This window comes from Dendrobium catenatum, unplaced genomic scaffold (genome assembly GCF_001605985.2).
Source record: "Dendrobium catenatum unplaced genomic scaffold, ASM160598v2 fragScaff_scaffold_908, whole genome shotgun sequence".
NCBI lineage: Eukaryota > Viridiplantae > Streptophyta > Magnoliopsida > Asparagales > Orchidaceae > Dendrobium > Dendrobium catenatum.
In genome coordinates, this window is record NW_021319370.1 from 1,379,487 (window position 1) to 1,451,575 (window position 72,089).

At 35.8% G+C, this 72,089-nt stretch overlaps 3 protein-coding genes across 9 annotated transcripts; 2 read left to right on the forward strand and 1 right to left on the reverse strand.

The window, feature by feature from the left end:
* Positions 1-8,035: 8,035 nt before the first annotated feature.
* Positions 8,036-15,083, forward strand: LOC110099768 (FT-interacting protein 3-like). 5 transcript variants are annotated; one of them, XM_020827031.2, is made up of 3 exons: positions 8,082-8,178; positions 8,468-8,518; positions 11,723-15,083. In XM_020827031.2, exon 3 carries the CDS (start codon positions 11,778-11,780, stop codon positions 14,721-14,723), a length of 2,946 nt encoding a protein of 981 aa, XP_020682690.1. In that variant the 5' UTR covers positions 8,082-8,178; positions 8,468-8,518; positions 11,723-11,777; the 3' UTR covers positions 14,724-15,083. The 5 variants fall into 5 exon arrangements, with proteins under 5 accessions (XP_020682684.1, XP_020682690.1, XP_020682710.1 ...); XM_020827051.2 differs by having other exon boundaries at positions 8,104-8,178; positions 8,468-8,506; XM_020827025.2 differs by lacking the exon at positions 8,468-8,518 and having other exon boundaries at positions 8,036-8,178.
* A 6,446-nt stretch (positions 15,084-21,529) lies between these two features.
* Positions 21,530-37,188, reverse strand: LOC110099787. Of its 3 annotated transcripts, XM_020827093.2 has the most exons (4): positions 37,030-37,188; positions 33,607-33,796; positions 31,829-33,516; positions 21,531-22,195 (listed from the first exon to the last, which is right to left on the reverse strand). In XM_020827093.2, the coding sequence occupies exons 2-4, from the start codon at positions 33,782-33,784 to the stop codon at positions 21,866-21,868; spliced, it is 2,196 nt and encodes a 731-aa protein (XP_020682752.1). In that variant the 5' UTR covers positions 33,785-33,796; positions 37,030-37,188; the 3' UTR covers positions 21,531-21,865. The 3 variants fall into 3 exon arrangements, with proteins under 3 accessions (XP_028553126.1, XP_020682752.1, XP_020682732.1); XM_028697293.1 differs by lacking the exon at positions 37,030-37,188 and adding an exon at positions 36,584-36,760 and having other exon boundaries at positions 21,530-22,195; positions 31,829-33,796; XM_020827073.2 differs by having other exon boundaries at positions 31,829-33,796.
* A 10,032-nt stretch (positions 37,189-47,220) lies between these two features.
* LOC110099601 lies at positions 47,221-48,729 on the forward strand. The gene is made up of 3 exons (XM_020826800.1): positions 47,221-47,293; positions 47,575-47,904; positions 48,500-48,729. The coding sequence occupies exons 1-3, from the start codon at positions 47,221-47,223 to the stop codon at positions 48,727-48,729; spliced, it is 633 nt and encodes a 210-aa protein (XP_020682459.1).
* Positions 48,730-72,089: the final 23,360 nt, after the last annotated feature.

Sequence of the window (72,089 nt, forward strand, 5' to 3'; positions counted from 1 at the left end):
GTTTATCACTCTCACTATAATTAAAATCCTCAATAAAATTAATATTGCCCCTATCAAAAAATGATTTATTTGTGTAATCATAAAACTTAAAACATTTTGACCTTTTAGATCAGTATACAACAATATTGCAATTAATAGTTCTTTAGTTTAATTTTCTTTTATAAGCTTATATGACATAGCCTCCCCTGATATGAAAATGCCTAATACTATGCTTCTTTCCAGTCCACAACTCATATGTGATTTTTAGCTACTATTTTGTTTGAAACTCTATTAAGAATATAAAATGCAGTCTATAAGACTTTTTTTCAAAGTGATTTTAGCAAAGAAGAATGACTGATCATATTTATAGCAATATCCTTTAAAGTTTTATATATTTCGTCTCTTAGCTATACCATTTTAACTTGGAGTCCATAACATAGTGTATTGAGGTTCGATGTCATATTTGATAGCTTTAATCTTCTTACAAAAGAGTCTAGAAGTTATTTACCTGATTTAGCATATCTACTATAGTATTCACTACTATGATCAGATTTGATAGCTTTAATCTTCTTATCAAATTGATTTTTAATTTAAAGACGTAGCTTTAATACCACTTATTAGGATTCAATGAAGACGACAAATAATTTGATACCTCTGAGTTACATGCTAAATCATCGAGAAAAAGTATAAAAAGTGTACTTGAATTCCTTGGAATGAAGAATCATGATTTTCAGTCATCTACGTTTAAAGAGGCGTTCTCCAAGAGTTCTCCAAGAGAACGAGAGACCCCTTCTTTCACTCAAGATGAGAAATAAGAGAAAATGAGAACTTAACCGTTTAAACTGGGGACTACGATCCTTTAAACTGTAAATATATTTATTTTATTTCAGTCCATTATTAAAATAAAATAAATACTTGACATCTATATAATATTTAGTTCCATATAAATTAATTGAGATACCACATAAATCAAATAATAATTTAATTTTTAATTAGATCATTAATTTAATAGGTTCAATTTTAAATAATAATTATTATATACACCTACCTAGTACTTCATGTGCTCTATTACCAATACGGAGACTACAGCTTACGTGATGGATTCATTTATCAACGTGGCTGAATTATTTTTTCAGCCCATCCTGATCAGAAAGTTATCTTACTGAGAGAATTTCGGTCCACTCAAACTGGAGGACACGGCGCTTTTCCCCCCACGCTATCACGCAATGCCACCCAATTTTATTGGGAAAATTATTAGGTTCGGACGTAGGACAATGTTCGGAGCTAATGAAAACTCATTACACCATCTCCTACTCGGTACTGAGCAGTACCAAGCAGTACTTGCTCAGTACTGAGCTTGGTACTGCTCGGTACTCAGTACTTCACAGTATCGAGCTCAGTACTGCTCGTTATTGTGAAGTTCCGAATGTAAGCTATGTCCAGTGTCCAAACCTAAGATGAAAGAGGACATCAAAACTTTAAGCCAGAACTTGGCCAATTTGCTTAACTTGCCAAATTTGACTCCAGAAGTCCGGTGGGATAGTTATATAGCCATTAAAAGCTCAAATTGCTATTTGGGAAGATACGTTCATTGATTTCATTTGTTACCACCTTTAGCGAACTGATACGGCAAAACTTGTCTTTTTGTTGTCATTGATTATCAAAATATGCTCTTTTTTCTTCACTCTCGGCTGGATTCACGACTGCCGAAGTAGCTGAGGTTTTTGTGCTAAGATTGCCTGTCTTCATGGATTTTTCAAAATGTGAGTGAGCGATGGTGACCTAATTTTGCTCGACTTAAATGCATTCATAGTGTGGCTTATAATATGGATTTGCGGTTTATCATAAATAGGACAATCAAAATCGGGTCACGGGTGGGGCTCGGATTCAACTCGGAACTAACTAGTCATTATTCAACCCGACCCGCTTCGACATGAGCGGAGCCAGGATTTTGTTCATGTGGGACACAAAATATTGAAGTAAAAAAAACCTCAACCAAGATTTGTGAACATCAAACCTTGCTAGATTAAATTTACAAAATCTATCTCCAAATTGAGTACGCGGGAATTCATGATCACGTGGTTGACACGGTCCTTTCAACAAATAATGTCTCTTGACTCTGTCTCCCTCGTTAGGATGATAATACAAATTTTTTTTCCCCAATCATAAATCGGCGGGGATATCCGCAAAATTAATTTCTATATGGCTATGTTTGATTTGTGTACTGTTTTCTTCACATATTATTTTATGATAATCTCCTTCAATTTTTTTTTTGAAGTATTTATATGATAAATTAAATGAAAAAAAAAATTATCAAGAAGACCATCAGAAAGAGGAAAAAATTAATCAATGCCTTAAGAAGCCAACAGAGCCATCTCAGCGAGTTAAGGAAGAGGGAAAACAACAAAAATCAAAAGAAAAAGCAGAGAAAGAGATGCATCAAGAGGAATGGTCACAAGAAAAAAGAATCATATAGAAGAGCTGTCATATGATAAACCTAAGACGAAAAATTGTTAGAGCGTAGAGCGTAGAGCCAAGAGAAGTTCATTAACAGGATGAAAAACCTCAATTAGAGATAACTGATCAAGTAATGGAAATCAAACATCTAACTAAATCACAAGAAAAAGAAGAATGGATACAAAAATAGGAGCAGGAACACAAAAAGCTGGCAACATTGTAAGATTGAGGCGTTCAGAGCAAGAGAGCAACTGAAGCCTAAAGAATTGTCACTGGATCTTCATAAACAAAAAACAGAGGGAAATCCAAAATGAAAATGGGAACGCTACCAGATCCAACGCGGCGTCGTTCGGGCTCGGATGATGGTGAATGGGCGGTCGACAGTGGGGTTCGGACTCCTCGTCCAAGCAGGTGAGTTTCGCACGCCTTGGAGCGTCGTTGTGTTTGCGGAATAGGGAAAGATTAAGGAAGGAATATAGTATATTATGATGAAAAAGTTAAAAAAAAAAAGAGAACTTAATTAGTATGTACTTAGTATCATAATTACTATTAATTATTGCTTATTCCCAAAATCAGTGGGGGCCGGTGCCCCCATGGCCCCCACACTGCATCCGCCACTGTGCTTCGGGTTCGAGTCAAACCGACCCGTAAATCCTGTTAGTATGTTTCTGGTTCTTCCATTTGTGCATTTATTCAGCCAAACCCTATAAATCTAGCGACGACAACATGCTTATTCAACAAAATCCCGTAAATCTGGCGACAAACTGGTAATGCGACTCAAAAGTTCGAACACGCTCTTATTCAGCCACACCAAATCCCCTAAAGTTGCCGAAGACCGAACCAGAAGAGGCAGCCAAGCGCCGAAGCGACGTGACTCACCGCTCATGTGTTCTCACGAGAGACGATGGATTACGAATGCAACTGCGACACGACTCATACCAACGGTAGACTACGAATGTGACTCACACAAGACGACAGACTGCGAATACAAAACCTGACGGAGGACTACAACACTACTCAAGCAACTCACGCCGGTCAAAACTAAGTTGGTTTCGGGGTTCCAAGTTAACCCGAATATGACACGTTTCACAAACGGGTTGACCTAACCTGAAATTTTCTGGTCAGAGTCAGGTCAGATTTTCAGATTGTGTCAAATATTGACAACCCTAATTACCACAAACATCTATTCGGTCTCTCACGCATCCCCATTAAAACCTTATCATGATAATATCTTATTTCATCCTGCAATGTTACCAGCAGACATGTTCATAGGACATCTGATCGTCAAACCACTCACCATTTTACAACAACATACTTACTTCATACAAAAAAGGGATGCCATAACTGCAGCTCTTAATTCAGTGGGAAGGATTTCAACAGGAGGATGCTTCATGAATTTCATACTCAAACTTGTATGATTTCTTACCTGGATTATGACCATGAGGAAAAGGTGTTTTTAAAAGATGAGTAAGAAACTAATTTTTTAAACTGCCTATGCCGGTCCTAAGCCCGGATGAAAAAAGTTGAGGGAAATTTTTACTAAGTTAATTTAGGCCCCCCCTTGATAAATTTCCTGGCTCCGCCACTGTGTGTGTGTATATATATATATATAATTAGCTGACCAACGAGTTAGATTAGGTTGGCACTTATCAAGTTGTTTCACGACTCTTCTCGACTTAGTTATATTTATACACTTATATAGCAAGGTATTTATTATCAATTTTGTATTATTTGTTAGAAGTTATAGCCAAAATTAAGTGACAATATTTGAATTATGATAAGTCAATTTGGATGGAGCATTTTAGTCTATACAAATAATACAAAATTGGTCATTAATCTAATCATTATCTAACTCAAAAAATTCTTTAGTTTATTAATAGATAACCCATTATTAGTCGAGTCTATAATGGCAATCTCAAAATTCTTAATTTTCAATCGAATTGACGTCTAAGGATTTGTTTGAGATGACTATAATTTTTCATTAGGATGATTGTAAAATTATTATGGAGAAAATAATTTTTTCAAAAACGACTGTAAAAAAATATATTTATAGCACAAAAGTTTCTTGAAATCAACAAAAAAATCATAGCCAAATAGAATTATGATTGTGTTATTAAAGCAAAGCATTACGAAAGTTGTCCCAAATAGATCCAAAAGCTTTCTTTTATTAGTTAGCATGCTTTATTATTAATACTATGATTAACCAGACGGGTTTATATATGAAATTTATTTGACTGGAATTCGCTTTTTTTCTTTTTTTTTTTCTTTGTGATTTTTTTTTTGTGCATAAAATCATTATATTTTGGAATGTTTGTGTACTAAGAAATTATAGTTTATTTTTCCATAGTGCAAAAAAAATATATATTTTATTTTATATATTTTATTTTAGTTTACTTGTCATCGTAATTTCAGGGTATTTGGAGAGTGTTGTCCAAGAAATCCTTCTCATGCAAAAAAAAAAAAAAAAAGGCCACATTTCATTAAAGAAAAATTTAAATATAATAAATCTAATTTTGGATGTTGAATTTAAACATTTTTTAAGTTCCATTATTATTTCGCAGTATTTTCACATATGACACTTAATTTTTTTTTTAAATCCATTTAAATATTGAACATCTAAATTTTAATATTTACATAATTTAACATATTGTTAACTCTATTAACTCTATTAGCCTTGCTCTATCGAGTTATGTCGTGAATCTTTTCCCTACATCAGTCTTATTGATGTGTTAATTTGCAAGCTCAGTAACAACTTTTTTTTGGCTGATCTCATCAATGTGTTGCTCTAGCAAGCTCCGTAGGGACTTCGTTATGTTTTGCGAAGGAGGATTTTGGAAATTAAAGAGGAAGAGTTGCAACATGTTGGGATTGGTAGTATGTTAATTTGGAGATGGGGCTGACATCATGCAAATGTGACAATGAGAGAGATGTCTGTGGAGGTGGTGACAAGACAGACAACATTAAGAGATGATGATGCAAATATAAGGACAATATCAATGACATATGGAATCACGAATATTGCGTCCAGGAGTATTCGCGGCGGTAGAGAAATATAAAGTTTAAAGCCTTAGCGTTGTACGAAAATCCGGCACGCAATCAGATAAGAGAGAGGGTGTGTAGTATTTATGAGACACCAAAATTTTTACGTGGAAAACCCCTAAAAGGGGGAAAAACCATGGGGCATAGCCCAGTTTAGGGTTTAGAATCCACTAGTATTATAGTTGATTACAAATGAGACCCTTCCTTAGGGGAAGGCCTTAGCTTGATGTACATCTTATAGAGTACATTACAAGGTGAGAATGCAGAGAATCACTAATGATGTGTTTGTTTAGCCCAAAAGATTGTAGTCGGCATGCGACATAAGTCGGAAGGAGCGTTGTCAGCGGGCGATAGGGGCCTGAAGGACTGTAGTCTGCGGGCGACGCTAGTCCGAAGGATCGTTGTCGGCGGGCGACGGAGGCCAGAAGGATCTTTGTCGGCAGGCAACGGATGCCAGAAGGACTGTAGTCGGCAGACGACGTTAGTCAAAAGGACTATTGTCTAACGACAGAGGTCAGAATGATGGCGTTAGGTAGACATCCAACAATGGAGAGAAATCCGGCATCGGATAGATGTCCGATGAAAGTTAGACAATAGGCAGAAGTCTGGTGTCGGGTAGAAACTTGGCTAAGAGCGGAGGTTCGACGTCGGGTAGAAGTCTGACGTTAGTTGGTGACCGAGGAAAACTCCGACGTTAGATGGTATTCGGGGAGAATTCCGGTGTCACTTGGAGTTTGGGTGAAACTCCAGCATTACTTGGAGGTCGGGCGAAATTCCGGCGTCACTTGGACAGAATTCCGGCGGCGGTGGTCGAGGAGGAATTCTTCCCTCCTATCATTTTTCTCTTCTCTTTCTTCTTCCTTCGGCCCCCTTCACAAGAGAAATGAGGGGTCTATTTATAGATTTCCTGGAGTGGCATGACCCGTAAATAGGTGTGAGATTAGGGGAAAATGTGGAGTGGTTCGATGGACGACCGATATTGAATCCCTTAATCGTGGACTATTCGTCAGACATTTGAAGGTCTTAATGATGTTAGAATTTGGCGATCTTGGGCTCGTTGGATTCGTCTCATCGAGCCGCTCAATTTGACTATAAGCTCGTCATGTTTGGAAACCGTTTGGTAACTCAAATTGTGGTTAGAATCTTCCAACATCGCTTTGGGTCATTGATTTGGACCCGTTTGGGCTCGGATTGAGTCGAATTTGGTATCGTTGGATTCGTATTTCCGAGACGATCAGTTCGATAGTAAGTTTGCTGAAATCGAAGTTCAGATGATCCCAGAATTATTTTTTGAAGTTTCCAACTTGATTTTTACATTGAGATTCGTGCTGGATCAAGATAATTTTTCGAGGATATATCAACGACGAATCTATAGAGTGTGATAGAGTGATATTTATGCTAAAATTTAAAATTTTAAGTTCCATGTGGGTAAATAAAAAAAATTTAGATGTTAAAGATATTAATTTTAAAATTTTGTAATGCTATGAATATAAATCTTAATTTAAATGTATTGATTAAAAGCTTCAACTTTCACTACAATAATTAGATAAAAAAAGACTTTATTTACATGTTATTAATGCTTCGTAGATGATGATTTTTTTATTGTTTCTTAAAATATTTTTTTAGTACTAAATTTTTAAACTAAAATATTTTTTACTAAAAAATAACTTAAAAAAAATTGTGCCAAATTAAACCTGAAAAAAATTTGTTATTGCTTTCTGAAAAGTATTTTAGTATAAAAATTTTTGAAACAAAATCTTTAAATTTTGTATGCCGACAAATTTAATTAATAAATATTTTAACAATTATTGTAAATGTGATTGAAAGTTTTATAAATAAAAAATATTCTTATTGGGGGACGTCTACATCCGGCCACATCAGATTGTCTGGCAGCTTTGCCTTCATAAAACATTTATTTTTCATTTTTCTTATTTTAAATAGAAATTAATCCAAGAGAAGAACCAGCAAGGCAAACGGTATTTTTTTTTTTGGAAAAAAAAGAAGAAAAATCTGTTTCATCTCATAGAAATGGATTAAATATGTTTTAAAATAAGTATAATCTATAAATAATTTAATTAAATTATTTCACTCAATTTTTTCATATGTATGTAAGGTGCAATGATTTTTTAAAAATATATACAGAAACGAAGGCTCATTTGGACACAAGTCTCCTTGGCCTATTGGTTGAGAGCTTAGGCTTCTAACTAAGAGGTTTAGGGTTCGAGTCTATGTGTATGTGTTGTGTGTATGAATTTGTCTTAAATGAGCTAAATGTCCAAAAAAAAAAGTTCAGTTGGTAGGGAACAATTATTAGGTCCTCCGACCGGACGTAGAGAAATGTCCGGTCGGCACTAAAATCCTGCCAAAAAATTTGGTATTTGCTCGGTATTGCTAGGTATTATTTGGTAATAGAATACGGCTCTGTGAAGACCAATACCGAATTATACTAAAAAATTCAGAGTTTTTTTTAATATTAGATCTTGACATGATGGTATTCCCCGTTATTGCTCGATATTTCTCCTTTTTTTGGACCTAATAATTGTTCGTTGGTAGGACAGTGACGGAAATGACTCCGATTTCAGCTTCCATTGGCGGCCACCTGTCCGTCCTCCTCCTTCCGCACCTCAGAAAAGCAGATTATCTCTTTCTCTCCTTTACCCTTTCTTTCATATTGCTAGTTCTTGGAGGTCCTCTTCTCAACTGGTAAGTAGGCTAAAAAATTGCTCTTTGGCACTAAAAAATTTTTTTCTGTATATTTCTCTATGATTTATTAATAAAGTTGGATCGCATTTAAATTTTTTTTTTTCTGTATATTTCTCTATGATTTATTAATAAAGTTGGATCGCATTTAAAAAGCTTCTCCCCTTTCTCACAAGTTGCAGTGCTTGATTTTCTTTTGCTGATGATTTACCTTTTCAGAAAAAAAAAAAAACTATTTCCTGTTGAGATTAGTGATTTTTTAAATTAAACACATGATTCGTTCAATTTGTAGGAGAGCTTGCTGTATGGAGTTGCATAAACGAGATTCAAAGTAACATATCAAGTATTACTGTTTATTCCTTTCAGTGAAATTACGAATTAGCTTCCTGAGCGCTTTACCGATGTTCTTTTGCTTTGTGTAGGTTATAATTTGGAGATCAGATTGTTGAGCTATATTTATCTATGGATGTTTGTTTCCTTCCAGTTATTTGTTCTGAAGATGAATGATTTCATTGATTCCCTATTTGTGATTAGCTTTTTTAGCTGCGCAAATAAAATTTGTGATCCATGCATTTAAATATATATGTTTTTGTTTTCTTTTGATGAGTTTGTAGTTCTTGATATGATTTCACTAGTTATGAATGATCTCTTAAAATTGAAGCATTGGCTTCATAAAGAGATTGTTTATTTGGTTCACTAATGAGTTTTATGGAAAGGCCTGCACTTAATTTTTAGCAGTGATAAAGAAATTGAAAATAACCTTGATTGGGCACGAATCTCGAATCATATTTAAATTGATAACTTCTAAAATTAAATTTAGGACCATTCAAACTCCGATTTCATTATATTTATAGTCAAACGGAACATCTTGACTTGACAAACTCAACAACACCAAAAATAGTCCAATTTGAGCCCGAATGAGTCTAAATCAAATATTTGAAGCATAATAAAAAACAATAAGATATTAATTGGATGACAAATAATATTCAAATTTAGCATCCTCATAGTTGAATCGAGTGGCTTGACAATGAATCCAATGAGACCAAGTTGCTTAATTCTAATTGCATTAAGGCACTTAAATGCTGGACGATTGTTTCATGATTAAGCGAATCAATGTGGACGTCTGATGGAATGTTCTGGGCTTTGGTTATATTTATGAGCCATGTCACTCTAAAAAATTTATAAATAGGCCTCCAATTGCTATATGGAGAGGGAGGAGCTTGGACTTTAGAGCTTAGGTTTAGGCTTGAGATTCAAATATGATCTAATGCAACTCACATCTGATTTGACGCAGCTCAGTTCGCCCAAGCCTTATATTTGTGCCAATCTGGTAGTTCTCGGCATTGGTCATTAGCTCTGGATTCACCACACTAGTAATGGTTTACTTCCCATAGTTTCAGGTAGCTTAAAGCTCTCTCAACTCCACCATGTTCCTTGTCTCTCTTTTAAATTGTTATTTGTCCATCGCCTTGTCGCTAACAACTATTGCATTTTTTCGTTTTCTCCTCATGGGTATACCATCAAGGACCTGAATAACAAGCATGTTCTTCTTCAATGTCCTATCCCTAATATGCTCTTTATAGTGTATATTAATGCATTCTCTTATGGAAAGACATCATTTGTAATCGATAATAAACAATATTTGAACCATTTTAACTAGGTTAGACCCTGTAGATTTTCCTTTTCCTAGATTTTCCATATAAAAACTCTTGTGTTTCTTATAATTCTTGTACTCTTCTCTTATCTATGTGTGTTGGGTCTTCACACGATACTAAAACATTAAACTTTCTAGCTCTTTACAATCACGAATGTTTTTGTACATAACAAGCATAATAATTCAAAGCCACCGAACCATTAAATCTTTTTATGTTTTTATTTATGGATATGACTTTTTTAGGCGTTTCACATTTAATTTTGGCTATCAAAACTTTATTCCTCTTTGCTGAAAACCATACATCTTTCCCCATTGTTGACCTTCACAGATAAACCCAAAAGAAACGAAAAAATAATACCTGTAAACTGTTGGATCCACGAATCCTGCCGTGAATCTGGCTGAAATCGGCGCCGAACGATTGCATCCCGTGATTCCTGCGTAAAACCTGCGACGATGGCCTCGATTTCGCTCCTTCTCGCGTCGTTAAATACCGACCCAAACGAAGCCACTCGCTGCTTCTTCCATTCGCTACTCCCTCTGCTCCCGTCGCTGCTCCACACACGAGAATCCCGATCTCCCCTCAATCCCGAGCCCAAGCAGCCACTCAAGAAGCTCCCCCTCCGACCGAATCCCTCCGATCTCCTTCCACTCGATCCCTCCTCCGACTTCTCTGCCCGACCAAGCCCAGCCAACTGAGAATCCCGCCGCCCCCTTTGCCCGATTTCCGATCCTCCGTCCAGAGAGAGAGAGAGAGAAAGAGAGGGAGAGAAACCGACTTACCTTGCTCCTCCAAAGCCCGATCTCCCTTGCTCTCTGCCCGATCTCCCTAGCTCCTTCCACGACCTCCCTTTCGGTCCAATTGGAGGTTATGACATTTTTGATCGGAAGCAAACAGCAGGAGTGACTTGCTGTGAAGGTAACTTGTGCCCTTTCAAGCACTTCTTCGGTTTGATCCCATAAATTAGAGGGGGTTGAAAGGGGAAACCGAGGATTTAAGCTGTTAGGAGATTAACTAAATCTCATTCAAATGAGATATAGCTTAAATCCCGTTCAATTCCTATATAAATTTATTTGAATTAATTTTAATTAACTTAATTTGATTATAATGAATTATTTTTAATTATATTTAATTATCATTAATTATAAATTAGATTTAATGATGATCAATTATATTTAATTATAATTATTGTTTATTAATCATAATTAATTAAATTTAATTATGATTAATTTTTAATTATAATTAATTATTAATTAATCAAGCATAATAATTCAAAGCCACCGAACCATTAAATCTTTTTATGTTTTTATTTATGGATATGACTTTTTTAGGCGTTTCACATTTAATTTTGGCTATCAACACTTTATTCCTCTTTGCTGAAAACCATACATCTTTCCCCATCTTACTTCGAAGGAAGATTTTAAAACTTAACGATGATTTCATTTTTTTTTTTTTGCTGTATGTCAACTCCAGGGTAATCTCTACTAGCAATTTGAAGAATGCAGAATTGTTGAAGTAAAGAATTTTACTCTTAAGTTGTTATTTCTGCATACTTTTGTTACTGAACAGTTTATTTTATTTAAAATGCATTATGCTTTTTTTTATTATTTTTATGATTTGTAAAAAAATGAGATATTTATTTGATATTTCTTTTGCCACCGCCTTAAATGGTTCATCTCTTTCGACATGGTAGAGCTGTATTTTTGCATAGTTTATAGACTGCACAATCCCTCATCGTCATCAATCAGTACTCTTAATGTCACTATTTAGGATCAGAATTCTGAAAAACTACTAAACCTAACTGGGTTAGTTAAAAGAGATTTTTATAAAATAAGTCTGCAGATTATGCTTTTTTTGTTGTGACAGTTCAGCTGCATCTGCTTCTTTTGCTTCAGGTTGGTCACTGGTGGTTACAATTACTAAATCAAAGCCAACAACTCAGTTATTAAAATGAGCAATATGAAGATAGGTGTAGAAGTTGTCAGCGCACATGACCTTGCTCCAAAAGATGGACAAGGCTCTGCTAATCCCTGCGTTGAGCTCAAATTCGACAATCAGAAGTTTCGAACAACCATCAAAGAGAAAGACCTGAATCCACAGTGGAATGAGCAATTTTACTTCAACATTTCTGATCCATCATCCCTCCCAAATCTATCCCTTGAGGCATATATCTATCACATAAACAGAAACACAAATTCAAAGACTTTAATTGGGAAGGTCCCAATTTCTGGCACCTCATTTGTCCCCCTCTCAGAAGCAACTGCGCTTCACTACCCGTTAGAGAAACCCCATATTTTTTCACGCACTAGAGGAGAGCTTTGCCTCAAAGTATTTCTCACTGAAAACCCTTCAACAAGTCCTTACAATCCCCTTCCAGATCTTGATCCCTTTCCATCTAATACTCTTCATGGTCAAGCATATCAGTCTGAACCTGAGATCTCAAGTCCAAATTCAACTTCAGCGCAATTTAAGGAAAAGAGAACAGCTTCCACGCATACCTTCAATCACCTCCCTAGAGAACAAACAGTTAATTTTGCAGCTAATGAGATGAGTTCAGGCGCTCCAAGAGATGTAAGAGTGTTGTCTTCGTCGTCGCAGCAGCCAATAGAATATCAGCTCAAAGAGACGAGCCCTTCTCTTGGAGGGGGACAAGTTCTTGGAGCCAACACATATAATCTTGTTGAGAAGGTTGAGTATCTGTTCGTGCGGGTGGCAAAGGCCCGAGAGTTGCCAAAGAAAAACATCACTGGAAGCATTGATCCTTATGTTGAAGTGAGGCTTGGCAACTACAAGGGAACTACTAAGCACTTTGATAATAATCAGAACCCAGAATGGGATGAAGTTTTTGCCTTCTCAAGGGAACTGATTCAATCATCATTCATCGAAGTGTTTGTCAAAGACAAAGATGTACTCAAGGATGACTTCATCGGTATGATTCGGTTTGATCTCCATGATATACCACGACGAACACCTCCTGATAGTCCACTTGCTCCAGAGTGGCACTGGCTTGCTGGCAAGAAGGGGGAGAAAATAAAAGGAGAGATAATGTTAGCAATCTGGTTTGGAACTCAAGCTGATGAATGTTTTCCAATTGCAGTAATTTCTGATGCAGTGGCACCTGGTGTTTTGTTTCCAAATTCAGAAATCAGATCAAAGGTTTATCATGCTCCAAGGCTATGGTATCTTCGAGTCGATATTATCGAAGCACAAGACATTATAACATCCGAAAAAAGCCGCATACCTGATGTGTTTGTTAAGTGTCAGCTTGGTAACCAAGTCTTGAAGACAAAGCCAATCCAGGCCGGGACAGTCAGCCCTGTCTGGAATGAGGATCACATATTTGTTGCTGCTGAGCCCTTTGATGAACCATTAATTCTCTCTGTACTTGATCGTGTTAATCCTAACAAAGAAGAATCAATTGGCCGAGTTCAGATACACCTTGGCTCAGTTGAAAAACGCATAGAAGATAGAGTCATTAACTCAAGATGGTATAGTCTTGAGAAGCATGGTGTAGCAGAAGAAGAGCATTCGAAGAAAGACAAGTTTTCAAGTAGAATTCATGTAAGAGTCTGCCTTGATGGAGGCTACCATGTCCTTGATGAGTCAACCTACTACAGCAGTGACCTCCGGCCATCTGCAAAACAGCTATGGAAACCTTCCATTGGGCTGCTTGAAGTTGGAATACTCAATGTAGAGGGGCTCCATCCAACGAAAACAAGAGATGGAAAAGGCACCTGTGACACTTACTGCGTAGCAAAGTATGGACAGAAATGGGTGAGAACTCGAACTATAATCAACAGTTTAAGTCCCAAATACAATGAACAGTACACATGGGAAGTCTATGACCATGCCACAATCCTCACTGTCGCCGTGTTCGACAATTGCCAGCTCGAGAAAGCCTCAGTTGGAATCAAAGATGCCAGAATCGGCAAGGTTCGAATTCGACTCTCCACGTTGGAAGCAGGAAGAGTGTACACTCATTCATATCCACTCCTCATCCTCCATAACTCTGGTTTGAAGAAGATGGGTGAGCTTCATCTTGCCGTTCGATTCTCATCCGCATCGATGCTGAACGCAATGCTCGTGTATTCGAAACCGATGCTGCCAAAGATGCACTATATCAGGCCACTTTCCATGACTCATATTGACTTGCTCCGTAATCAAGCTGTTCAGATTATAGCAGCAAGACTTAGTCGTATGGAACCACCATTAAGAAAAGAAATTATTGAGTACATGTCCGACGTTGAATCACATCTATGGAGTATGAGGAAGAGCAAGGCAAACTTCTTCCGTTTAGTGTCAGTCTTCTCAAGCTTTTTTACTATTGTAAAGTGGTTCAGTGATGTTTCCTGGTGGAAGAACCCGGTAACAACTGTCCTCGTACACATCCTACTGGTTATGCTTGTGTGCTTCCCAGAGCTTATACTTACCACAATCTTCCTCTATTTCTTCCTGATTGGGATATGGAACTATCGATACCGGCCACGACATCCTCCACATATGGACACCAGAATTTCATGTGCTGATACAGCACATCCTGATGAACTTGATGAGGAATTTGACACATTCCCAACAAGCAGGAGTTCTGATATAGTGAGGATGAGATATGACAGATTGAGGAGTGTGGCTGGGAGGATACAAACCGTGGTTGGAGACATTGCAACACAAGGGGAAAGAATGCAGGCGCTGCTAAGCTGGAGGGACCCTCGAGCAACTGTAATAGGATTGATTTTTTGTCTTGGGGCGGCCATGGCGCTCTATGTGATACCTTTCTCTGTGGTGGTTGTTGCTTGTGGTTTTTATATGATGAGGCATCCCAGATTCAGAAGTAAGCTTCCATCTGCACCTATAAATTTCTTTAGAAGATTGCCTGCAAGGACAGATTTGCTGTTGTGATTAGGAATGACTAAGACTTCGTTTGTGACAGCTTTTTTCCTGCTTCTTGGAGCAACTTTTTAATATAAAAATTAATTTTTTTATACTAAAAAGCTACTTCAAAAAGCAGTGAAAAAGCCGTCCCAAACGAAGTCTAAGGCATATGGTTATATCGTCAATTTTACTTTATTTGTGTCTTTTCGTTTGATGTTTGCCACTTTTTGGTGACTGTAGCTTATGAATTTGGTGTGTGCGCTTTGTTTGACATTACATGCATGATTTTGTGCACTGAAAAAATGGGAAATATTGTATGATGTAATTAGTCAAAGTTTTCTCCCACCAAATCTTGATAAGATAGAATTGAGATATCCTATTTGCATATATAGAAAGGTCTGAAATTTTGTTTTATTATTATTACTGGAGTCTTAAAAGAAAGGATTTGTCAAAGGAAGGAAGGAAGAAGTCTACAAGTAAATAGGGAGAAGAGGAAAGAAAGGGGGTGGGCAAGGATGTGATTAGCCATTGGAAGGAAAGTATGCAATGGCCTTGCTTGTTTTCTTCCTACTTCTTTGCTCCAATTTTAACTCCCATAGCAAGGTCTGTTCTTCTTGTGTATAATTTTTTTCTTTGATAAAGCATAGTAAGAGGATATATTTTTACAAATTGGTAGTTCTAAACCTTCTCTATATATCTGAAAAGAAATCTTCAATGAACCCTTTTTGAAGCATAATAGAAGCTGTCTCAAATAAAATTTTCAATGTATTTTTTTTTTCTGCTTCTTAAAGCAATTTTTTAGCACAAAGTTTTAATTTTTATACTAAAAAGCTGCTTTAAAAGTAGAAAGAAAGCCGTTCCAAATGAAGCCTAAGACATAGACATTAGATTCATGAGCATTTTTCATTTTTTTTTATATGCATCTCCAACAATCTTTATAGAAATAAAATTTAGATTTTTGAAAGAATCTGTTAATAGTGTGTTGACTTAAGAAATCAAATTCTAGCATTCCTTCACTCTGTTTCAGTTTGGGAGATATCCTGGTTAAGAATATTGGGAGAAAGAAAGGCTTAGGTGAAGATTATTAATATAACTTTGAAGCAAGTCTTAGCCTTATAAATATTTGTTTACTTATGCATTGGCTCAAGCTGGACTACTTGTTTATGACAAACTCTCCAATAAATTTTAACAAAATGGACTCTATTTATTTAACATGTATGAAGATATACTTATTAAATCATATTTAAGTAAATTTAGATTTTGTTTGGGATGATTTTTGTCATTAATTTTTTGCTATTTTTAAGAAATTTTTGTACTTAGAAGTCCCTGTAGAAATAAAAAGAAAATTGTTCCAAATGTAGGCTTAATTCTTTCAAATATTAATGTAATTGTTGATGATACAAATTAAGATGTATTACTATTGTATTCTTTATCCCTCTCTAAAGATACTGATTTTTAAGCTTAAGGGTTTAGGTGATGAAACATTAGCATGTACATTACTGGTTAAAGATGAGCTTCAAAGAAAAATTTCAACTTCAAGCCATGACAGGAGTATGTAAGGTAGTTACATACTTACATTAAATAGTAAAATATATTATAACAGAAGAGTGGTGATCAGTTTTGAACAGGGAGCATTGCAGTTAATCATTATAATTTATGATTTAATGGAGATAGGTTATTGTTATCACCGCCCCTCAAGTTGATGGGAGGTACAACCATCAACTTGTCTTGAAGATGAGCGAGTCTATGGGTATGCAATGATTTAGTGAATATGTCTGATATATGGTTAATGGTGGAAAATTGATGTACTGTAATATGTTAAGCTTGAACACAGTCCTGAATGAAATGATGATCGATCTCTATATGCTTTGTACATGAGTGAAAGATTGGGTTGGAAGTTATGGACGTTATGGAAATGCCGTCACAGAAAAGTGGTGTGGATTAAAGTGGTACATAAAAGTTAGGACGTAAACGTTGAACCCAAATGGAATCAGACGCTACAGCGGCAAGTGATCTGTACTCAGCTTTAGCAGACAAATTAGTGATAGTGGACTGCTTCTTGGCAGACCAGGAAATAAGTGCTTTGCCAAGGAAAAGACAAAAACCTGCAGTGGATTTTAGATCTTGGATATTGCCAGCCTAATCAGAGTCATAATATGTTGAAAGTGTAAGGCCGGTTCTTGGGAGAAGAAGTCTAAGATGTGCCGTGCCTTTGAGATGGCGTAGGATCCATTTCATTTGATGGAAATGACTGATTAATGGTTGATACATATGTTGACACAACTTATTAGCAACAAAGGCTATATCTGGTCAAGTATTGTTGAGATATTGAAGGGAACCTACTATCTACCGAAATATAGCAGGTTGATTGTAGGGGATTTGTAGCTGTTGATACTTCGGCCATTTAAATGTCAATGGAGTGGTAAGGGGTTTGCAAGAGGACATAACAGCGGTAACAATAATATCTTGAATGTAATTTTGCTAAGATAAGTGATAGCCAACTGAAGATTTGGAGGAATCAATGCCCAAAAATCATGAGAGAGCATCTAGATTATGTATTTGGATATGTTGCTAAGGTTGTCGTAAGATAGTGGAAATGAAAGTGGAATTATTGCCATAAATCAAGATGTCGTCAACATAAATTACCAGATAAACCCGTATGTTATTGTTGTGAAAAATGAAGGAGGGATTGGCTAAGCTTATGTGAAAACCTTTGGTGAGTACATAGGGAGATAATATGGAAAACCACTATCGTCAGGTTTGTTTAAGTCCATAAATGACTTTATGTAATATGCAAACATAATAAGGTTTTTATGGTTCTTGAAAACCTTGAGGTTCAATCATGGAAATAGTTTTTGTGAGATTGTCATGTAGGAAGACATTAATAACATTAAGTTATAGAATAGACCAACCAAAATGTAGTGCAATAGTAAGGAAGATTCGAATAGTAGGGAACCTTACAACAGGATTAAAAGTCTCATGATAATCAATGTCATATTCCTGTTTGAAACTTTGAGCTACTAAGCGAGCTTTGTAGTGTGTAATAGTGCTGTTAGTATGCCATTTAATTTAATAAATCCACTTACAATCACTGTCATGTTAATGTTGTGGTGGAGGAACTAAGGGCCAAGTTCCTTGTGATTGAAGAGCATAAAAATTCGGAGGACAAGGCATGAAACCAATGAGGAGGCTTGGCGGAAGAAGTATAAGATGTTGGAATAGATTGGACAGTATAGTGGAGATCGAGAATGGTGCGAGGTTTTACGGAGCCACTGTGGAGGCGAGTGGTTATAAGATGACATAGTGGTAAGGGAAGAGTAGAGGAAGAAGTAGATGTGGAGGAGGTGGGCGAGATAAGTGAAGAATAAGGAGTTGTTGATGAAGAGTTATGTGTGGAAGAAGTGCGTTGTAGCTGAAGGTTGAAAGGTATCAGAAGAAAGATCTTGTGGAGAATGTTGAGATAGTGGGATAATATGAGGAAAGGGAGGTAGATAGGGTGGTGGAGTTTTTGGAGAATCTGGAGTATGGATTGTAGGATGCGTGTCAGAAGTTTAATCAAATTGCGCATGTTTGGAGACAATGTTACATCTTTGAGCGAATTGAAACATTTGTATCCTTTTTGGCAAAGGGTATAGCCTAAGAAGGCGCAAGAGGCTGAGCGTAGAGCAATCTTATTGGATTCACATGGGCAGAGCTAAGTATATGTAGGTGGAGTTTTGTAGAGGAATTGATAAGCATGCCATTTTTTTGTGGAGTGTGAGGACAAGTATATTGATGATATATGACATATTTTGAGAGGAAGAGCATGAGTGTATTATTGAGAAACATTCATCCGACATCAGCGCGAAGAGTGCATAGAGGCTTACTAAAATGTTTTTCAATTAAGTTTTTGAGGTTAATGAATGTGTGAGCAACCTCTGGTTTATGCTTAACCGAAAATATTCATGTATAATGCGAGTAATCATCAATTAATATAAGAATAACAAAAAATCATCATGGGATACAATAGGGGAAGGATTCCAAACATATGCATGTATTAATTCAAGTGGAGAATGAGATAGATAAGTTGATTTAGTAAACGATAATATGTGATTCTTAACAAGAGCACATGAAGTACATAATTTGTAAGTAGATGAAAGACATAAAGCAAGAACATTTTTGATAACAACAAGAAGTGTAGTAGAGTTGGGATGTCCTAAGCGTCTATGCCACAACTGAGAAGAGGATGAAGAGACAACGAAAGCAGTAGTCGTAGTGATGTTGGATGTCTGTGGTAGGAAGGGGATCATATAGAGTCCATTATGACAGGGACCTTGGAGAAGTATGCAATTGGTCTTCCAATCCTTGACAAGAAAACCATTCTTGTTAAGCAAAACAAAGCATTTGTTATCATTAACGAGTTTAGAAATGGAGAGAAGTTTATGCGTGAGGTGTGGAACATGAAGTAGAAGATTAAGAGAAACCTTATGAGAGGGTGTAGTAAACCTTTGCTATAATGAAGGATTGGAAGAGGAGTACCATTGCCGATAAGAACCTGATCTGGACCGGAATAAGAGGTAGCATGCTGAAAAGCTTGTGGGCTGGGAGCAAGGTGAGCGTTTGCGCCACTGTCCAGATACCAGGGCGAAGTGAAGGAGTTCGCAGCGAATGCAACATTGGAATTTGTAGAGGATGGAGAGTGGTGAGGATTGGTGTGATGCCAAAAAGGGATGGAATAATGACCTGTTTTGCCGCAGATTCGACAATCACAAGAAAAGTGAGGTTGAAGGGTGCAGGATGGGGTATTCAGAATGTTGGATTTGTCGTGTCCTCAAGAGATGGAGAAATAGCCTCGACTTCATCCATAGGTGGAAGTAATGGCAAAATTGAGCTCCATCGTCGTTGAGAAATTAGTCACAACAAGAACTTTTATGGCATATGTGGCTTACCTCTTCACTACATATAAGAGAGTAAAGATCATCAAGGCTGATAGGGGTAAGTTTAGTTCTTATAGTTGTTTTGAAAGCTTGATAGGTTGTTGGTAGTCCATTTAGAATGTAGAGGATGACATCCTCTGCATCGATGGAGTCACCTGCAACATCAATGTTATCAACTAGCCTCTTAAAAGTGGAAAGATACTCAATCATAGGTTGATTTTGCATAGAGAAAAAATGCAGCTCATTCTTCAACTGAATCACCCTATATCGGTTTGTGGAATAAAATCGATGTTCAAGAGTGGACCATATCAAAGCACAAGTGTTTAGGTTAAGAATGTAAGGTAAAATGGAGGGTGAAATAATGGAAAACAAAGCAACATAGATATTTTGATCCTCCAATGGTTAGGAAGAGAAAAGAGGATTAAGGGTAAATTGATTTGCATCACACATAAGATGTTTATAAGGATATGGATTGCTACCATCCAAATGATCGGAAAATCCATTTGCAACGAAGAGCTTGAGATTTGCGATCTCCAAGTAGGGTAATTATCAGAGAGTAGCTAAATGTGAACCGCATTTTTAAAACAAGAAACTTGAGTACAAATGGAATACAGTCGTCGATGGGGGAGGAGAAGCGGGTGCTAAAGGTTGTGGGGTTGAGGGCGAAACAGATGAGTCCCCCATTGAAAGAAATAGATTGCGCCGAAAGAAATGGATCGGCGATTAATCAGTCTGCTCTGATATCATGTAGAAGCTCAAATGATGGATACTGTTGTATTCATCATTTGCTCAAGTCGTATAGAAAAACAATTGAAACAGCTATCATGTGTTGAAAATATTTTAATATATCCAAACAATGAATACAAATGAGTGTTTAGATCTGAAGCTACGATAGTTACATAAAATAAAAAAAAATATTATAGCAGATGCCTAGCAAAAGATTCTGACTAGGGAGCCCAAAGCAGCGGCTACAATTAATCATTCTAATTTATGATTTAATAAATATAGGTTATTTTTATCATTATTTGGGACAACTTCTTTATTACTTTCTAAATCAAGTTTTAGTATAATTTTTTTTAACTAATTTTTTTTTTAGCCATAAAGCTACTTTACAAAACAGTAAAAAAATTATCCCAAATAGAACATAAGTCTCATGATAAGTTCAATGACATAAATTTCTTTTATTATTAAAAAAATTCAGATTAAAAAACATTGTCATGGCATCGATGAGAAAGGACAAACATACAAATATAACCACAAATAAGAGAAATCAACAGATTTAAGTATAGTTATAAATGCTTTTGATTTTGAGATTCAGTGGAGGAAAATGTAACCACACTATACATCAATCAAATGATCCTCATCAAGCATCATTGAGATGAGAGAGATGAGTTCAAAGAGCACATGTTTGAAGTGCTTTTCTTCTTAAGAGGACCAGAGTTCAACGCCAGATTAGGAAAATCCTTGTAGAGGCCATCACCCCGGCGGAGGGCGCCGCATCCCCATAGGAGAGGGTCAGGTTTGACGAGTAATGTCAGAAGATGATGAAATTATTACGTGCAGGCACCGGACGTCGTCCAGAGGCGAATCAGAACGCGCCATGTTATCATTTACTATATAACATAACAGGGTGATGTGAAGCATATTGATTCGCCTCTGGACCGTCCGATAACCGCACGTAATAATTTCTCCCGAAGATGACATAGGACGAGGTGTGCAGGCAGAGCAGATAGGCATCAGATAGCATCGTGGAGATAATGGTGGAGGAACAAGAGGATTAGAGGCATAGGGAGGGTAGAGGAGGGAATAGAGGTTTCTTGTTGGGGGAATGGATAGATTTGTCTTTAAGATTGAGGCGATGTTGTCAGGCAAAGACTTTGTACAGTCAATTATTTTTCCACAACTCAGCGTCTATCATTATATTTGTACCACCTTCATTTTGCAACATTAAAAATGTATTCTCTCTCTCTCTCTCTCTCTCTCTCTCTCTCTCTCTCTCTCTCATACGCATCTCTCAAAATTCACATATACTTAGAGAGATGTTCAACCTGACATATTTATACAAATAAAGTGTTAGAATGAATTGAATACCACAAATTCCAGCAAGTTTGAAGCAGCCACTAACTGATTTTATTGATCTTTGAAAGCATAATTTCTTTTCCATGAGTGCATTAGCAGCTAGATGCTACTGTATGTTATGTGATCTGCTGGTTCCATAGTTAAATTCACTGTAAAGCTACTTCTCTTGGAAATCTAGACTCTCCCCATTGGAGAAAATGGAGGGTCAAGGAAGAAAAATGGAGGTGCCTGCTCAACTTTCCTCTTCTCTTTTCTTTTCTCCTCCTCTGCTACAGCTTCCATGATATGTCTCACTTCTTCTTCAAGGATAAGCTTGAGGGAATTAGAGTAAAGCTTATACTTGTTATTGTCTTGACCAATGGCTGAAGAAGCTTCTGAACTGTGAAGAATGGCAATGCAGATTGAGAAGGCCTGTAATGTTGATAACTGTGCATGGAAATCAACTGCATACTGTCCCTTCCCAGTCTCTGTAATGGTGAGAGCAGGAACCTTCTCTTTTTTACCCTGTAAAAGGTAAAAAGGAAGGACAATAAGCATCCAAGGGGAAAGCAGTTGTGACAATAATCAGAAGAAAATTGAAAAAGGAAAATATTTTCAGATAGTGATCCTCATAATATGATTTGGAGTCCTAGAGTAATGCAACATTCTTTGGAGGAATGATAATAAACAATAATTATAATCCAATACAAATATGAAGAATGGGCATAAAAAAGGATTATCTTGACCAGTAAGCAGTGGTTGAGCAGATCAATGAATAAAAGTAATCCTTATAATGGTAATCTTTCGCAATGAATTATTCCAACTTTTTACTCTATAACCATTAATTCAACTGCTAGAGAAAGAGTTATTTGGGGAAAGAGCACATGGTCTAAAATATACTAAAAAAACATACGCCGCTCTCTAAGGCCTCGTTTGTTTCGGTGTTTTTTTTTCCCCTCTTCTGTCTAGAGACGGAGAAATTATTTTTTGGTCGCTATTTAAATGGGACAATTCTATAGAAATGCTTTATAGGGAACTTCATTTTTCTACTATTTTGAGAAGCTTTTTGACATTTGCTTCTCTGTTAGAAAACTCCATTCTCTTAACCATTGTTTCTAAAACTATGATTAAGTTGGGAGATATATAATAGGAACAACCAAACGAAGCCTAAATATAATATTTTCGTATTATGGATGTTTCTCTCCGTTTAAAACACACTTAAGTTGGGAGATATATATGTATCACTTAACTTCAGCTTCTTATAAAATTGCTAGAAAATAACAGAACCTGAATCCTTAGTAAAAATATCAGCCACATGCTTTGAAGTAAAGAGATGAGAAGTGATAGACTTCTAAGAAATTACAACATCCTGAATGAAATGACAATATGATGTGAAACGTATTAGCATGGATGATTAAATTAAGGAAGTTTGCACGCTTAAATTTTAGAGCACAATAATTATAAGCTTTCTCTTGATGATAAACGACAAAATAAAAATGATAAGGTGATAAAATAACTTTGGTCTAAACACATGCGAGAGGCTGAAATCATTAAATAGTCAACTAAATCTTACTTTGCATACATGAGTGGTTTCAACGAGAAATTCCAAAACTAACAATAGGATTAGGCTATGAAAGATCCCTCACACAACTCTTCTAATTACTAGGCTTTAGCGGTGAAGAGCTTGACATGAACCTTGTGAGTCAAAATATAACCACAATTGAAAATAAACTAGGAAAATAGGAAACTTGGGGAAGAGTTCACCATCGTCAAAATTCTTAGATGAATTTGAGTAGCAAGGGAGAAGATCCGGAGTCCGGTGGCTGAATTTGAAGAAGTCCTGCATGTGGGCAGCAGTGTGGGATCTTCTGAGCAACCAATGAGAGCCTTCCGGATGGAGAATCAACACCAGAGAATTGCTGGAATCCTGAAACAGCAGCCGTGGCTTTTCCGGACAGCAAACGGGGGTTCCGGGGGTGCAGGACAGCAGTTTGCCTCGTCGGAAATATTCAGGACAGCAGCATAACGTCTTGGACACAAACAGGAGTGTTCGGCTAAGCAGGAAGCAAGGTAGTCTTCCTAAAGTGCAAGCAATGAGAAAACGTAAGCCTGAAAGGGCCGGCCAAGGGTGGGAGGAGGGGAGGGGCTGGGTGGATTGGGAGAGGGAGGTTAGGCTGAATGTGTGGAGCAAGGGAATTTACTCAAATCTGGAAATTAATCTCTCAGATTGTAGTAAATTTGGAGGGTTACTTGAAGACTAATTTCAAAATTTCAAATGTTAATTAGGGGGGTTAATGAAGCCACTTAATGGGATCCATGAAGAGGGGGGCCGGGGCTCATTGAGGAGGGAGGGGGGTTTCAAATTCAAACTTGAAATTAATTCAGAGATTTTAAGGAAAAGAGAGGAAAATTAATTTGAATTTGGTAATTTCAAAAATTAAGGAGTAATTACAGAAATTAATTGGAGATTAAAAGAAGAATCAAATGGCGGAGAAAACCCATGGGGTCGGCGCAAGGTGAGAGGGGGAGAGGGCAGGATTAGTGGGATAAGCTTCCAATTATGGATTGATACGTGACAATCTATAGATCAATTTAAATTAAATTGAAATTGGAATTCGTCATGAAAACTTTCCTAAATTAGAAATCCCAATTAAGAAAGAATTTGAATTTTGAAATTCAAATTTCAAATTTGAAACTTGCGGAAGGAGGGATTGGACGGGTGGGGAAGGTCGCCGGCAAGGTGGCCGGCCGGGGCCGTGGGAGTGGCCGGCGGCGGGCTTTCAAGGGGGCGGCGGCAACAAGGGTTTTGGAAGAGATTTTCTTATGGTGGAGGGGAAGAAGATGGAGGAAAACACGAACAAGAAGATAGAAGAATTTAACCACGAGCAGCAGACTCTTCCAACGATTGGCGGGTATTGCTTTTGCCCTCACCTTGGGCTCTCCATAGAACTCACACAGAGATCTATGAGAAAAGAACTCACTAAGACATCTTCAAGACGGAACTCACAAAGAGAACACAAGAGCCAAATTTTCATCCCTCAATACAAGAAAGCTAGCCTATAAATAAGCCTCATGAAAAGAAAAATAACAAAGACTAAAATGCCCTTCGGGCTACAACACTACATGACCACCCATAAGGGTATAAAGGGAAAAACAACAGTATAAAATAAACTAGTACAAAAACATATAAATAAATAACTAAAAAAAATCATAGTCGTTGATCTCCGATGTCCTCATCACAATAATTCTCAATATGCTTTCGCCGCTCGATTTTTATAGTGAGAAAACTTGTCAACAAACAACCAAATCCTATATGACCTATACGACCCATATGACCTCTTTGGCAGCCAAGCAAGCTTTGTCTATAAGATAAAACCATTAAGATGAAATTTGATGGAAAATGCCCAAAAAAGCAATTAGTTTAACCCTACAAGAGGAACAACCAAATCCCAAATATGACGATTGAGTGAAGTAGTCATCTTAGCATCCATAGCCCATTTTTGTAGGGAATTGAGGGATGCAAAAACGCCAAGCCGAGCCGAGAATGTGCATGTCCATATTTGAGTTCATTTATTATTAGCTTGTTCAAGTTCGGTTTAAGTTTGATTCGAGCTTTTTGTTTGTATTCAAGCTTGGTTCGTTTAAATTAATGGATGTTTGGTTCATTTCATGTTTATTGAGCTTTAAACAAATGTCTTATCGAGCTATAAACAAACTCTACTTCTAGATGTGCCAAACGAGCCTTATCGAGCCTTCTAACAAACAATCACATCGAGCATGTTTGTGAATATATCTAGTGAAGTTTATAAACTATCAAACAAAGTTGTTCACAAACATATCTAATGAGTATTCTTGAGCTATCAAATGAGCCCATTTATGAACATATCTAATTAGTATTTTTGAGCTACCAAATGAACTCGTTCACGAACAAGCGATCTATGATTCATCATATATTTGTTCAAAGAATGGGTTGTTCGCGATTTTAGGCTGATGCGGGAAGTAAAAATAATTTATTAAACAATTTTAATGGAATAAGTGAAAATAAATTATTAAATTATTAAATTTAACAATATATATGATGAGGACATCGACAGACATTTTCGACGAGTATATCAGCGCAGGAGGAGCAGATCGATGGCTACGATCCACAACCTTTATTTTGATGCTTAGTTTTTATTTTGATATTTATGTATTAATTGTTATTTACGATTGTACCCTTTTTATTGAGTTGTTTAAAGTTGTAGCCCCAGGAGCATTTACATCCTTGTATTTTTGTTTCCTTAGGCCTATATATTGTGGCCTCCTCTATTGTATCGAATGATGATTATGAAATGAAATTTTATGTTCTTTGTTTGATCTCTAAGTGAGTTCATGAGAGGAGAAGCCCAAGGAGAGCGATAGCAAGACTCGTCAATCGTTGGTGGATTCCAAGATTCGCGGCCCCAATCTCTTTTCTTCCACAACTTTCAATTCTTCCCCAATCAAACATCGCCGGCCTTACCTAACCAAAGCATCTAATTTTTCCCCTAAACCCGAGCCCCTTCCCACCATACCGCCGGCCTCCTTGGCCGCCCCACCCGCCGGCCAACCACTCAGCCGTCCGCCTCCCTCCACCATCCCTTCCTCTACTTGCTCAACCCGCCAGCCCACCTCCCCAAGCCCTCACATTTGAAATTCAAATTTCAAAAGTTCATTAATCACTTTCCTAAAATAAGTCTAAGTAATTAGAAAAGTTACTTAATTGAATTTCAATTCAAATTTGAAATTCAAATGCTTTCCAAATGCTTGCACTTAAATTTGGAAACTTATCCTTTTAGATAAAATCTAAAATTCAATTCATATTTTATTTAAATCAATGTTTATTGCTTGAGGCCCACTTAATTAAACCAAATCCCTCTCCCCCTCTCTCTATTTGGCCGGCCACCTATTCCCCTCTCCCTCTCTCTCCTATTTCATTAATTGCCACTAATTAATCCCTCTTAATTCCCTCCTAACCGCCGGCCCCCTTATGGGCTTAGTTTGAATTTCAAAATTAACTCCCTCCCTCCCATCCTTTTCAAAATCTAAATTAATTTCAGATTTTTGACTTTTCTCTCTCCCAATTTAATCCCAATTCCCCCAATAAATCAGCCCCAATCCCCTCCTCCTTTGCCGCCCCTAGTCTTTAATGGATTAATTTGAATTTCAAATTAATTCCATCCAATTTCACTTAAACCTGAATTTAATTTCTAAATTTCCCCCAAGTGCTTCCCCAATCTAGCCACTCCCCTCCTATTCCTCAAGTCGGCCCAACACCATCCCCTCCAACCGCCACCTCCTCTACCTCTTCTCTCCATTAGTGCTCCCTCATCTCCTGGCAAGTATGCATGGCGGATCTGGAAGTTGATCACGGCTTTGCTTACAATGCCCAAGGCGAGATCGACATCCTACTCTCTCCCTTCTACGAACCGGATTGGGAGTACGACGGCACAGTAGAACGCTACGTCAACCGCATCGTTTATTATCTCGCCGAGACCATCGAGCTTCAACGACCAAGAACCCCGTGGTTCCTCATCGGACGATCCTTGCCTCCTCCAACTCCAGCTACCTTCCCAACAACCAAGCTCCTCGGCTCGTCCTTATTAGTGGTCATCTCACTTCTGGTGTGGAAGATCTTCATCCGCTAAGCCTAGAACCGTAGAGAGAGAGTAAACCCTCAAGGTGAACATCTCAATATTAAATTTCGGATTTGTGTTATAAGCTATTACATTACGTTTGCCTTAGTATTTGATTGAGAGTGTCCTAGTTAATCTTAATGTATTTCTTTGACTAAGCAAATGGAACACTGCGAATTTTAACATCTTACTTTGATTTGACGCATAATTTTATGATGGTTAACTTTTAATAAATTTTCTTGTTAATCTCTTGTAACTCCATGCATGTATCACATCAATATATTTTTTAAAACTCTAATACCGTTCTAATTGAGCTTCTTAGTCGAGCTCTAATCGAGCATCTTAATGAGCTTGTTCACGAGCGTTAAACGATATTGTTCATGAACATAAACAAACCGAACGCCAAGTTGTTTAATCTCGTTTATTTAGTCATCGAGTATTTATCAAAAGTGTTCAAGCTTGTTCGCTTACCTTATCAAAAGAACATGAACTAGCTCTTATCGAGCTGAGCCACGAGTAGTTCGTTGAACGGTCGGTTCATTTGCAGCCCTAGGAAATTCCATGGCATTTTTTGATATGTCATGGGAATGATATCGATGATAAGGACAATACAAACATACAAAAAAATGGAAGAAGACCAAATGATGTATAAGATTGAATGGGGTGTGTAATATGTTATTGTTCAAAATTTTGTAGGATAAGCAGTAAATATAAATCATACAACGGATTTGTCACCAAGTGCATGCTTAGTTGATTCTAAAAATGTGCATGGAGGTGATGTTATATAAGGTGATAGAGGTCATCGAGAATAAACCTTTAGTGGAGTAGAAGCATAAGCGCAACTTGAGAAGGCGAATAAGGTGTGAAGATGGTTTTGAAGGAGATGGAGAAAAGAGGGGCAATTTCACGAAAAGTAACATTTTTTTAAAGTGCAAAAGAGTTGGGTCAAAGAACTATAATAGAAATAGACTTTCTTAATACTAGAATACTCCTGAAAGATTACATCGAATGGGACAATCTAAGCGCTTTTTTAGCGAGTGGAAAGGCATGAATAAAGCAAACGACCATATATTTGAGGCATAAGAAAAAACATTGGTTGGCTAAAAAAAAGAAGAAAAGTGAAATATTACATAGGGAAGGGAAGATAACTTTGTTAATGAGATAATAAATGGTTACCATGCATCCCCCTTAGTTTTGAAAACTATCTAGGAAAGGGGAAAAACTCAGTTGATGAGATAATAGGCGGTTAAGATGCATTCCCCAAATTTTGACGATGAATTTTCATATAAAACATAAGTCATAGCAACATGAAGTGGATGATTATTTTTGCATTCAACAACACTATTATATTAAAATGTATAGATGCAAGATGTTTGATAAATAGTACCATTGTTAGAAAAAAATTATGAAATTGAGATTGCATAAATTCTATAGCATTATTAGTGCTTAAAACTTGTACTACTCAAAAAAAAAAAAAAAAAAAAAAAATTCTTGCCAAAAAGTTTGAAATGCACGAAGGATCTGTCATTGCCATTTGAACAAATAAATCATAGTGGCCCTAACATAATCATCAACGAATGTGACAAAATATCAATCCTAGGTAAGTAAGAACACGACTAGAACATTAAATGTCCTAGTGAAAAAGCTCAAAAGGAAGGTTTTGATGACTAGTGGAAGACGAAAAGGGCATTCTATAATGTTTACCTAAATTCAGGCACAATAAATCAAACTTGAAGAGAAATAAGACATAAATATAAGCTTGAAGTTTGGTAGATATGGAATGGACTATTTGATAGTGCCATAATATGAAATATTGTTAGAAGAAAGAATAGACCGAGTAATAGTTGATAAGTAGTAAACTCCAACTTCAACACATCCACCAATCATCTTTCTAGTACTAAAATCCTGAAAGACACAATGAGAGAGAAGGTTATTAAATATTTAAGACTTTCTAAAAGGCACTAAATAAATAGTGGGTTGACAGGAAATTATAGAACGCATAAAACATTTGAAAGAGATGGATTTACAAGGATGCATATTGCATAATACCTTTTTCAAAAAAGAGAGTGGGGACCATCAGCTATAATGATAAATGGTAGAGAGGAAATACAAAGAGACAAAAATAGTTGACAATTATTTGCCAATTGAGAAGATGCACCAAGATCTACAACTTTAGATGTACCAATAGAGAAAACTTTAAAGAGTCCAAAGGAAGAGATGATACTTGAGGTTGGGGGATATGTATTATTGTTTAAGTAGATGATCATAGGAGATCTTGAGAGATAATAATTGATCTGGAGGAGGAAGAATTAGAAGATAAAAGTGGAGTGGTTGCAAAATCATGTTTGAAGAGTAAAAAAGTAATTGAAATCCTCCGAGCAATGGTTAAGAGTGTGATTGGTGTGATTGTTGTTATGTGTTGAATCTGATTATGTTGATCAATCTGATAGTTTTGTTATCTAGGAACTCAAAGCTTGTCATGTTCACTGGGGGTGCGGGGGATTTACCCCCCTAGTTGGATTTGGGTGCTTTGCACCCATAATTTTTTTTCCCGTACAACGCCCTGGTGCTGCATACCTGAGCGCCCAATTGTTGTGTTCCCGAGCGCCCCAACGCTGAACGATAGAGAGTAGAGCACCGCAGCAGTCAAAATATGGTGCTGTAGTGGGTCAAGACAGAGACTAAGTGCCGCAACATTGAGTGTTTGAGCGTTGCAGCATTGTCAAACAGAGATGGGACGACGCAGCACCCCAAACTGGCACCGTAGCGCTGCGAGATGGACTGAACATTTATTTTTCTCGTTTTTCTCAAGTGTTACGTCTCTTGGGAGTTATAACATACTTTCTCTTGTATTTTTTGAGTTAGGACAAGTATGAGAATGGTGCATGTGAGATGATAAGCAAGGAGAGTGAGAAAGAAGAGAGATCTGTACTTATTTCTCCCAATTTTTATAGTGAATTTTTTGGTGTTGAGTTGCTCTGTGGTTTTTTCCCTATTTTGAATTTTTCCATGATAAATCCTGGTGTTCTTTACTTTTTTGCTGCTTTTAATTTCATCCTTGTTTCGTCATTGTGATGTTTCCTCATCATGATCATCCCCAACAATTGTAATGAGAACAAGGGAAAAAACATTATAGCTATGACTTCCACATTCACAACTCCCTCAAGCATCACTAAAAAAGTTGTTGGAGTGTGAGGTGAAAAGAGTTTAATAATAGGAAGAGCTTGGGAGAGAGTGGCTATAATGTTATGAATTGTGAAGTCAACAATTAAGTGAAATGCACATTAGAGGCAATTTGGAGATCAATTTGGCAACCAAAAATTTCTTGTTCCGCTTTGCTAAATAGTTAGATCAATTGTGAAGGGAAATACTGCAGCAACTTATCGTATTTGGCTCTCAGGGTGCTATAATATTCTTGGATTTGTATATCATTGGGTTGGGGAGAAAAAAATCTCAAGAGTGAAGAGTCTAACGAAGTCATACATCTTCTTAGTCGAGTTTTGAAACATAATAATCATGTAATTGAAAGTTCAGAACTAATGACTAGGAAGGTAAGAACAAGTTAGTTAGATTGCAATTTGAAAATTTTTTTGGAGCCATTGCTACTTGGAGTAGAAGCATCACGATGATGAATTTTGTTGTGAAGAATAAAACCCTTGACCACAAGAAATATTTGGTATCCATTAAATTTGATAGGAGTACTTATGGTGGAGAACCATTTTGAAGTCATTAAGAGGGGTTAATTCAATGAGAGATCATGTAACACACATGACATAAGTGCGAGTGAGTGTAACAAAGGTAGTGGTCGGTTGTAATAAAGAGCAATAGGTACATGCACGGGTTGAGGGGTGTCATTGTGGGCCTTGTGGCCTCTAATACAAATGACAATAAGACTGTAGAGTGGTTTAGCAGTAGGAAAGTTGTGAGACGGAACTAGATTAGAACTATGGGGTTTGTAGGGGAATGATAAAAATGCATTATGAGCATGCACGTGTACATGGGATGAGGGTTTGCAACTTTGTGCATGGTAAGTATGAAAGTGTCAATAACATGAGAAGTTTGTATGGGATCCGCAGAATTGGATCGAGAGAGGACATCGCGAGTGCTTGACAAGCCAAGATTAAGAGTAGTATTGGGAGTGGTGATGTCAACTTGGGTTTAGGATTTCCTTGATTTGATAGCATGTTGGGGAGGAAAATATTTTTGCTTTAATCATTTTAATGGTTACACTCAATAAAACATGCACCACACTCCAAATATGGATTATTTTCCTATTATTACATTTCTCCAAGTTTAACATCAAACATTCTTTCATCTATTGAAAACAAATCTTATAATAATCACTTGAAAGATCCTTTCTAGATAGTAAGACAACTAACTATATATCCTCACCAAAGTCTCTGTATTGCATTCTACATGATATTTTTAACATTTAAAACTCAACAACAACAACAAAAAAAAGAATACAAGATTGGAAGTAAGTTTGTGGTATATGGTATCATACCTTAAAAAAAAGAATATTTGGTTGTTGAGTTTCTGCTCTTGAAGTCACATTATCATCATTGGCATTGTCAAATACAACAATTGGGCAGCCCATGTCCCAACCACCACAATCACATCCTCCACCAAATCTCCATCTATCAAGTAACGATGAGGGTCCTATGTCCTCCTTGTCGGGGAGCCCGTGTTTCCCACTGGGTGTAACTACCTTCACATATGCAGGACTTGAGTAACCATCAATGGTAACTCTTGTCTGATCTGCAGCATGAGAACTTGGTAAGTCTTGGTTTCCACAGTTGTCATTATCTCTTGCTTGCATATTTTCCAAGGCTTCTTTCTTAGTAAATGGAATTTGAGTAACAATGGAAGCTATTTCAAGGTTCGGTAGCAAATCAGCTGACGCCCACGGGTAAGAAGTGGAAGGGTCAATGTCGAACTCACTGGAACACCCTCTAACCAAGCTATCAGCAACAGCAAAAGCAGAAGTTTGATTGGAGTCTGAAGGACAATCAGATTTTTCAATTGCAACGCTCCTTCTTGCTTGAGCAATGTCATACAAAGTAAACTCTGTTACCGCAGAGTTATTTAATGATCCAGCTTCACTGATTTCAGAGCACAAGTAACAAGAAACCTGCATCTGACCAATCATATGAGAAGGCTGAAGAAGCCTGTTCTTTTTCCCATGAATGATGCTATTACTCTTCATTTTACAGCAATGGAAGGTATACACCCAATTAAATGCATTTTCTGTTTTCCATGTCTTTGCACTCAGAACATCTTCAGGATCTTTGACGGAGAATTCATAAGATGAGCTACCATGGCTAAATTCCCACTTAAGAATAGCATGCAAGTGCACGGGTGACGTCGCTGTTTTGATTACCTGGTCACTAGCCCTGTCACTATCAATCTTCTGAGCTGCCTTTGAGAAATCATTCATTAAGGATCTGGGGAAGACCTTATATCTACTTAAGCTCACAGTATCAGGTGTGCTACTAGTAGTTCCTGGTTCCATGAGTGACTGGTTACGCAGAGATTTTGATTTCATTACAGGATCCAACATTTTCTTAAATGGGCTGAAACGAGTCTTATAATTGGATTTCAAGATCTCTCTTTCTTTATAACACGAGTTAGAAATTCCCACCTTTTCTGAAAAGCACTTGGACAGAACGCATACAGTATCTTTTTCATAAATATTTGCTTCAACTCCACTATTTAAGAACTGATGCCTACACTTAGTTTCCTTCACTTTCCCTTCCTCCAGAAAATCAGGCACTGCCTTTACTAGAATGTTGTTGATCTCCTCCGTTTGTAAGCATATCCCCAACATGCTATCTGCAGAACTGCTACCTGCCGGAGCCGCATCTGAGTATGAAATGCTGATCTTAGAGCGGTCCACCAGAAGATCACGAAATGACAAGTCTAGGAACTCCATGTTTGACTTTGGGAGTGACTGAACAACAGATGTTGATTTCGGTTGTAAATTTAAGGGCATCAGTGGTTCTTTCTTCAGTTGAGGAAACTTAACAGATTCATTTGATGTCCTCCATGGTGTGGAGTTGACAAGTTCAAAGGATAGAAAAGAACCATCATCAAGGTAAGGTTCTAGATTTTTCTCTCCACCTCTTAGCTTTAGCATTCTTCTGATTTCGCTTGAGCCTTGATACATCGAACTCCGCTTTACCACACCACCATCTATTATATCAAATGCAATTAACTTAGAAGGCATGCTTTTTTCGCAAGGACTGGCAGGATTATTCAGAAAAAATTCTTTATGTTCGCTACCACTTAAGTGACGAGTGCCTAACTTTTGCGCTTCTTTATCTCTATCTTCAGCATTTGCACATTGATATACAAACCTTTCTTCAGCATTCTTCCTACTGGAGTGCAATGAACGTGCAATCTTAGGTCTTGATCCAACTTCAAAATGATTTTGACTCTCCAATACAATACTTAGCCCCATTGACGAGCTCAGCTGTTATCAACCATGATGAAATTAGTTAAGGAACCTATCATGAAATACTTTAAAGTTTCAATATATGTAAGCACCAGGGTCAATTGCCACAGCACTCAAAGTAAACAAAAGGAAAATAAAAGTTACATCTACAGCAAACCTTGTTATGGAATTAGTATGTTTGCAAACAAGTCAAAGAAAATTTTGTTTCTCCGTAGATTATGGTTCATGGTACATCTTTTGAAAGATATACCATAATAGTAGGGATGGCAATATTATTCAATAGTTGAAACTTGCACAAAATTTTGGGTTGATTCTCTTTATAGTCTTTTAGAGTCTGAGACAAAAGCTAGATTGTTGGCTAAAAGAAATGTGAGCCAACTTCGAACCAAGGGAGATCACTTGAAATATGATTTGAATCAACTCGAATGAAACACACAATCATAACTCTACGTCAAAATATTTATCAATTTTGTAAATAATAAAATAGAACCAATTTATACGTGTTATTTACTATCGAGTATTATTGAGCTCCATCATATTTGACTTAAAGCCAAAGAAATTTTATCTAAGTTATGCATTAATAATTTTACCAAAGCTGGAAATGCTTCCAAGTCAATGTAAAATCGATTTATTCTACATTGATTCAACACAACTCAAGCTGCAATTCGAGTTTGAATCAATTTAAAGTCAAATAAAGCTCAAAATTTTCAAGTTCAAGCGAAGATTTACTCGTTCTCAAACTATTTGATTTGGCAACCTGTGACATTTTGTTAGATTATATGCCTTCAGTGGGCCAATGTACGATATTCTATTATATATAATATCGTTTTTGAGCATGCATATATATATTCAAACATAACATTAAACCAACAAATGACCCCATGTACCTCCTACTATGTTTGAATGCATTTTGTAATCAAAAGAATCATAAAAATTGTCCCCTGCTCAATGGAAGAAAGCATCAAAAGAAAGAGCATGATAAAAGATTGAGCATTATAGAACAAAAAAATCAAATATTTAACTACTAATAATAAAATTAATCATTAATAAAAAAAAAATATGAATAGTTTTTAGAGTTTATCTAGACGCTTGAATCAAATTAAAATGGATGTTTTTTTTTCAAAATAGATGATTTGTTACTAATTTATAAAAGAGATAATTTTGAAAGAAAACTTCAATGGAAAAAGATTTTCTGCAGATCAAATTTTATTTATGACAATGTTAGACCGGTCCAGCCGGTCCAGGCGGGACCGGTTCAAGGGCGAAAATCGCAAACAGGCGGAGAATCCGCCTCTGGCGGAGAACGAGCGACATCAAGCTTTTGTCCCACTATATGGGGTCGGCTACATGAATCCTTTTTTGCCATTGTGTCCTGTTAAAAGCCAAATTCTTATTTAAATCTAATAAAGAAAGATCATTTCTAATATTTTCTAACCAAGTCTTATTAGGTCTACCTCTACCTTTCATCAAATTTTATTTATGGTAAGAATAAATTAATTATGAAATAATAAAATGAGATATATAACATATATTTGAAAGTATAATATTTACATTAATAAAAATAAAACAAGACTACTATAACATGTTTTTAATGGAATTATGTCAAAAGTCCTGAAGCATCACTAATGAAAATAATAAGAGAAACATAGAGAGCACGTGAGAGATAGAGTATAAGCAGGTGAGTGAAGGAGAAGAAAAAAAAGGGGGACTGCGCAAGCAAGGAAGGGTGAGCAAGTGGATGGGAGCGAGAAACTGGCCGAGCAAAAAAGTGAGCAAATAGGAGGTGAAACCATGAGCTCCCATAATGATAAGTAGGAATGCAAATAAAATGATAAATATGAATGTTTGTATGTGCATGTCGAAAGGTGAAATCATCCCCTTATGGTACTAGCTAGAGATGCTTCTACCCACGTGTAGAGGCTTTTGCCATATTTCACCTCGGTGGTCTGATAAGCTTGAGAAAACTAATTTCCATAAAAATAAAAAAACCAACAAGGTATATTAGGATTGCATGAACAATTTACCATCTCTACATTGCAGCCATTTGTTTCTACCTTCGTAGTCTAAGCTTCTGAGCCAAGTGGTGAAATGTTTGAAGTTAATAATTCAACCATCTTAAATTTGAGTCTCAAACATAGAGCAACAATGAACTACTTTCAAGTTAAAAAAAAAAAAATTTTAAAAAAACTTTCAAGTTAGTATCAAGCAATACTGTCACGTTGTGACAAAGAGTTAAATCATTTTTACTTATAAAACTAACAGTTCTTTAATATATAAAAAGGAAAGAAAGAAAGAAAAAAAAAAGAAGATTTCCATTTATTCTAAAAGAAGAAATAAGGATAGACTCATAGACCCCAACTGACAGAAATCACTTTCTCAAATTTATATATTTGACACAGAATTGGTTAGATTGCTTCAGCTAGGCCAGCTGTTGGCGGATAATCAAGGCCATATATTTTACTTCCGTTAAAATGTCATTTTCTTCTTAGCACCAGCAAAGATAACTCCAAAAGTAGGAAACTTTTTTTTTTTTTTTTTCAACTAAACTAAACAGAACTCCATATAAAATGAACAAGCATGAGCAAATTTCCGATGGTGATACATGCCATAATTATATAAAACAATTGGGCAAAGAAATCAGTACAAAAAACAAAATTAATCTGCAATGATCCAAGAACAGGAACAATTCTGCTTCAGGAGGGCACATATAACGCCCTTGCAATTAAAAAATCAAGAGCAATACACAAGAGATCCTCCCAAATCAAGCAACAGGCCTACCACCGAGCCCAAGCATGGCAAAATTACCTCAATGGAGGTTGAGCTGAGCCTTCAAACACCCCTAATCTTCAACTTTTGTACAGGGAAGCAACGGAGAGGAAAGTGAACTTGCGCAAATCTTATAAACCCAAAACCAAAAAGCAGAAAAGGAAATCAAATGACCGTGAATCTGTAACCGATACCGCATTAATGCTTGATCCATGTTCTAACCCCCAACCAGATCATCCTAATTAATCACCCTAAGAAAATGCCAAATATCAAGAATAAAACAAAGCAAGCTGACGAAATCAACAGAGAAAAAGCTACCATTCCACCAAAACAAAAGCAGTAAAGCCGCAATGCAACGCAGTTCCAACCAAACCCCCATTTTTACTTCCAATGATCACCCAAAACCCAGACTTGGCAAATCGACTGGCCTCAGAAATGAACACCAATTACCCCAAAAGCTTAACCTAAGTGATAGAGATGATTACCTTCGATCTCACGCGGCGAAGAAGAGTGATACAGTGGCGGAAGAACAGACAGAAAACCTTCGGCCGCTAATGCTGCCAACTTTTATTTGTCTGCCGCTGCTGCTTCACAGTGGCCCGTAGAGCTTGCACGAAGCCATGGCGCAATGATGCTTGCCTGCATTGGAAGTCGCTGATATTCAGTGCTATAAAAACATTTAATTTATCATTTCAGTGAACTTTACTTTAATTTCTGTAACAGTTATTCTTTTTTATTGAAATTACCGAAATAACACTGTCCGATTTGGAAATTAGAATTCGCGGTGATTTTGACGGTGCGTTGAACGGTCTTTTGCCAAATCTGTGGGGATACAGAATTACGTATAAGTATTTATGGCTCATTTAATACACAGATCTCATTCAGCAAAAAATTAGGATATTCAATTAGGACACCGATTTTTCGGGAAATTTTTATGGTGGGTATAAATGTAAAAAAACAATAAGAATAAAGCGGTCATGATATTTCGATGCGTGGGCGTAAGAAGGCTGAGCCTCAGTTGCCGAAAAATTATTACAACTCATTATGATCCGTTGATTAAGAGTTTAGATTATCAACTAAGTGTTATTGAGCTATCAAGATCTTTACAATTGTGCCATGGGGAGTAAGAAATCGGTTGTTAATCTGCTCAACTCTATTACTCAATCTTCCAATGAGGAAGTTAATGCAACCATCATAAATTTCTATCAAGATCTTTACAATCCTATCCCCCCTTGTAATAGGGATATGGCTATTTTCCCTGTGGGGAAAGCCTTGGCAGCTGATCATGCTTCCTCTCTTATCTCTTTTGTGACGGATGGAGAGATTAAAGCTGCTGTTTTCTCTGGTTCTTCTAAGTCTGCCCCGGGTCCTGACGGTATAAATTTTCACTTCTATAAATCCGATTGGCACATTCTTGGTCCTTATGTCTGTAGGACCATCAGATCTTTCTTCATTAAAGGTTATCTCCCTAAAGGTGTTAAGGCTACTGCTCTAGCTATTGTTCCTAAGAAGAAAAATGCTTCTAATATTTCTGATTATAGGCCGATCGCCTTGTGTAACGTGCTTTACAAAATCATTGACAAAACTATGACTACTAGAATAAAGCCGTATATGAATTTGATTGTTAAAGATAACCAAGTTGGGTTTGTGAATTCTAGGGTGTCTACTGATAACATTCTTCTAGCTAATGATATTCTCTTTCATGCTGGTAAAAGAGGTGGGGATAAAATTTTTTGTGCCAAGCTGGATATCAAGAAAGCATTCGACTCTGTCTCCCGGGAATTTCTTCTTGCCAGACTTATTCAAAAAGGTTTTCCGTCTATCTTTATTAATTGGGTTAAGGCATGTGTCTCAGATGTCAACTTCTCAATTGTCTTGAATGGGGCACTTGAAGGTTTTTTTCCTTCTTCGGCTGGTCTGAGGCAGGGGTGTCCTCTTAGCCCATACCTTTTCTGTATTGTCATGGATGCCCTTTAATTCTACGTTGGGGAATTTATGTGGTATGGTGGATAATAATAGTTTACCGGATTTAATGTTGAAAAACATTATTACTGTGAATGATTGGGACTATTCTGGGGTTATTCCACCTTTATATCACCAGACTTTGGCTCAAGTAAATATTGAGGAGGGTGAGGGGCCTAGCTTGTTATGGAAAGATAAGAACTGCTTTCATTTTAAGCTTTTTATCAATGAATACTATACAAATTACAATGATTGTTCTTGGGCTAAACTGGTCTGGCATAAAAAGCATGTTCTTAAGCATGCAGTATATGTTTGGTTGGCTTTACGTGATGGACTGAAGACTGCGGATGCGCTAAGAATTAGGCAAATTTTGGTTCCCAAAACCTGTAGCCTATGCAACATTTGTGATGAATCTGTTGCCCATATTTTCTTTGACTGTTCTTTCTCTTTTTCCATCTTAAGAAGCTTAATGCCTGGGGTTGGAATATTTCTTCTCAGACCGACTATTTTGCAATTATATGACTGGATGAAAGCAGAATTCTGTGCTAATGTGACTGATTTGAACTTTTATAAGTTGGCGGTTTGCTGCAGTATTTATTTTATTTGGAAAGAAAGAAATAGTGGGAGATTTAGTGGTAAAATCCAATGTTTTACCACTGTTTTGCTGAGCATTAAAAGGGTGATGTTTGAGAAGCTGTTGAAATGGAAGAATGCTGAGGTATTGCTGGATAAATTGTAAACGGCTGGTTCTTTTTGGTTCCCTGTCCCTTCGTTTTGCCTGGGGTATTTGGGGACTGGACGATGATGATGCTCCCCAATGTGTGTTCCTCGGAGGGTCTTTGGGCAACCAGAGACACTTTCTTTACTCTGAGTCCAGTCTCCTGGCATCGGGAGCTGGTGATTTTTCTCTCTTCCTTGCAGGGTTTTGCTCGGACTGGCTTTCTGGTGTCTCCCAGCTGCGCATTTTTGGAGTCAGATTTGGTTTGCGGTGGCTCTTTTTGCTGAAGTTGAATGCTGTATCTACCAATTTTGGATCAAAATTTATCTTTTTTGGTTTATACTGGGTGGTATACATGTATTTTGTTCTTTTTTATAGTTGCTCCTCATAGGCTTTTGTTGAGGAGTTTTTTTTTTGCAGTTTCCTTCTTTACATGTAACCTTTATTTCTTTTGAAATATAGGGGTTGTTGCCCAAATTTACCCAAAAAAAAAAAGTGTTATTCAGCTCTGAGTCTTGCACATGCGATACTGTATGAGTCTGTGGTTGGGAAAACTTTCTTACTGGTTTACTTTTTAGATCAAAACAATAAATTTTTATTTGATAACTATTTTTTTACTATGTTTAATAAATTTTGTTTTAGAAAGTTACTTTATTTACAGCAACTTTAGAGTCATATTTTCAAAAAGATGCAGTTATTCTAAATGAATCCTAATTCTCATTGATATGTCATTAAAAGATTACCTTGATTTGCATGAATCATGATGCAAATATGAATAAGAAACTTTCAAAATTAAATTCGGGGCCATTGGAACTCTGATTTCAGCAAACTTATAGTCAAATTAAATATATCAAGATAATGAACCCAACGACAACAAATTTGATCTAATTCGAGCCCAAATGGGTTCAAATCAAAGACCAAAGCCTACTTAGAAGTTTCAAAGCATTAATTGAATGACCAAACGATATTTGAATATGTCATGATTATAGTTGAAACGAGCGACTCGATGAGACAAATCCAACGAGTCTAAGATCACTCAATTATGATACCATTAAGTCACTTAAATGCTTGATAAACACTCTAGGATCAAGGAAGCCAATATCAGTCGTCCAATGGAACACTCACAACCTACCATTGATCTTCTTCATATTTACTAGCCATGTCAATTCAAAAAAATTATATATAGCTCATCATTCTTCATATAAGAGGGGAAGAGGAGAGAAGGCTTGAGAGCTCTCTTGCATTCTCCATTCAACAATGCCATCGTCAGAGTTCTTCCCGAAGATCGATTGCAACTGGGCTTTCCACCCGTTCTCCGATTATTCCTGGATCGATGCTATCGGTGCCGGATCTCCTTCCAAATATTGTTACCCGCTGACTACGGTCCTACGACCACCATCACACGTCGACTCCGTCCACTATCGACTGCCGACTATGGTCCTTCCGACCAACGTTGCCCGTCGACTACGGTCCTATCGACCAAATAAATATTCCAACACTCTTAAGAACTTTTGCTATAGTTTTCTACGTAAAACTCTTGGTCTCTCATGAATGTTGCACCCCTCTTTTTTATATATTTATGTGTTGTATCTCCGTACAAAATTAGTACACTAAACTATACATCTCTTTACTGCCATGAATATACCAGGACCCAACACTCATCCAAAAACAATAAATCAAACAAATGTGAAATTCAAATTTATACGCATTTTCACTATGTTATTGCATCTCCCTTAACTTGATTCAATTTTGAAATTATTTTGGAGCTCAAAATGAAAAAAAAAAAATTATTTAAATATAATTTATTTTAATTATTTAATTATTTATCATCTTTTGAAAAAAAAACCGAGAATATTCGATATAATTTTTACCATCTCAACGGACAGGATGCAACAGGGTGGGATCCACGGACCAGATTTTTTCAACGCTGTCCTCTCTCTTTGTCTTCTTTGTTGTCGTTCTCACATTCCTCTTGTTTTATTGGTTGATAGTTTGGGCCCAAAGTTTTGCTTGTATGTTAGTATTATGCCAAATAATAACAAATAATAATATCATTATTATTATAAAAAATTGAGATTCATTGAACGCTGCTTAGGGATATAAATAAGTGGAATTGAGTTTAAGGGTTTGTGTGGAGAGAGATTATTACGTACAGAGTTCGGATGTATTTTATGTATGGACTCCAATCAAAATATACCCCTTCGCTTGTATGCAGGGGGTGTGTACAATACACACCATATGTACCATCAATATATCCTATTTTGATTGGAGTCCGAATGGATCTATCGGACTCCAATCAAAATAATTTCTCCTATTTGGTATGGCTTCACCTTTTTGTAAAGATGATTATAAAATTGTAGTGGAGAAAATAACTCTTTTAAAAGCGACTGTAAAAAGCAGTTTTCGAGCATAATTTTTTTAAAATAGTTGTTGTGGTCAAATATATCAATATAGCCTATTTTGATTGAAGTCCGAATGGACCTCCAATCAAAATAATTTCTCCTATTTGGTATGGCTTCACCTTTTTGTAAAGATGATTATAAAATTGTAGTGGAGAAAATAACTCTTTTAAAAGCTACTGTAAAAAGCAGTTTTCGAGCATAAATTTTTTTAAACAGTTGTTGTGGCCAAATATAAACTATGGTTGCAATTAGGGGTGTCAATATTTGACCCGACCCGAACCCGACCCGAAAATTTCTGGTTCGGGTCAATCCGAACCCGAACCGGGTCGGGTTCGGGTTAGGGATTTCGACCCGTTTGTAAAACCGGGTCAAGTTGACCCGGAAACCCAAAATCAACCTGGTTTGACCCGTTTTTAATTAATTTAGGAGGGTTTTAATGAACTTTTATGAAATAAGTAAATGATATTTCAAAAAATTATAAACATTATTGCCCAAATTAAATTAATTTTGATTTATTTTAAATTAATTGAAGTAAATCTTACCTTAATATTATTTAGATTTAAATAAATTGAATTAAATAAAAAAAATTTAATAAAATATACCCGAATCGGGTCAGGTTCGGGTTGACCCGGACCCGAAGCGGGTCGGGTTCTAAGCTCGTCAAAATCGGAGACCGTTTGGTAACTCAAATTGCGGTTTGAACCTCCCAACAGCGCTTCGAACCTTTGATTTGGACTCATTTGGGCTCGGATTGGGTTGATCTTGGTGTCGTTGGGTTTGTATTTCCGAGACGCTCAGTTTGACTGTAAGCTCGCTGAAATCGGAGTTCATATGCTCCCGAAATTATCTTTTGAAGTTTCCAACTAGGTTTTGCCTCGAGATTCGTGCCTGATCAAGATAATTTTGCGATGCCGTATCAATAACGATGACTGTAAATTTATTATGGGGGAAAATAACGTTTTTAAAAGCTGTTGTAGAAACCAGATTCCTAGCACAAAAAAAAAAAAAAAATCTTGAAATCAATAAAAAAAATGGTAGCCAAATATAAATCGTGGTTACGATCTGAAAAGCAAAGCAGTCTGGAAGCTGCTCTCAACTCAGCTTTGTGCTAGAAAATTATTTAACAAAAAACAGTAAAAAAATTGTTGCAAATGAAGACTAAATTTAACTCATAAGCTTGTTAACGAGCCTACCTCCAATAGCCACAACTCATTTGCAACTCTACATTGTAATGATTGTTGTGAGAATAAAACTTCTTTGATATAAAATACTAAAAATTGTGTTGGATTTACTAAATAGAAGTCAAAATTGGCACCAAGACTGGCCTAAATTTAGTTTGATCAGACGAACCAAATAAAAAAAATAAGAAAAAAAAATTGTTTTCATTCTCATTTAAGGGAAATATTTTTCAGTGCGGTGTCCGAACATGTCCGGAGGCTAATCCGAACACACCACGTCATTCAATGCACTGTGCATTGAGTGATATGATGCGTCCAAATTATCTTCCGGACTCGTCCTGACACCGCGGGAAGGATGCTTGCAGTAGCATATAACGCCACTCCAGTAGTTAACTGAGGTCAACAAAGTAGACTCCTACACCAATTACTGGTGCTGAGCATGCCAACACCCTTAACTACTACCAACATGCCCTTATTTGGTCATGATAAAGCATGGATCCTCCAATCTACTCTTATCATGAGGGGCCATTGTGCTCTCACTCATTGTGTATTATTTGACCATTTCTTTCATAATCGATCTTCTTTAACAATCAAATTTTGCTTATTCAACTTTCATTTAGTTGATCAACTACACATTGCTCGAAGTTGACTTCAAATGGGCTCTTGCCCTTTGAAGATTTGTCATTTTCTTGTTCGTCCACTAGTGGAGGTGCAAATGAGTCAAGTCGACTAACGAGCCGGCTCGAAGTTGATTCGTTAACGAGCTCACGAGTCGAGCTTACCGAGTTTCGAGCTCGAACTAGAGTAGAATTTCGAGCTTGTTGGATTATCAAGCTCAATTCGATCAAGATGATGCTCGACTCAATTATTTGTAGAGCGGCTCGAGTGCGGAAGCAGAACCGCGAAAGCCAATCAAAGGATAAAGGCAAAAGGCAAAATTGTGGGGCGGGCTCTAGCGTGGAAGGCAAAACAACAGGGGAGGACTCAGAAGGTAAAATCACAAAAGCCTAAATCGAAGCGTGCAAGCGAAATCGGAAGCATGTCGCATACACGACATTGGAAGCGGGCTCGGAAGTGGAAGAGTCGTTCGTTCTTCTTACGTCTCACGAGCTTGCTCATGAGCCTGCATCCATTATCGCTATCGAGCTCGAGCTTGCCTTTTGAGCTCGACTCGCGTTCGAGCTTGGAATTTTGGCTCGTGAGGCGAGCTCAAGTTGGGAATGACTCAAGCTCGGCTCGATTAATTTGCACCCCTAGCCACTAGTCATATGTCAATTTTGCCTTTCATCATCCAATTAACGATCTATGAGTATTCACCACTTGTGGAGTGATCAATATGTCGATCAGTATATTTATGTTTAATATTTTTATGATCTTATATAAAAATATGATATCTTTATATCATCCTCATTCAACTACTGTAGACATTGCTTTTGTTAGATCACATTTATAAATAAAATATTATGATTGCAAATATGTTAATCAGTAGTTAGTTTAGAAGCAATACACACACATACATATGTCACCCAATAAAAAATCATCAAATTTTGCCGCAAGTATTTAAATTAATAATTTTTAGAATTGATTTTAGGATCATTTGAATTCTATTTTTCAATAAAATTATAGTCAGAAAATATATCACGAGTAAATCAATTGAATGAACCTTAAATCACCCAATTCTGATGTTATTAATTAAGGTACTCAAATAAAAAAAAGTCAAATAATTAAGGGTAATAATTTAATTTAATAATATTTATTTTAAAAACTATTTAACAATATTTATTAGATTAGCTAATTAATTAATTTAAATTAGCTAATTTAACATAACAATAACGATCAAAACTAATTATTTATTTTAATTTAATAAGATTTAATTTAATCATTTTAATTTGACAATAAGTTATTAATTTGTTTAATTTAATTTAACAAATGAATAATTATAAATATTTATTCTAATTATTTTCTAGAAAATTCTAATTTCTGTCGAAATCCGCCATAAATCTATTGGAAATCTCATCGGGAATTTGTCAGAAATATTTCACAAAAAATATGCCGGAAAATCCATCGAAATTTCTGATGGATTTATTTCCACCAGTAATTCCACCGAAAAGTAATATTTTTCCTGCAGTGTTTCTTAATCAAAATCAAATTCTCTAGCGGATCACAATTCTTTTGGTACTAAAAAGGTAGGGGTTAGGTTTAGTTTTGATCTAGTTTTAAGTTTAAGAACTTAATCTTTTGGAATAATATTTTTGTCTTTTGAGTTTAATTTTGTTAGATTCATTTTGGCTTTAAATAATTTTAGATAAATTTGATTTGATATTTGGAAAGTGTATTTTAGATTGATGGATCATTAAAATACATATACATAAGATTTTGTGTTGCATCAAAGAAGGAATATTATGAATTAATCTAAATTAATTAAAGAGCTATTAAGTAATAGAAATTAACTATATAGTTCATAATTATATAATTTTAATGCTTAATCAATTCAAATTGATTTATTTCAATTTTACAATACTCTAAATCAAAATCAAACGAAGTAAGTTTACATAAATGTCAAATCTAAACCAAATCAAACTTAAAACACGCCAAATTAAAACAATTGGTATAGTCAATTTGTTCCCAATATTTTTATTTAGTTTTAGCCAACTCTGTCCTTCCAAGAATCCATTTCTTGACTAGTTTTTAATTCATTTGATGCTCTTAAATGGACAAATTTATGTTTGTCCAACCTTTATCACTAAACCTATCATGTAAATTTCAAGTTGGTTTTCTAGTGACGCTAAGGGAGCCTTAGGGTCTGTTTAGGACAACCTTTTTATTGTTATATTTTTTAGATTATAATTACAATTTTATTTTGCTAATTCTTTAAAGAAATTTATGCGTTAAGAAGTTATTTTTATAGTAGTTTTTAAAAATATATTTTCACCACAATAACTTTACCATCAGATGATTCAGATTTAAAGAAAGCAGCAATCGTTCTGAACAAACCCTTATATCCTACTTGTGAACGTCCATCTTCGAGACTTGCTAAGAGGAAAACAAAGAATGCAAGCAAGAAGAAGAGAGCTAGCTTTCACAGAGAATGGCCATCGATCTCGTGTATTACTCTTGGTGAAATAAGGACAAGCATATATGCCTAGTACAGGAGACCAATACTGGAAATAACGGCTAAAGCCTGCTGTCGCAGCAACAACCAGAAAAGAGCAGGGAAGTGCTACCTTACTCATGTTGACATTAAGTAGAACAGGATAAATAATAAATGCTGAGAGTATACTCTAACACTACTCACTAAAATAGTCTTGTTCATCTAAACCTAAGTTGATTTAGCTTTATCCAATACTACTATTAGCACCATCACAAAGCAAACTTATGTTATAACAATATAATCATCAAACATCCATTTAGGCTTCGTTTGGGGCAGTTTTCTTACTGCTTTCTAAAGCAATTTTTTAATAAAAAAGTTCTTGAATTAAAAATTTTTGTACTAGAAATTTGTTTTAGAAAATAGTAAAAAAGCTATCCCAAACGAAGCCTTAGTTTAGAATTTTTATGTCTAATTTGTAGTAAATTTTACCAAACTATTTAGCGAAGACAGATATTTAATTTTATAATACACATAATGGAGGCTTAATTATTGTATTAGGCCTCATAATTTTTTACTTTCAAATCTTTGTGAAGGTGGAGATTATTCTTTGTGGAGACAGGATGCAAAATACTGTTCAGAGATCAATCAGAATATTGCACCACGTCAGCAATACGAAATTGCACTGAGCAGTACCGAGCCGTGGTACCGAGCACATGCATGACATAGTGCCTTCTCTGAATGCTCGTTGACAATTTCTTCTCTACAGATCGAAGTTGACATTTATGATTTGCTGTCGCATTGAATGATGAGAGATGAGCATATGAAGTTGCAGCTTGAAGAACTTCATCAAATTACATTGAAATATTAAGAATATTTCAAATTTTCAAGACGTTTTTCGTTGCTTCTTATGCGTTGAAGTTCATATCAGCTATGCTCCTTTGGCATATCCGTTGGATGTATCCGTTACAGCTTTCCAATAATTTGAATCTTTCAATCTCAAAAAAGTTTTTAATTGTCATCATACGAACAGTTCTCAATGTCAAATTAAAATTTAATATTTTCATATATTTAACTCAAAAACAAATTCTAAAGTGTTAAACAACCTGCTTTTTAATTATATGTCCATTTGGAAGCTTCAGACATTTTCAGATCTCCCAAACCTAATGCCACTGCTTAAATTAATGCTTAGACCTCCTTTCCATATACATATATAAGTATCTCAAATAGGAGCTTTATTCAAGCATCTGAAGAAGAAGAGCAGAAGAGATCTGCTCTCCTTCTCCATTCTTCTCAACCCTTAAGCTAAAGCTTCAGATCAAGCGGCCATGGCCTCCTCCATCTCCGAAGCCTTCTTCTCTCTGCTTCTCGCCTTTGCCCTCTTTGTCTCCGGTGTCCTGGGTAACGTTAGCTAGTTAAAATCATTCCCTAATATCTGAAATTTTTTTCTTTTGATGTCTTATGATGATCTTTTGGAAAAATTATTAGGTGAGGAGTGTGTACCGTCCGCACAAACACTAGGTACCACTGGTTTCCGTTGGGTACCGTACCGCTAGGTACCCAATACTTGTTGCGGACGGTTCTCGCCGTCCGCACTCCGCACCTAATAATCTCTCGATCTTTAGGGGTTTAAATGACCCGACTTTGAGCTCGACTTAAGAGTAAAAAAATTCTGTTTGCAGGAGGGATTACGTGCAAGCAACTGGACAGTAGCACGTGTGCCTTCGCTGTGTCTTCCTCCGGTCTACGTTGCGTGCTGGAGAAGCGTGCGCAAGGGAGTGGACAGAAGGAGGACCACACGTGCCGCAGTTCCAGTGTGCTGGCGACGAGGATCGCCAGTTGGGTGGAGACCGATGAGTGCGTCGCAGCATGCGGGTTAGATCGAGAGACGTTTGGTATCTCTTCGGATTTATTACTCGACGGGCGGTTCATAAGCCGCCTTTGCTCGCCGGAGTGCTACCAGAGTTGCCCCAACGTAGTTGACCTCTACTTCAATCTTGCGGCCGGTGAAGGTACTAATTTATGAGTAATTATTACGTCCGGACACCTAACGAGTCCAGAGATCAATAAACTACACGCCACATCATCTGGAGCTCGGTACCGAGCACTCGGTATTGCTCGGTATACATCCAGATTTCTGGTTTTTTGTCTGGACGTAATAATTTTTCCTAATTTATAATGATTAAGGCTTCGTTTGAGATGACTTTCTTTCTGCTTCTTAAAGCAATTTTTTAGTACAAAATAAAAAATTTGTTTTAAGAAGTAGAAAACAAGCTCCCCCAAACGAAACCTAAGGCTTAGGACGGCTTTCTTCATGTTTTCTAAAATAAATTTCTAGTACAAAAATTTTTTGTATTAAAAAGCGATTTTAAAAGGCATTATGAAAGTTGTCCTAAACGAAGCCTAAATGACCTTATTTTGCAATTGAGAAAAGAATCAAAATCTTCATTTCACTTTTATGAAATGTCAAAATTATCTCCAAATATATCAAAAATATATTAATTTGGTCCTTTAATTCTTAAAAAAAAGAAAGAACATTTTGATCCTTTTTTGTGTGTAATTTAAGTATTGTTGACCATTAGTTGAGCTTAATTATTATATTTGCAGGAGTTTTCCTTCCTAACTTGTGCGCAGTGAAGGCTGAGCGCCGGGAAATGGCAGAGATAAACAGCTTCGGGCAGTCTGAAGAAGCTGCTTGCGCGCCGGAGGCTCCGCGGTTTGCTGGCGGAAGGAGGCTGATAGGTCTTGAACATATCAACGGCGGCAGCGCTCCGCCGCCGGAGCAGGGGAGGAAGCTGGAAGAGTATGGATCTGTGGATGCAACGCCTCCTCTTTGAGTTTAAGGCTTAAGGCATACTTGACTGCACTGCAAATTACTATGCTGCAAGAATAAATGAGGATTTATATAGCCATATAGTAAAGAAAGATTATTGATTGAGTAACTAATTAGAGTTGCATTTGATATATGTACTGCTTTTCTATACATTTTTTTTATCAATATTTCTGTTGTTGGAAAATAAGGAATGATGATTTTATTGAATATGTTTTATTAAAGCTTGTATCTTTGGTTATTGAAATAACTCAGATTTATCCCCCCCTACTATAAAATTTGAAAATCTATCTCTCTCTCTCTGTTATACAAATTTGTATTGTTTTCTCCTTAAAACAAAATAAAATTTGTTAGGCTTAAATTGGCTTGTTCAATTTAGAATACTTCAACCAATTGGTCTTGTAAAGTTTAATGAACTTAATTGTCTAGTGTTTAATTAATGACGTGCAAGGTGGAATTTTACCAGAAGATTTTGGTCAAATTTGATGAACTTGATTGATAGGTTTGAACAATTTGAGCTTACGCAAAGCTTGCCAATGAGGTTCTATAGAATGGCTAAAAATAAAGAATATTTGCTTGATATAGCTTGCATGCTCTCGTGAAGATCCCGTGAATTACAAGCAAGTAGATATATATTTGTTGGATTCAAATTTATCTACGGGGAATACATTGGGCCCACTCATGCACGAGACTAAAAGCTCTCAAAATTCCATTACTCTTTATAAACAGTAACAAACTTGAAGCTCAAAATGCCTTTCAACCTTATATTTAATTATTAGATTGGGAACGCTATAGGAGACACCTAAAGAATTAAGCAATAAATATATGATTGGATGGATAGAGAACCGTGGATAGGACACTGGAGGTGATGCATGAACAACCATATCTGACGTGGCTCTAGACACCCTCGACGAGTCTCAAGGGTGAGTCATTATGGCAAGTACTTCTGGTGAGTAACCTCTAAAATTGAGGTGTTAGTTAAATTGATGTAGTCACAATTATTGAGTTAGAATAGATGGGCATCTCTTGCAAATGAGATTAGTGGTCTTTTAGTAGTGATAAGTTCTCCTTAGTTGAGTGCCTTAGTTGGAATAGATGAGTTTCTGAGATGAGATCGAGCCCCTTGACTAGGGAAAATATGTTTCAAGAGAGTTACTCATGGCTGAGGTGAGTGCCCTCTCTCATCAAGCTTCTTTGAGACATGAGCCTCTCTTCGTTGGGCTCCTTTAAGGAGAATGGCTTTATATATATATATATATATATATATATATATATATGTGTGTGTGTGTGTGTTAAATGTATGAAAGTATAAGAAACACAAATTGGAAATAATAAATGACTATAGATCATTTTGAGGTATGGTGATACCTAGTGTAATTGCATTTTCAACCATTTAAAATAATTGCATTGATATAAACTTAATTGCCATATACATTAATGTCACTAGCATATTAGATTTTTTTGTATGAAACATGTCATATCTCATGGCTATTTTGATATTGGGATTATAGATAACTACTCATCTCTTTAAGTTATTACTTCTACCCTCTAGTTGTTCATATTGCATGCCCCACTTCTTTGTCGTTTATGATATGATAAATAGGAGTTACTTGCTTAGTTTGATTTATCAAACTCTTTCGTTATCTTTTTGAACATGTCATGCATGCGTGTTGATAGGCTGCCACCTCTGGAATAGGGTTACCAATAATAGGCTATTTTTGTATTTATTATTTGGTAGTAGTTTATTATATATGTTTATGTTTATGATTACTATTGATTGGATAGTTTTTCCTGCATTTCATTCTATTTATATTGGCTTGCATTAAAACTCTTGTTATCGGATGTTTTAGATATTTGAACTTCTATTAAAGAATTGTATCCTTATCTTATATCCCGTGTATGTGTACTCAGATGTTTATTTTGATTGAACGACAAACAAATGTTTCTAATTAGATGTTCTTCACTTTTCAGTCAATGAATTTGTTGAGCTATTCAACACCTATCACATATAAACCAATAACCTTCATGCCTTCATGTTTTGTTTTTTTTTTTCAGTTAAACAAGAAACAACTTATGCCGATTGATAATAATAATAATAATTGCTTAGTTACAAGGAAACCAACCTTCATTTAATTGAGATTGCAATATAACTTGAGCAATGAAATTCCAAAATTGTGGAAAATAAATAAATAGAAACATCTGAATTGATTTTGAAGCTTTCATATACTCCTAAGACTTAAAAAATTATGCGATGTCATCAGAACTTAGCACCAACAAAATGTACAACAATTTCATTTCAACAGCAACTATTGAAAAGGTATTCATGTAAATGTATAATAATTTCAACTATAAAATTGAGAAAATTACAGCAGAAGTAACACCAATCATTAGAGGAAATGCAACAAGCTGACCTTATATATGACTAATCAATCAATTTTTTTATCTAATGGGTATAAATCCGTCATGGAACAATTTTTTTTTTCAGGACATTTGAAAAATCATTACATAATCTTTGAAGCCCAAACAGTAGAGATTCTTTGAAGTCCGAAGAGTAGAGATCCAGAAATGAATGCAAACCACAAAAGATCTAAGGAAAAAACATGATGAGATTTGTTTAGAGAAAAGTTTTCTAACTCTAAAAGTGAATGTCAATAAAATACTCATTACCTAAGTTGAGTGGTACTAAAAAATTAGAGTAATATATAATTAAGCAGAAATTAAAATATATAAAAGCAATTAAGAACATATGAATTCATTACGTAATATTTGAAGCAGAAAGAGTAGAGATCCTTTGAATTCGAAAGACTAGAGATCTAGAAACTAAATGCAAACCACAGAAGAAAAACAAGTGAGGATAGTTTAAGCAAATATATATGATGGAGAGGCCAAGAGAGTAGCTTCGATGGTTATCTTATGGAGATTTGAATCATTTTCGAAGGGTTCGACGGTTTCCTTCATCTTCCAAGGAATTTAAATGCGAGAGGCGAAAGCTTGTAAAAGTTGAAGAGACCTACCGGAGAAGATCCTTTTCGAAGGGTTCAATGATTTCCTTCATCTTCCAAAGAACTGAAATGCGAGAGATGGTCGAGGAGGAGCTTGGTGGCATGAAAAATTTGATTTCTCTTCCTCTCATCTCTTTCCTTCCCTCCTTGCTTGGCCCCCTCATCGTCCTCCCTCTTTCCTTGAGGAATGAAGGGTCTATTTTTAGTTTTCTGAGAGTATTATGGCTAATAAATATGAGGAAAATCAAATGTAATTTGAGAGTGGTTTGAATCGACAATCGATATTGATTCTCTTGATCGTGGACCATTTATTGGAAATTTGAATGCTTTAGTGATATCAGAATTCAACGATCTTGGGCTAGTTGGATTCGTCATGTCAAGCCGCTTGATTCGACTATAAGCATGTTACATTTGAAAGCCATTTGGTCATTCAAATTATGGTTTGAACCTTCCAAATGTACTGTACTTCGGGTCTTATATTTGGACCCATTTGGACTCAGATTGAGTCTAATTTTTTGTCGTTGGGTTCGTATTTCTGAGACGTTCAGTTCGACAATAAGTTTGTTGAAATTGGAGTTCAAATGGTCTCAGATTTAATTTTGAAAGTTTCCAACTTGATTTTGCCTCGAGATTCATGCCCGACCAAGATAAATTTTTGATGATATATCAAAGATAACAAATTCTTATTTCAGCACAAAATAAGCTTAAATTTTTAATTTGAAATCATCTCATCCTTTCATTAAAATGATGATTTTTTTAAAAGATAAGTGAGAAAAATCTCATTTTTAAATTGAACTATTTGTATCTTAAGTTAAGAAACAAAAAAAACATAAAAGTGTAGTCATTTGTAATTTAATCTTTTTATTTGGTGGATGATTTTGATGGAAGTATTAGAGAAAATGATTGTGTTGGTATGTTATAGAGTATTAACAAAAGAATAAGGCTTTGTTTTTTACATCAAATTTTTAATTCTGATTAGTATTGATATGATATTAGAAAATTCGTATAGTTGATATGATTCTTGAGGCAAGATTTGAATTGGAAAATTTTTAAATTAAATTTAGGATTATACGAATTTCAATTTGTGTCAACAAGAAAACTATCAACGCTATAAGTCATATGATTCTACTTCAAATGAACACAAATCAATAGTTGAATTATGATTGAAAACGTATGAACATAAATTAATTGACTAAAGAATCTCAAATTATAGTATGCTTATTATCTAATCGTTGGTCAGCCAATTTATGATTTGAACTTTTCAAAGTCACTTCGGGTATTCGATTTGGACCCATCTAAGCTTGGATTGAGTTGAATTTGGTGTCGTTGGGTTCGTCTTAATTTTTGGGACATTCAGTTTGACTATAAGTTTGTTGAGATCGGAGTTCATATGATTTTGAATTTAATTTCGAGTTTTTCTTACTTGATTTTGCCTCGAGATTTATGCTGATCATGATTATTATTTTTTTTATAAAATATCACTTATTAATCATTATCAAAATAAAATATTTTTAGAGTCCCTAAAAAAGCTTTTTGATGATGATAAGTTGCATTGAAAAATCAATCATTTTTTTCTTCTTTTCTGTTGAAGCGATGAAGAGTTGAAATACCAATTAAAAATTTTTAAACTTAAAGCATTTTAAAATTAATTAGCCGTTGAAAAATATCATATCTATGTGACGCCCCAGGCATCCATAGTGAAAGGATTCGTCTGACATTCTGATCGAACTCCATTCCAGTTGCCTTGCTCGGACCTGAAAATATCAACCACATATAATGAGCTTTACAAAGCCCAGCAGGTCACCTAAGCCTACAACTGAAATCAAAACACGGTACTGCTATCAATATGCATGTCAGTCAATCAAATCCATAACAGTCAATGGTCATAGTAGAAATATTAAATATTTTCTATCAGAAAAAATAATTAAAAATCAATGATAAATAATGAATATTATTGACCGAGCACGACTGTGACGAAGAGCGCGAAGGCTAGAAAGAGGGAGACGAACTGCTTCGCGAGCGAGGTGGCCATTAATGATCTTCCCTTTCAACTGATCAATACAAGTTCTTCTCCTGATCATCAGATATTGAATAGCAAAGTGTATTTATAGCTAATTAAGAAGGCCGGGCCGAGAGATTTTCGTTAATATTTTAATTGAAGATTATTATCCTTATCCTGATCGATGAAGAATTGATCCTTTCAGCTTCCAAGTGGATAATGTATAAATATTAAGGAAAGATGGAGGAGGTCGGATCACACCATGCATTGGCATTTTGGCACGAATGAATACTGGGACTTGGTTGCTTGTTCATAATATAGTTTGTATATTTATTTTAAAATACAAAATTATGCATAATAATTATATAAATTAAATAAATGAGCAAGGAGTCATAAAATTGTAATATGATTAGCAATTCATCAATAAAATTCACTTAATTGGATATGAATCTAGAGGTAATTAATGAGATTTTCAAAATTACATTAAGGATCATCTAGATGCCGATTTCAATGAACTAAATTTCTCGATAAGGTGAGTCCATCAATGTAAGAAGTGGTGTGGTCTAACTCCAAATAAGTCTAGGTGGGTCAAGCACTTGAAGCATAACTAAAAATTTTAGAATATTTATTAAAATATGAAATGATCTCCAAACTTGCATACTTATAAGTAGGGGAGTAAACAAGTCTAGTCGAGTTGAGTTTTGGCATTATTGAGCTCAGCTTGTCGGTCGGAATGCGAGTTTGAGCCGAGCCGGGTCGTAAGCCGGCTCGAGCTCAACTTATTTATGGGCTTGCGAGCTGAGTTTATTGAGCTCACGAGTCGAGCTCGATCGAGCTCAGACTCGAGCTCGAGTTTGAGCTTGATGAGACTCGGCTCGTGAGCTGGCTTGAACTTGTTTACAGTTCACCAAACGAGGGGGCTCGGCTCAAAACACCTCCATCCGACCATCGATAAGGCTAATAAATTACAATTTGGGTTAAAACCCACAGACGGGCTTACGCGTTAATATTAGAAAAAGGTACACGGTCCTTAAAGGGACCTCTAGCTCACTACTGCTCCAAGGAGCTACAATCAAATTAAAAAAGAAAACTAAGAGCCGGAAGTCCCTTCTAAGCCAAATAACAAAGTACCCTAATAACATTCTACCAACAAAAAAATAAAGGGAAAGATAAATCACATTCAGCACCACCCTTCCAACCAGAATCGTGTCCTGCACAAAACAAGAGCGAGTCTCCAAAAACTTGCAAAAGAGGCCTGCAAGGATACTAAACAAAAAATTTAAGAACAAGAAGAAGATAAAAATAAAATTGACAAAGTTAGGACCATTAGTTAAACTCAAGCTAAGACGAATTTCTGCATATTCCTGTAAAAAGACATGATATTGGTATTAAGATATCCTTTGTAAATCCCATGGTTACTAGCCACTATCAACAATAAACATTTGATACCGATCAGAACATCCCCCATAAACCAGCTCAAATTATGATCCCTCCAACCCAACCAGAAATTATTCCAATTCCAAAGATCACTAGCAGACCAGTCACATAGTATACATGTCCAGTCATTCCAAATACAATAAAGCTTAAACTCTTTTAAAGGATGCAAATAAACCATAGAATTATCAGTTATCTCCAGATACAACCCCACATGCCAATCGGAATTATTCTCATCAATAGCCAGAGCATGACAGACATACATCAGACTAGAAGCATATATGTACACAGAAACATTGAAGCCAAAAGTAGCATTAGTGTAGGGGACCGAAACGTTACATTTCATGAAACAAATCAGATAAGAATTCTGGAGATTAGGACAAGGCTCATCCAGCAATTTGCCATGACTGCTAGGAAAAGCCCCGAAATAAAATTTAAAAGGAACAACAGGCAAACTCCCCAAGAGCACCCACCAAATAAAATTGCAGCCATGGAGATGAAACCAGTGCGATTACACATCCAGTTAGTGTTAATACTCATGCAACCACAACATATAAAAAACAAAATAATATCACTTGTCATATTGATTCAAATCATAATAAGCCGTGACAAAAAAAGTGAACAAACTAAAACTTACAAGAGCCATGCTGCTCAACAACTTCAACATGATATATGCATCAATCACAAAAAAAAACCAGATAAGCCCAGCTGACAGAACAACCAGCCAAATACACCCAGTAGATAAAGCACCAGTAGCGAATTAAGAAGTTCAAAAAATAGCTGCTCATCAACATAAAAAAGAAGCTAGAAATAGAACATGCTAAACAACATAGAGACGAACCAGGGACACAAAAAGGGAAGGCCCATTAATTAAATCGAATATAGGGGAGACCCAAACGATTTAGTCTGGCCAGACCTTCGATCTCCCTAGGTAAAGAATGCTCATAGTATTCATTGAAACCAGACAAAATGCAACCCATTTTGGCTAAAGCATCAGCAACCGCATTACCCTCTCTCATAATATGGGAAATAGAGTAATTACTGAGAGATCGAGAGATGATCGGCGGGCGATGAGCGATGGGGTTAGAGGGACTATATTCAATGAAGATGATGTTCGATTGTCTAGTGGTGGTTCGGCGATGGTCGAGTGGAAGTCCTATAGCTATTGGTGGCTAGGTAAAAGTCTAGTAGCGGTCGGCGACCGGGTGAAAGTGCGATGACGATCAGCTTGATTTAGCAAATATAAATCATATATATCATATTACATGGTGGGAGTTGAAAGAATGTAGTGATATGAGAGTTATTCTGAAGAGAGTGCATATGAGTGTCATTTTATTAAAAATATTTCATTAAATTGAAGTGTTAGGAAACTATATATGCTAGGGAAATTTAAAAGTGCCTTATTATTAAACATGTTCCTTCAAATAAATGCAGTAGGAAAGTTAACATATTATGATCACATCTAATATTGGTTGTATTTATTCACAATTTCCATCACATTAAGGAGTTAAAAAATCTTGTCTATTAGGACACCTTGTAGGTGTCATTTGGGGACTATTCCATCAAAATTATATGTCATGAAAGTTTAGTTTTTAGGGCACATAAAGATGCCCTTACCACTATGCCAATGACCACCTAAGTGACACCATTGTTTGATCTCAATACATTATGTGCCCTAATATATATATATATATATATATAACATAATAAGAAAATTAGATAAAAAACAATTATTATTTTTTAACAACTAGTGGTTATCTAATTCATATAATCCTCATTCTTCAAAAGATCGGGTGTGATTATGATAATACAAAAAGACGAGATCACCAAACTAAACACGGGTGAGTCAGATTTCTCACAGGGAGTTGTCTTGTGATATCCTCACATAGCCTTGGACTGTGATCACCTTAATTCCCACACTAAAGCCGATCCATCTCTTAAGGGGTATACTTTTAGACTAAATATTCTTTTATCATTATATTCTAGGCTCACCTAAGTTAAGATGTTTGACATCTAACTTAGTTGATAATGTTCAGATGACCATAATCAAAATTTGGTAGTTGGATGATTACATTTAGTAAAAGGATCATAGTCAAGCAAATATTGCTCAAGAGATTATAGTCAGACGACACTGGTTAGTGGACTATAGTTAGGAGAAGTGATGGTCAAAGAAGAGCTTTGAGAAATATACTTATTAACATAGTTTCTTTTGATGATAGAATTATCATGAATGGAAGTACATGCTCGACTACAACCGTGCCACGATATTAACATGAATGTCATTCTAAGATTACAACCAATTAAGATTGCCCCCTATCCCCAATCTGGCACCCATATGATTAATTATAATGGATTGTCATAGGGGGATCTTTTTTCTTTTTTTTTTTACTAAAGATATGCCTAGAATGTGGTACAATCAATATTTAATTAGTTTTGCCTCCCAATCTGACTTGCTTCTTTCAAAATTGATAAAATATTAGATGATAAATGGGTTCTACTACAATTTTACTTGGGACTTTAGTGTAATGTCCTTTTGTGGTTATAGCTAACATTGCTCCTAACCTAAAATTGATTCTCACAATTCGCTCCTAATTGTTGCTTGCCAGAAAATTAAATGTGTACATTTGTGTGTGTGTGTGTGTGTGTGTGTGTGAGAGAGAGAGAGAGAGAGAGAGAGAGAGAGAGAGAGAGAGAGAGAATTTAACATCTAAGAATTATATGAAAAGAGGGTTGTTATTGTCACCAAATGTTTTACGTGAAAAATCTTGACGGGAAAAAAACATGAGAACTAACCTTGTTGAAATGATTACTCTAGTGTTTCCATTGGCTAACAAAGAATGCCATTTCTTGTGATTTTGGAAGGTGTTGATATAATACAGTGAACATAAACATTGTAGAATAAATTTCGTGGTAAAATTTAAAAGTGGCTTGTGGCATGGAATCTATCTTCATGAGAACATTTGTTATTTATTTTATTATTCTCCAATGAGGAGGTGAGACTAGAGATTAGAAATGTATTATAAATATTTTTTGCTGACATCAAGGGTAAAAAATGGTGTATGGAGGTGTTTTGGCAGTGGTCGAGCAAAGCATTAGGAAACCTCTAAGCTCTCTCTTTCATCTGAGCTCTCCCTCACAAAGATATTGCTTGTATATTAAAAATATATAGTTTTTTAACAATGATTTTTTTGGTAAATTTAGCTAAGATCTTATACTCCATTAGATGACCCCATATTGGACTCCAATGATCACAAGTCATTCTTCTAGCATGTAAGTGCCTTAACAAATTCCAAAATAAGTGGCCTTAGGCCAGCTCATTGAATTTTCCACGACAAGATCCTAGCTTTGCCTATAAGTAAGCAAGTTTGGAGTTCATTTCGAAATTTAATTAACATTCTAAAGTTTTTAGTTATTGCTTAAGTGGTTGATCTAGACTTATTTGGAGTTAGACCACATCACTTCTTATGTTGATGGATTTACCTCATCCAAAAATTTAGTTCATTGAAATTGCATCTAGATGATTTTGAATGAAATTTGAAAAATCTCATATGAATATTACCTCCAGATTCATACCCAATATAATTAAGCGAGTTTTTTATTGATGAATCACTAATCATATTACAATTTTATTTAATTTTCAATTTAAAAATAAATATACAAATAATATTATAAACAAGCAACATGTCCTTACATATATTCATATCATATTTAATTTTTACATGTTACATATAACTTTTTTCTCCAAGTTTTTATATTTTTAAATTGTTATATAATTATTTTATTATCAATACTATTAAAGATATATTTTTTTATATAAGTACTAAAATAATTATTATATCTAAAAATTTCTCATAGGATTGTATAAACGAATTTTAATAACTTTAATTCGGTCAAAATATAATGGGAATATCTTTATTTTATCTTTTTTTCTCATATTTAATAGAAAGAAGAAGAGGTAGTACTTCTTGCTGGTGGAATGGAAAGGAGGAATTAGTATTTAATCCTAAGTATGAGAGAGAGAGAGAGAGAGAGAGAGAGAGAGAGAGAGAGAGAGAAACGAACAATTCTTCATCGATCAGGATAAGATAATGCATGGTGTCATTCGACCCTCCTCCATCTTTCCATAATATCTATATATTATCAACTTGGAAGCTGAAAGGAACAATTCTTCATCGATCAGGAGAAGATAATAATCTTCAGTTGAAATATTAACGAAAATCTCTCGGCCTGGCCTTCTTAGCTTTAAATACACTTTGCTATTCAATATCTGATGATCAGGAGAAAACTTCTTTTCAGTAGAAAGGGAAGATCATTAATGGTCACCTCGCTCTCAAAGTTTTAATTGGTATTTCAACTCTTCATTTTTTTTAGTTAAAACTCACAGTAGGGGCCTACGCGTTAATAACAAAAAACGGTTACAAGGTCCTTAGAAGGATTCTCCAGCTCACTACGCTCAGAAGAGCTACAATCAAAAAGAAAATTAAAGCCTACAAGCCGGTGGATCCTTTTTCTAATAATACAATATAACCAAAAAGTAAGAACGGACTGCAAGGCAACAGCACCCTAAAATCGGAAGTGAAAATTAGGATCATTCAGCATAAACTTCCTGCAAAACCAAAAAAACAAAATTTAAAGTGCAAAGGAAAAAACTAGCAGAGAGAGGGTTGCAAACTTTGAAGCTCGCAAAAAACAAATTGATCCTGCAAAGTCCTCTCCAAAAAGTGCGTGGTATTAGATAAGTAGTAACTAAAATAAAATATAGAAGAAAAGATATAGTTCCTGATAGAAAAAGTAACACAAAACTCATTGATGTGTTCATAGATAACCAACAGGCCATAAAAAGATCTCACCTTACTACCCCCCTTACTGTAATCACAGAAAATGTTGGAGACCCAAAAAAAATACCAGATATATAACATATTTATGTCAACCTTCCTGACATCAAAAAACTGATGCAAACCATTAAGCTGGAGGCAAACAGAAAAACTAAGCCTATACGTTGGGTAGAAAATCCTAACATCTGGGTACAGCCAAATAAATAGATCATACCATAAATTCTTCATAACAGGCCACTGAACAATAGAAAACCTGCACCTAGAAAGACAGCCAAAAAATTAGCAACAAAAAATAACTAAACCACAGATCACAAGGAATAAAATTAACCATGACGAACATAAGGAAGACCCGATTTATCCAGAGATATCATGCCTTTGAGAGGGGAAGGCTAATCCATCACAGAAAAGTTTTGAAAAATGAGACTTTGGGACCCAATTTTAGCCAACCAATCAGCACAGACATTCCCTTCACGGTAAATATGGGAAATATTACAAGAAAGCTCACTCATCATCATTTTAATTTCCTAATAGTATAGAGATCTTGAGGGTTGCCAATATTGTCCTCAGAGATTACATGAATAACAGTTTTAGAATCAACTTCAATGTTCACCTGATGGTAACCCCGCTTTAAGCAAAGGTCTAAACCATAACTTAAACTCAACAGTTCAGCAGACAACACATAACAAAGATCCAAAGGCCAAAAAAAAAAACATCCACAGGATTGCCAATATGATTACGAATAATGCCACCAATACCCGCAGAATTAATACCAACAGACCCATCAGTATTCAGTTTCACAAAAGGAAAATTTGGTTTTAACCATCTAACAATCCGGACCATCCTCACCTCAACAGCTAAAGCAAAATTTAAACCAAAATAATCAGCTAACAGATTACAATTCTTAAAATTCTTACAGGATATCAGGTTAACAGAAAGTAGTTGTAAAACCTTGTTTCTAATGTTGGTAATGATCTGAAAGGCATTCATCTTAATCTCCTCGTGCTTAGACTCATTTCTAGCTTTCCACAAATACCAAATAATCAAAATAGGGAGTAAGTTAAGGATATGGCACTTACCTTTCATAAACCACATTTTAAGAATATCATTCAAATCCCCATTATTATGAAAATCCTCCAGACCAGCCAAATTACTGAAATGGTACCAAACATGCCGAGCAATAGAGCTGTTAATAAATATGTGATGAATGCTCTCAATGTTGGCACAACATTGGCATTTAGAAACAAGACAAAAGCCTTTTCTCCATAATTTACTATCCACTGGCAGATAACCCTTAAGGCATCTCTAGGTTAATAAAGAATAAGAAACAGGAATGGTATTATCCCACAAAGCTTGATAAATATGAGAAATATCCTCTTTATGTCTAATATGCTCCCAGAGATTTTTAAAACTAAAAACACCCGAAGAGAATTTAAACAGAATTTTATCTTTCATGTGTAATTGTAACGGGATTTTAATAATAAACTAAAAAATCTCATGAGGGATCACCTCAAGCAGCTGTTAGTATTCCAACTACCATTAATAAAGGAAGCATTCACTTTAATATTTGCAATGGTATTAGTATTGAGATAACTGTCAATAGAAGAAAAACCCAGCCAATAGTCCTGCCAGAAAGACACCTCCCCAGCACCGATACCCCATTGAATGTTCAAATCAGCCTCCCTTTTGATTTTACAAATTCTTTTCCAAACAGCAGAATCAAAATTTTTGTAATGAGCAGTTAAAGGATGCAGACCTTTACAATACTTGGCTAACATAAATTGAGCCCAAAGACTAATATTAGAACGAAAATTGAACCACAGCTTATGAGAGAAACCTTGAACCATATCAGTAATGGATTTACAACCCAAAGTGCCTTCCTTATAAACACCACACAACTTATTCCACTTGGACCAATTAATACAAGACTTGTTATTAGTAGCACCCCAAAAAAACTTGTTTATCATTCTTTCCATTCTATTACAAAAAGGAGGTTGCAGCGTATGAAATATAAAAATAGGAATGAAATTCAACACACTTTTAATCAAAGTTAACCTACCTCCAAAAGAAAGAAATTTGGACGACCAATGCATGAATTTCCTTTGAAAAATAGTGAAAATATTATAAAAAAGCATAATTTTTTTCCTACCTTTAGTAAGAGGCGTACCAAGGTATTTGATAGGCAAAGAAGAGGAGTTAAAATCACATAAACTTTTAATCTTGTTAGAATGAGTAGTATTAAAAAATTTTCCAGTGATAAAATTACTCTTATCTCTGTTAATAGAAAGACCACTAGCATCCTGAAACACATCAAAAAAATTAAACAAAAATTTAACATTTTTGATAGAGGCATTAGAGAAGATGATGAAATCATCCGCAAAACTGAGGTGAGAAATAGGAAAACCACCAGCAGTACGGAAAATAAGGTTAGGAAACCTCCTGTAAATATGTTCCAAGCCCCTAGAAAGGTACTCCATAGCAATAATAAAAAGAGAAGGGGACAAAGGATCCCCCTGACGAAGACCATTCTTAGAATTAAAAAAATCATGATTCCTACCATTAATGATAACAGAAAAGAAACAATTATCAATGCTATGTTTAATAAGATTAAGGAAAGATTGATTAAAACCAAACAAAGACAACACCTTGTAGAGAAAATCCCAATTCAAATTGTAATAAGCCTTAATTAGTAATATCAAGTTTAAAGAGGATATTGCCACCGATACTTTTAATATTAATATCATGAACCAACTCTTGGGCTAATAAAATGTTACCAAAAATACTCCTCCCTCTAACAAACCCAGTTTGATTAGGGGAAATAATTTTGGGCAAAATAGAAGATAATCTAGAAGCAATAATTTTCGCCACAAGCTTTTTAAAAAAAGTACAAAGACTAATATGTCTAAAATCATTCCAAAAGCTAGTGTTTTCTTTTTTAGGGATAAGGACAATATTAGTACAAGAAAAAGCTTTAGGGTAAGGCTTACCATTAAAAAAATCATGAACAGCATCCATCACATCAGACTTAATGATATCCGAAGTTTTAACAATAAATTTTGTAGTATACCCATCCGGCCCTGCCACAGAATCTTCATTCATATCTTTAATAGTGTTCCAAATCTCTTCCTCAGAAGGAAGTTTATTAAGGAAAACATTATCATCTTCATCCAAAAGAGTAGGGATAACATTAGGGTTAACAATAGAGGAGACAGACTTGTTAGCATTAAAAATATCTTTGAAGTACTCCACACCAGAATTAACAATATTATCTTCATTATCATAAACAAAACCATGATCATCAACTAACTTGTTAATATAGCTTTTAATTCTATTCTTGTTAGCTAACGCATGGAAAAAAGAAGTATTTCTATCAGCTTCCAACAAAATCGAGGCATAAGCCTTTTGTTTCCAAAAGATTTCTTCCTGGTTTTGCAAATTAAAAAGAAGGAGCTTACTGTTATCAAGATAAGAAAGATTACCAGAGGACGAAATTTCTAGAAATAATCTATCCGCAACTAAGACTTTATCTTCAACCTCCTTAATGTTTTCAAAAATATTTTTAAAAACATGCTTATTCCACAATCTTAAGAGTTGTTTAAGACTACTTAATTTAGCCCACAATCTAGCCATCCCCTGAATACTATTATCAGGAAAAACACAGGCATTCCAATTATTAGACACAACATTAAGAAAATCAGTATGCTTAAGCCACATATTTTAAAATCTAAATGCCAAAGGACCTGTAAACTTGCTATCAGAAATATTAAGAAGCAAAGGAGCATGATCAGAGAGAGTTATACTCAAATGTTGAACTTGAGTCATATTAAATTTACCAATCCAATCATTATTAAAAAGAAACCTATCAAGTCTTTGTTACATGTTATTTCTACTCCAAGTAAAAGAGTTACCAGAAAAGCCAATATCCATTAAATTGCATGAAGAAATCATATGATTAAAGTCATCCATAACATTCATATTAGGAGGATTCCCTCCTCTCCTTTCACTAGCATTCGAGATGACATTACAGTCACCCCTAACACACCAAGGTCCATCAATATTATGAGCAAAATTAGTTAATCAATCCCAAAGAGGGACACAGCCAGTTCTAGTAGATGCAACATAAACAAAACAAGCATTAAAAATATATTGGTTATAGGAAATTTGAACATTCACCACTTGTTGAACATAAAAAAATAGTAACATTAAAATAATTTTTCCACATAATCCATATCTTTTTAGAGCAATTAGCAAAGCTGCAAGGGAAACCCAAACTAGAAGCAATAGAAGCAAGTTTATCAGGAGAAATAAAAGGTTCAAGAAGAAATAAAAAAAGAAATGTTATGGACATGGCATAAATTCCTAACACGGGTCTTAGAATCAGCCCACCAATCCCTCTCACATTCCACATAAGGGCTTTAATCATTAGAACCTTTGGTAGTTGTTTGAGCCCTAGTAGAACGAGGGGTATCCGGTATATTGACTTTGGCATTTTTCTTTTTTTCTTTTGTGTTTTGGAAAGCCATTCTTCCTTAGAATTTTTTCCATTTTTCATATAAACATTAGAGGTATTACCTTGCCCACCATCATTATTATCAACTTTATCCTCCAAATTAGGCAAATTTTGTCCAGGAATATATCCCCCCTCCTCACGCTCTTCAGCAGGGACATTATCATTGTCTCGGTAATAGCCAAATTAACAGGGGAAGTAGAATGATCAAGCATAGAATCAACTGAAATAAAAATCTTAGGGATATCTTCATTTTCAACATTAATATTATCGTTAACAATCAAAATTTTAACAGGGGAAGTAAAAGGGGTTACCAAATTCTTCGGAGCTTTTAATGGATCATTTCCATCCCTCTCAACATTGGATTGGACTTCATCATTAGTCACCGGGACAACAATCTAAGGATTATCGTTAGCAGGACCCTTATTACCCACCAATCTAGTAGAGTTGTTGGAAACTTTCTTCAGCTCCGGATGAAGTTTGACTATCAGAAACAGAGTGACCGTGAGCTTTACAATGAACACAGAAATCGGGAATTTTTTCAAATTCAACTTTTTGTAAGTACCCTAAAGCTTTAGATCCAACCCAAACTTCTTTTGCATGCTTCTTAGTAATGTCCACTTCAACTAAAACCCGAGCCACCGACGGCCTGGTTCTATAAGCAGTGTCTTGGTTCGTTTGTAAGGGATGGCCAAAGATATAACCTAATGCATGCAAAACCTTAGGATTGAAAAAATGCAATCTGAGGTTAGGAAAAGAAATCCAGATCGGAACGATCGGCGATTTCTCAACATCAAAAATAGAGTTCACTTTAAAATACGCATTTGACAGTTCAAAATAAAATGAGATCTTCTCGCAAAAATCCGACTGTAATCCAAGTCATTCAAAAGTTGAATAGCTACATGTTTCGAATCCAGTAAACCAACAGAGTAAAAATCCGAAAGCTTAAGATTTCCAAAGAAAGATTTGATCGCATCAAGATTAGGGCGTCTAACACCAAACTTACCAACAAGGGTAAAACGAAAAGGAGAAGCTAGCTTTAGAACATCATCATCAGAAATTAAAACAGCAGGAACTCCTTTAAAAGTCGAAGAGGTAAGAGAGGGTAAGGTATCACTTGCCGATCAAGCTAGAACATCTTTAAAAGATCTAGATTTAGAAGGAGAAGCATCATCTGCATCTATGTTGAAAAAGCCTTTGTTGTGATCTTGGGTTTTAGAAGAAACATTACCCCAAGGCGTGGAAGAAGCTTCCCCCGCCATCGCAGCAAGGCCCAAAAGGGCCAAATAGAGAAAAAGCACCAGGTAAAATAGATTAGGGGAACTCGCAGTGAACGAAACCAGGGGAAAGCATGAGATGAGGCGAGGAAACCCTAGAAGCACGGTATTTCAACTCTTCATTTTAAAGTGCTTCAACAGAAGAGAAGGAAAAAAATTTGATTGATTTTTCAATACAACTTATCATCATCAAAAAGCTTTTTTTAGGGACTCTAAAAATATTTTATCTTGATTATGATTACTAAGTGATATTTTATCAAAAAATAATCATAATCGAGCACGAATCTTGAGGCAAAATCAAGTAGGAAACTTTCGAAATTAAATTCAGAATCATATGAACTCCGATTTCAGCAAACTTATATTTAAACTGAAAGTCTCGAAAAGACGAATCCAATGACACCAAATTCAACTCAATCCAAGCTTAGATGGGTTCAAATCGAATACCCAAAGTGCATTCGGAAAGTTCAAACCATAAATTGGATGACCAACGATTGGATAATAAGCATGCTATAATTTGAGACTCTTTAGTCCATCAATTTATGTTCATAAGTTTTCAATCATAATTCAATTAACTATTGATTTGTGCTCATTTTTAGTAGAATCAGATCACTTATAGCGTTGATAGTTTTCTTGTTGATACATTAAATTAAATTATAATTTTGTTGAAAATGAAATTCGTATGAACCTGAATTTAACTAAAAAAAATTTCAATTCAAATCTTGCCTCAAGAATCATGTCAACTATATGAATTTTCTAGAATCATATCAATAATACTAATCAGAATTAAAAATCAAGATGTATTTGATGATAGGTTTGAACAATTTGAGCTTACACAAAGCTTGCCAATGAGGTTCTATAGAATGGCTAAAAATAAAGAAGTATTTGCTTGATATAGCTTGCATGCTCTCATGAAGATCCTGTGAATTACAAGCAAACATATATATATATATATATATATATATATGTTTGTGTGTGTGTGTGTTAATTAAATGTATGAAAGTATAAGAAACACAAATTGGAAATAACAAATGACTATAGGTGACTATAGGACATTTGAGGTACGGTGATACCTAGTGTAATTGCAATTTCAACCATTTAAAATAATTGCATTGATATAAACTTAATTGCCACATACATTAATGTCACTAGCATATTATATTTTTTTGTATGAAACATGGCATATCTCATGGCTATTTTGATATTGGGATTATAGATTACTATTCATCTCTTTAGGTTATTACTTCTACCCTCTAGTTGTTCATATTGCGTGCCCCACTTCTTTGTCGTTTATGATTTGATTTACCTAACTCTCTCGTTATCTTTTTGAACATGTCATGCAAGAGTGTTTGGTAGGCTGCCACCTCAGAAATAGGGTTACCAATAGTAGGCTATTTTTTGTATTTATTATTTGGTAGTAGTTTATTATATATGTTTATGCTTATGATTACTATGAATTGGGTAGTTTTTTCCTGCATTTCATTCTATTTATATTGGCTTGCATTAAAACTCTTGTTATTGGATTTTTGCATCCTCTGCTTCAAGGTATGATCAATTTAGACAAAATTGGTTTACCTTATTTTAGAAATGGTTAATTGCTGGATGTCTATGTCTGGTTGGTTTGTCCCTTTGCTTCATTTTGTGCTGTATACTGCTAAGGCTCTGGTTACTACTACCTTTCACTCTTCTTTATCTGCTTCTGCTTCATCGTATAATCTTTTCACTTTGTTTGGTTGGCAGATTTTACATATGGTTATCTTTTTTTGTCCATTGTCTGTTACCGAGCTGCTCGTTGCCAATGTTCATTCTACTTCTGTTTTTTATACTTTCCAGCAAAGCCTTTATCTTATGCAGGTTGTTATAGTGGGGAACTGGATGTTTTTAGTCTTTTATTTGTTTAGCTGCTGGCAGTGGATTTCCTTTTGGAATACCTGCAACTTTTGTTTTAGTTTTGGGGTTACTTCCTATGTCTACTATCACCTGCACTTTTATTTTATCATATTCTATTTATGTTCCCCTTATTTTGTTTTTTTGAGAATGTATTGCAGGGTTCATTCTATTTTGAATTACACGTCCTTTCTTGTGTACAAGGTATGCCTTTTTTGGGTTCTTTTCTTGCTTTCCTTTTTCTTTCTTCATTTTTTGCAGGAAGATGATGCTGAACGTCTATTTGAGGATATTCCTTTTTTGGGTGCTGTTCGCTCACAGCCCTAGTAGTGTTTTCTGCATTTCTTGTACTCTTAGGAGAAGGAACCACAGGCTCGTAGGTTTTTTCCCGTTTTTCTTGTAGCTCATTCAAGCATTAGTGAGCTAGTGGATCTTTTTAAGGACTGTGTAACCGAATTTTTGAAATTAACACGTAGGCCCCTCTGTGAGTTTTAACAAAAAAAAAAAAAAAATTATATTAAAGAATTGTATCCTTATCTTACATCCTGTGTTTACTCAGATGTTTATTTCGATTGAACAACAAACAAATGTTTCTAATTAGAAGTTCACATTTCAGCCAATGAATTTGTTGAGCTATTCAACACCTATGGCATATAAACCAATAACCTTCATACCTTCATGTATTTTTTTTTTCAGTTAAACAAGACACAACTTATGCCGATTGATGATAATAATAATAATAATATTAATAATTACTAAGTTACAAGGAAACTAACCTTCATTTAATTAAGATTGCAATATAACTTAAGCAATGAAATTCCAAAATTGTGAAAAATAAATAAATAGAAACATCTGAATTGATTTTGAAGCTTTCATATACTCCTAAGACTTAAAAAATTATGATATTGTCTTCTTCTATAGGTTTTTTATTCTAAGTTATTGGATGACATACATGTGAGGCCATGAGTCTAAAGTAACAACTTGGCAATGGGCAGCCTATTTTCTTATTAGTTTTCCTTAAAAATATTTGTCACTTTTCCTTTCTAAAAAAAATTATACATTTTCCAAATAATTTCATTAATGTCATTTCCCATACTTACATTCCTGCATCAATATTAAACTTCCCTATTGAAAATATTATCGCCATGCGATATCATCAGAACGAAGCACCAACAAAATGTACAGCAATTTCATTTCAACAACAACTATTGAAAAGGTACTCATGTAAATGTATAATAATTTCAACAATAAAATTGAGAAAATTACAACATAAGTAACAGGAATCATTAGAGGAAATGCAACAAGGACCTTATATATGACTAATCCACCAATTTTTTTATCTAATGGGTATAAATCCCTCATGGAACAATTTTTTTTTTCAGAACACATTTGAAAAATTGTTTTACAAAAATCATTACCTAATCTTTGAAGCCAAAAAAGTAGAGATTCTTTGAAGTCCAGAGAGTAGAGATCCAGAAACGAAATGCAAACCATGAAAGATCTAAGGCAAAACATGATGATATTTGTTTAGAGCAAAGTTTTCCAACTCTAAAAAATGAATGTCAATAAAATACTCATTACCTAAGTTGAGTGGTACTAAGAAATTAGAGTAATATATAAGCAGAAATTAAAATATATAAAATCAATTAAGCACATATAAATTCATTACCTAATATTTGAAGCAGAAAGAGTAGAGATCCTTTGAAGTCGAAAGAGTAGAGATCCAGAAACTAAATGCAAACCATAAAAAAGAAAACAAGTGAGGATAGTTTAAGAAAATATATATGATGGATAGGGAGAGTAGCTTAGACGGTTATCTTATGGAGATTCAAATCATTTTCGAAGGGTTCGGCCGTTTCCTTCATCTTCCAAGGAATTGAAATGCGAGAGGCGAAAGCTTGTAAAGGTTGAAGTGACCTACCGGAGAAGATCTTTTCCAAAGGGTTCAACGGTTTCCTTCATCTTCCAAAGAGCTGAAATACGAGAGGCGAAAACATTGTAGAAGTTGAAGAGACCTACCGAAGAAGACTATTTCCGAATGATTCAATAGTTTCTTTCATCTTTCAAAGAAATGAAATGCGAGAGGCAAAAGTGCTGTAGAAGTTGAAGATGTTAACAAACATTCCCTCTAGTTCTTTTGTATTTACATTCATGCCATTGTAATCTTATATATACTCTTGCTGTATCGTTTGTAATGAATGAGATTTACCTTTTCTTTCAAATCTTTCTCTTTGTCTTCTCCGCCCAAGAAGTTCCTTGGCTGTTGCTCTCTCATGGTATCAAAAGCCACCTATGGGAGATCAAGAATCAGCCAACTCCCTTCCTCCCTCCTCCTCTACCATCTCAGATTCTTCCTCCACCGTTCTTTCCATACCACCCTCACTCAAGTTCTTAGGGTGCGTTTGGGACGGCTGCAGCTGTTGCTAAAGTAGGCTGTGAAGTTATTTTATAGAAAGCTGCTTTTTGAAATTGCAGTACAAAAATCAATATATTTTGTTTGGGAGGTACAGCTGTCGAGCTGCTGTGCTGCAGCTGTATGAAAATAAATTACTATGATACCCTTTTATATATTGAGATGAAAAAAATTATTTATATATCAATTATTTTTTAAATGAATATCATAGCAAATTATTAATTTTAATTTAAAATTGTATCCAATTTTAGTAAACAGAAGAACATTACTGAGAAGGCAGAGGATGAGCCTTCTGTTAGATATAAAATGTGGAAGGCAACTATAATTTGATTTTTTTAAAAAAATAACTTCATACCTATGGACACTTGTGAAGCAGTTTGGCACTTGCCGGAGAAGAATATTGAGCCATGATAGATAAGCAATAAAATAGAAGTAGTTTTGAAACTGGTAAAGAAGGAAGTGGAGAACTAGCCTATACTTTGACAGTTGCGATGATAGAGGCTTCTATTACTCTGGTTCGGCCTTGCGAAGGTCTATCGTTCACTTGCATGTTGAATCCAGAGGACAGATCGGAGAGAGACATGCATGTTGTAGGATGAGAGCAACGCCGGGTCACAGTCGAGGATAGCGGCATGGTAGACAAAAGGCGGAGGGGTATTTAGGGCTTTTTACCATGCCAAACCGCGGAAAGCAACCAGATCGCGCAAGATGTCTTTCGGTCGCGAGAAGCAGGATGCGACCGTGAAAATTTTCTTGCCATAGGTGAAACGCACTGAGCCAAACGGCATCTCGTCGCGTCTTAAAAAGTAAAGCAGCGGCAGCGTCGTCCCAAACAGGGCCTTAGTCTCGAACATCAAGAACCTCACTTCACACCACCTCATGGAAGAAAACTACGCTATATGGCGGACACAGATTCTTTAGCAATTCTCAGCAAATGGCTACACTGACCATCTAACCTGCACCACTATTTCTCCCGCCGACGTTGATTCCACTGATTACGCTCGCTGGCGGCTCGCGGACAACAACCTTCTCTCCGCTCTCTTTTCCACGATTTCACAATCTATTCTACCATACATTCTTTCATGCAACACCGCTCACGAGGCTTGGTTGGTTCTTGAATGGCGTCTTCAAACCACTTGCCGATCTCGCGTCATCCAACTCAAGAATGAACTCCATCATGTTCAACTGAAAGGTCTTACCACGCAACAGTACCTCGCACAAATAAAATCCATCGTCGACAATATTGCCTCCTCTGGATAAAAAATTGATCCAGAAGATATCATCCTTTATACCTTTAATGGTCTACTGCCCACCTACAACTCATTCAAGACCGCCATTCAAATCTCACTTCTACCTATAGATCTCGACACCTTCTACTTACTTCTTTACAGCGAGGAGATCAATCTCCATCAAGAACACCTCAAAGAACAAACAGCTAGTTCACCTGCTACAACTCTTTATGCTTCTTCTTCCAACCAATCCCGTGGACGACCCCAGAAACGATTCTTTAAAAGCAAGGACTCTCCTATATCCTCCAGTAATCCGCCGAACCAAACAACTCCGTCCGCCTCCACACCGTCCACGAAGCCAATTTGCCAAATCTATGGCAACACTGGTAACATAGCTAGCCCTCAACTATTGACATCGATGCAACTTTAAGTTCACTCCTATAGTTTCAAGATTTCCACATGCCATTCTTGCTCACATGTCTGCCTCCTCCACTCAAGATTGGGTTCTTGACTTCGATGCGTCAACCCATCTCACACCGGACGACATGAATCTTCACTCACCCGTTGCCTATCATGGACCCGATACTATGTCAATTGCCAATGGATCCTTACTCTCCATCCAAAGTTTCGGTCAAGGCCCCCTTCCTCTTCCCGACACACCTCGTAAGCTTCGTCTATGTAGTCTTTTTCATGTACCATCACTCACACACAATCTCTTATATGTTTCTAAACTAACCTCCGATAATTTCGTCTCAATTTGCTTTGTTAATAACTGTTTCGACTCCTCTCG

Excerpts from the sequence above, each read along its gene's own strand:
- LOC110099787 (XM_028697293.1), bottom strand. The coding sequence starts at position 33,784 with ATGGGGCTAAGTATTGTATTGGAGAGTCAAAATCATTTTGAAGTTGGA. Across the intron at positions 22,196-31,828 it reads CAAATATTCTTTTTTTTAAG|GGTAAAAAAGAGAAGGTTCC; the intron begins GTATGATACCAT and ends TACCTTTTACAG.
- LOC110099768 (XM_020827025.2), top strand. The coding sequence starts at position 11,778 with ATGAGCAATATGAAGATAGGTGTAGAAGTTGTCAGCGCACATGACCTT.
- LOC110099601 (XM_020826800.1), top strand. The coding sequence starts at position 47,221 with ATGGCCTCCTCCATCTCCGAAGCCTTCTTCTCTCTGCTTCTCGCCTTT. Across the intron at positions 47,294-47,574 it reads CTTTGTCTCCGGTGTCCTGG|GAGGGATTACGTGCAAGCAA; the intron begins GTAACGTTAGCT and ends TTCTGTTTGCAG. Across the intron at positions 47,905-48,499 it reads CAATCTTGCGGCCGGTGAAG|GAGTTTTCCTTCCTAACTTG; the intron begins GTACTAATTTAT and ends TTATATTTGCAG.